The sequence below is a fragment of the Lemur catta genome, chromosome 18 (assembly GCF_020740605.2).
Source record: "Lemur catta isolate mLemCat1 chromosome 18, mLemCat1.pri, whole genome shotgun sequence".
Classification (NCBI taxonomy): domain Eukaryota; kingdom Metazoa; phylum Chordata; class Mammalia; order Primates; family Lemuridae; genus Lemur; species Lemur catta.
This window is the reverse complement of record NC_059145.1, coordinates 38,736,228-38,805,405: the sequence shown is the minus strand read 5'-3', so window position 1 is coordinate 38,805,405 and position 69,178 is coordinate 38,736,228. Positions and strand designations below refer to the sequence as shown.

The window sequence follows — 69,178 nt, the reverse complement described above, 5'->3', positions numbered from 1 at the left end:
GGCTGCAGGGGCCTTTGCCCCAGCCTACCAGGACCTTAACTGGAGCCTTACCCTCCCCCTTAATCTGCACCTGAAGCTGAGAGCGGCAGGGTCCATACTGGGCTATGTTACTGGTGCTGTCACTATGTGTGCACACTGGTAAAGTCAGGGTCACATCTTCCATGATGAGATGCTGTTGGGCTCCCACAACGGGGCTCTGAAACAGGCTGGTGGAGAAGAGTCTTGGGGCATCCTGGGAGGGCTGCTTACAGCAGCACTGGGAGCTAAGCTGAGTAGGGTCCTGGAGTAACTGGTGAATGGGCTCAGAGACATGGGCCTGGGAGGCTGGGGCACAGGTCCCATCAGTGATGGTCTTGGTAGACAATGACAATCCTTGCTTGAAGTATAGGGATTCTGAGCTTGTCCATGGTCCCTGCGGCTCTCTGAGGCAACCCCTCAGCTGCTGGCTGCTGGCTGAGGGGTGGCCCTGGGGGCCCGATGGATCAGGGCCCCCCACCTTCTTGGTGGCTTCCATAGTCCTGCTCCATGTCCTAGGTGCCCTGCCCCCGCTTCATTGCCATGGTGACCCTACACATCACAGCCCCTAGTGACCTGGGGAGTAACAGAGTGTGGGAAACCAGGGGCCCCACCCCCCTGGGGAATGGGGGCCTGATCAGGGGACCTTGTCAGAGAGACCCAGGGACACTAGTGAAGTCAGCTAGCTTCAGAGCAGCTTCCTCTACCCTTCTTAGCCAGACTAGCCCCAGAGTGAGGGCAGTGCCCCAGGGCAGCCACTCTAAGGCCAGGGGAGAAAGGTAGGCAGGGATACTCTGAGGAAACCCCTGGCACAGGCCATTTGGCAGGGGGCGCAATGCCTCTTCACCATTCAGTCTCGAGAGGCAGAAGGGGATGAGGGGCCTAGGCTCAGTCCCAAGCTCCCCTCCCCTGTGTTTCCCAGCTCCCGCTCCAGGGACAGCAGCTCCTTGGCAGTCTCTGCTGCTCCAGATGGTTCTCCTCTGCCTGTGCCTCACAGAGCCCCCTCCCCAGAGCCACATGTCCCTGAAGCCCAGGACCAGTATCCCACAGGGGTAGGGATGGGGGTGGCAGGCGTGGGGGTTGGGCTTCTGTTCAGAATCCTCCAGTCAGAATGTTCTAGCTTTTTTCACATTGTATCAGCTTCACTGTAGCCATAACGGGGGCAGAGCACTGGGCATAGGACTAGGCCAGGGTGGCCACAGGGCCAGCCAAATCGCAATTAAAGGATGGAGCATTCCATGGAGGGAACATTTTGACGGGGAAATCCTCTGCCCCGAAGTCCGAGTTCCCACCAGCCCCACCGCCAGCAGACAAAGAGCAGCCTGGGGCCTGAACTAAATTCATAAGGCAGTTGGGCCACAAGGGCTGCAGTCCTTGGGCAATCTCTGTGGCTATACTGGCTCAGAGCCCATGGACTTGGGATGCACATGACCCAGTGAGACACCAGCAGCTGTAGCCAAATCCAGTGCCTGTGTCACCCCTCTCCCAACTACAGGCAGCACTGCTCAGGGAGAATCTTCTTCCACTTGAGGAAAGGAAAGGGAAGAGCTCACAGGACTTAGTTTTGCAACTTGAGTACTAGCTCAGCCACAGTAAAATAAAGTACCAAGCAGACTCCTGAGGCCCCTGAGTCCAAGCCTTAGTTCCTGGAAGGCATTTCTGGACCTACCGTTAGCCAGAAGGAAACATGGTGCCTTGAAGGGAAGGACCCAGTCCTGGCAGGATTCAACATCGGTTGATGAAAGAGCCCTTGGGCTTTGAGTAAACTTCAGAGGTAGCCAAGCAACAGTCACCACTGGCTTTGGGTGAGAATGGGCTGGCTTGAGGTATGACCTGGTGCTGGTGGCTATGAGGAAGTGCCCACATCACTCCTCCTTCAACTCCAGCAGCCCAGCACAGAGAGTGCCAGACTTTGCCTGGTAATCCAGGGAATTCTCTTGTATCTTACCCAGGCTCACCAAGGTGGTAACACTAGGAGTATGCAAGAGTCATAGCATTACTGGGTTTGGGGCACCCCCAGTGCTGATACAGCTGCAGTGACCAGTGACTTAGACCACACACTCAATTCCCTCTCAGTACCTGGAAAGCCTTCTCAAGAAGGATGGGTTCAAACAAGCCCAGACTGTGAAGATTAAAATAAATACCTAACTCTTCAATGCCCAGACATCGACAAACATCCACAGGCATCAAGAACATTCAGGAAAACAAGACCTCACCAAACAAACTAAATAAGGTGCCAGTGACCAATCCTGGAGAGATGGAGATAGGTGGCCTTTCAGACAAAGATTCAAAATACCTGTCCTGAAGAAGCTCAGTGAACTTTAAGACAACACAGAGAAGGAATTCAGAAGCCTATCAGAGAAATTTAACAAAGAGATTGAAATAATAAAAAAGCAGAAATTCTAGAACTTAAGAATTCAATTCAAGAATTCTCATTTGTCAAACTGAGAAATCTCTCAGCTGCACAATTAATCAAGCAGAAGAAAGAATTAATGAACTTGAAGACAGGCTATTTGAAAATACATAGAGAAAAAAGAATAAATAAGAATGAAGCACACCTACAAGATCTAGAAAATAGCCTCAAAAGAGCAAATCTAAGTGTTATTGGCCTTAAAAAGGAGGCAGAGAGAGAGATTGGGGTAGAAAATTTATTCAAAGAAATTGGATGTGAGGGTGATCTGGCTGTGACAACTGTCACCCCATTGATTGCCAGGGTTGATTTGGCTGATCTGGCTGGCTAGGCAGGTGTCCCCTTCCTCCCTCACTGCTCCATGTATGTCCCTCCCGAAGCTGCATGCTTGGTTGAAAAGGACAACCTTCCCCAATAGAGGAGGACTGTTCTTTGGTCAAGGGTATACAAGTAGCTGCACTCCCCTGCTAGAACCTCCAAACAAGCTCTCAAAGAAATAATAACAGAACATTCCAAACCTAGAGAAAGATAAAAGATGAGGCATGGTAGGGACACAGTGATCACAGGGCTGGCTGCACAGTGGAGGCATAGTGGGCACAGGACTGAGCACACAGTGGGCTGTGTATACAGTAAGGACAAGTTAGACAAAGGACTAGACATGCGGTAGGTGCATAGGAAATGTAAACAATCAGACTAGGTGGGCAGTTCCTGCCTCCATTTCTTAGATGGAGAAACAGAGGGGCAGGGGAGAATGGGACCTGTCTGGACCACCAGCCCAGGCCCAGAGCTGCCCTGCAGCCACAGAGGACAGGCCTAGGTAGCAGTTTGGAGAGCTGCCCATTGCCACGGGCCCAGGTCTGGAGGTTCTAACCCGTGGCAAGGTCAGGCCCTCTTCCCTCCCACCAGCTCTGAGCTTTGGGCCTCCTTGCTTTGTCTTCCAGGGCTGTGTTCTTTCAGGTCTCAATCTTTCCACCCAGGACACAGGTTTGTGGAGAATACAGCTGTAGGCTTGTCCTCTGAAACTGTGTTTTCACAGAGGTTAAAAATAGTGTTTACAGTTGGCCGTGGGGTGTGAGGCTGTGTGACCAAGGAGGAAGGCTAGCATTGTGCTGCATCCTCACCTTTCTGACTCTGCATTGGGCAAAGCCCGACTCAGCCACATCTCAGGCCCCCTGGGCCCCCTCCCTGCTTCCTTGGATACTGCCTTCAGTTAAGAATGGGAACAGATGGCTCTGGACACCAAACAGTTGCTCACCCTCATGTTATAGTCCAGGAAGCTGCTCACCTTCCTGCTAAGGTCCATAGCCCAAGGGTCTATGGCCTGTGCATGTGTGTGCATACACTCACATACACACATACTTGAATGTTATTAACTTATTAATCTCTGGCTTAAGCAAGCTAAGGTTTTTCTTCGTTTACAGCAAAGATGCTAGTAACTTGTTAGTCTCTAGTGTCTGTGCAGCACTTGAGCTCGCCTGTCCCTGGGAGGACTGGGAAGGCATGGAGGGAGGCCCTGAGAGCCCCTGGCCTGTCTGACCACTGAGTCATCCTCCATCTCCTGCAGAAGTGAGACCGAACCCTCCTTTCCCAGACTGGGGTCCTTCGTGAACAACTGGCCTGAGGTCTGCTGGGGGAAGGGAGCAGAGTCTGGCCCATGATAGAAGGCCCAGAGGAAGCAGCCATGAGAAAGAAGGCCCTTCCCACCTGGGAAGCACACATCCCTTACTGCAATAACAGCAATGACTGATACTGACTAGGTCCTTCCTCTGTGCTGGCACAATGGGAAACACATGTAATCTAGACTCTCAGCAATTCAATGAGCTGGGCACTATTGTACCTTATTTTATAGATGTGGAATTCAAAGCACAGAAAAGGGGGAAAGGTCTGTTTCAGCTAGTGTGTAGTAGAGCTAGAATGTAAAGCCAGGCCACCAGGCTCTGGATTCATACTTCAGGAACCTATGGTACTACCACTGGGTGCCATACCCTGGGCCACACAGGCATGGGCCCTGCTAGACGAGAGTCAACTTGCCTCCCTTCCCGGTGCTGCAGCCTCAAGCCCCATACCCAAGCTATGTGCTGCATGGACCTGCTGCTTCTCTCGATAGCTTAGTAGGTAGCTCAGGCCAGGGAGGGTGCATTTTCTCCGTTGGCACCACTAAGCCAGTGCCCTCTGAGGAACCTGGTAGTGCTGAGTATGGGCCAGACTGAGTCCTTTGTATCAGAATTCTTGGCTGGCCAAAGCCCATTCCCATTTTATCCAGCTGGAGAGAGGGGCAGCAGGGTAGATAGGCTTTCAGGTTGGGCCCCTTCTGCCCAGCCCCCTAGGGAAATGTGCCCCTGTACCCCTCCCCCCACATGTTTTTAAATAGTCTCTCACCAGGAAGAAGGGCGTCCAATTCTATTTCTGATTCTGGGAAGTGAGGAGGGCCAACATGTTGCCATGGCAATCTGAAGAGCCCCTCCCCCAGGCTGAGCCCATTCCCCAGGCTGAGGGCTGTGAGGTGGGAGGTGGGTGGCAAGAAGAAGCTGGAAGGAGCCTGGGCTGAGGGTGAGGCCAGAGTCTCATCTGTGAGGGCAAGACCTGGCATTGCCTTCCCCTTCACACTTCACGTGCCCCTCTCCCTCCCCTCCCGGCAGGATTGGAGGGAAGGCTCCAATCCCTGTGGAGAGGGTGGAGTCACCCTGAGAAGCCCTTCTCCCCTGTGGATCAGGCTGGAACTCTCCCACCTAGGAGGCCTTGGGTTGGTGGAGAAGTGGCAAGGGCACGAAGGGGAGAGGCTCAAAGGCTGCACTCTACCAGGAGCTCTGTGGCTGACCAAGTCTCCCAGACCTGCTTCAACACACACCTCTTTTCAGGTCCCTTGTGTTCTCAGGAGGCAGATAGCTCTGTCAAGTCCCTGGCCCCACACTCTTCCACTCTACCTGCCTTCCACTTTCTGTGCCCTGTGAAGGCTCTGAACATCTCCAATCTAGGATCAGAAGGAGCCTTAAAGGGCTCCCAGTGCAGCCAACAGCTTGGTAATGGAGCAAGAAGTGAGGACTGTTTCCCTAGGGGTTTATCCTTGGCTACTGTCCAGGGGCTCATACACCAGCCCTTCTGCCCCAGAGGCTACAGACGGTAGGATTTAGATCTGCAGAGGGAGGGTATTCCAGCTAGGAACACAGCCCAGGCAAAGGCAGTCTTCTGAAAAGACCTAAAAAGGATCTTGTGATTCAATCCTCTCTAGGTGCTGATGGGAAACTGAGGCCCCCAAGGAGGAAGGGATGCACTTTCAGTCTCCTAGCTCTATGCCAGGCCCTCCATCTGTGCCTTCTTCTCCTGATCGTTCTCCCTGGAGGTATCTAAGCGACCTGTGAACCCTAGACCCCCTGCTTCCCTGAAGTTTCTCCTGGCCAGGATATACCCATTCCATGGAGGCAGGACCATGTTTTAAAGCAGCTGGCACCTCCTGATCCCTGGTCATCTTGACTGATCCCAGAGGAAGACAACCCAGGATAGAGAAGCCCAGCTGTGGGGGAACGTATGGCAGGGTGAGGGGAGATAATCCACTCCTAATCTGGGATGTGGAAGGCAGAACCCAGTCATTCCAGAAGGACATGGCTTCTAAGCTCTAAGGCACAGGGAAATTTAAATAACAGATGTTTAAACAACCTTCCCTGCAAGCCAGCGCGGTGCAGTGACCCCTCTGCTGTGATGTGTTGCAGCTTAAAAATAGCCCACAGTGAACTGCTCTGAGCCCCAATTGACTCAAGCTTACGTAACTCTGCGTGAAAGATGGCCAGCCGCACCAGCCCAGAGGGAGGGCAACAGCACAGCCACCCTGACTGCTGTCCACAGCTGGCTTAGGAGCTGGCAGAACTCCTCACCCTCCCTGGGAGCAGCCCCCCACAATCCAGAAGCCAATATAAGTGGGGGCAAAGGAGGTGCTGCCAAAAGCACACATAACTTCATGGCTGCTGAGAAGAGACCTCCAACCATGCCTGCAGAGGGAATGTGAGAAGAGCTGCCCTCCTGGGTTCCTACGGAATCTAGGCCCAATTGGAGGGTGGGAGTGATTTTAAGAACAGATGACTGGGTCAAAGAGACCAGGGCAGGAGCCCATGAGGGCAGCGTGACTGGAGCTGTCTAAAAGATTCCTTTCCTCCTTTGAAGAGGGGCCTCCCTGGCTTAGAGGGACATGCCAGCAGGACTGACACTTGGCTGAAGCTGTCAATGCCAATGGTACCCTAGGGGTGGAGCTGACTCCTTTGGGGCCTCTGATTCTTCATGGTCCAGGATGCAATATCCCAGGAGGGACTTGTGCCACAGGCTTCAAGGGAGGCAGCACTGGCTTCAGAGTTGATTGAATCCTGTGATCTCGGCCACCAGCTGCTTCAAGGCCCCTGCCTTCCCTCATGCATCTCCAGATCCCAAGTTCCCAGTCCAGGCCGGGGACGGTGGCTCACGCCTGTAACCCCAGCACTCTTGGAGGCCAAGGTGGGAGGATCGCTTCATGTCAGGAGTTCAGGACCAGCCTGAGCAACGGTGAGACCCCATCTCTACTAAAAATAGAAAAATTAGCCAGGCATGGTGGTGTGCGCCTGTAGTCCCAGCTACTTGGGAAGCTGAGGCAGGAGGATCACTTGAGACCAGGAGTTTGAGGTTGCAGTGAGCTAGGCTGATGCCATGGCACTCTAGCCTGGGTGACAGAATGAGACTCTGTCACAAAATAAAACAAAACAAAACCAAGTTCTCAGTCCAAGACTAGCCACAAGAGTGTGCAGGTGACTGAACCAACCTGAAAGGGATCAGAGAGGAGAAAAGGTGAGGATGCCCCTGGCATTGGGAGCCTCTGGTTCTTGCTGGTCCCTCTGCCTCTGCCCATGCTGAGGCACACCAAGAAGTCAACAACTTCTCTCAGCTCCTACCACCTGAGCCCAAAATAGGAACCACCATGGGCCTGGCTCCTGGCTCCCAGAGAGCAACAGTGAGACTGGGTTTGGAATAGGGCTATATCTAGAGCCCTCAGGTGTGTCCTCCAGAGAGATTTTGGGTCTCTGGGAAAATTTCCTGAGAGGCTGGGCTGAGGCATAAAGAGATTCTCAGGCCAGACTCATGGTACCCCATCAAAGCAGGTTGGTCTACGCCATGCCTGCCCTCCAGGTGCCAGATGACAGTGATACTACTGGGCCATCAGGAGGGTATGAGTCATCTGCTGCTTCCTCAGTCCCAACTCCTACCCTGGCCTCTCCCCAGCCTTTCCTGGCATCTGTTTGCCCCCAGCCTCACAGAGCTAAGATAGAGGGAGATGAGGCAGAGGAGTTGGTACCTGCTCTCCACAACTCTTAGTGGGAAGGCTGGTCTCCTAAAGCCCTGGGAGAAACCTCTGCTCACCCCATTTCACCCTGGCAGCAAGCCCAGGCCTACCATGGCCACTAGCAACCGTCTTCTCAGCACCATACCTGAGCTACTACTCAAGCCTCCCCCAGGAGAGAGGCAGCCCAGCCTTCACCAGTCCTGGAGGTCACTCAAAAACCTCCTGGTTCCCCTAGCCTATCCAGGGACTTAGAACTACCTGTTCTCCCTGGTAGCCTAGTCACCAATTTGAAGTCCTAAAATAGTTTCAGCTGCTGACACTCCAGATGGGCTTGGGACTATCAGGTAGCTCTGAAAATGGAGCTCAGAGCTTGGGAACTGCAGAAGTTGGGGGTAGGGGCAGGTGTGCCACAATGCAGGACCCCAAGTGCCTGCTTCACTAGAGCCTCTTCCTGGAGAATTCTGGCCCTGGAGGTCCTTGGCCCAGAAATAGGCCCAAAGCCCCATATTCTGGCTGCACAGGAAATCTGACACCCCCTGAGCGTTTTCCCGTCTCCCTTCTCTGGGACCCTTTTCCATGCTAAGCTCCCACCTGTCTCATCCCCACCCCCATCCTTTCCTCTCTGAGCCCCTCTCTTGTGAACAGATAAGCCAATAGTAGTTCCTGAGCCACAGACGCTCAGTGGGGAAGGAACTCCTAGGCTTTGAGTGACCCTTAGATCCCCAGGATGTGGTTAAGGGGTGAGGACTGCAAATTGGAAGGATAGAGGCAGTCCTTTCCAACTCATATGGGGACCACAGCTGTGTGAGGAGGAGGCTCCAGTATACTCAACTCACCTCTCTACCAGCCTCAGGGGTAACACAACTGTCTCCTGCTCATACACAGAGACAAGGGGTCAGTGGCCAAGCATGCAAGTCTATAACCTCCCTCGGCCTGCAGTGAGAGGCATCAGAGGCATAGCGATAAACAGGCAGACAGCCTGTCTCTGCCCTCTTCAGCTCACAGGTTCCTGATCTTTGGACCACTGCATTCCAGCAGAAGAGTCCCCTTTTAAGCCTTACCCACCTGTCTTCAGAGTCCTTAGGGTCTCCAGGACTGGGCCTCTCTCTGTCCTGAGGTGACAGAGTGAGCAGCAGTATGGGTAGAGAATAGCTGGGCAGTTTTGGTCCCAAGGAGACTCCCACTCTGCTTAGCAGGGACTCTTGTTCTAAACCCAGGGTTCTATGTGTGACAGTGCACAAAGCTGGGGACTCAGAGGGGAGGAAACTTGATACTCTTAGGGTGAGCTATGGTCTCCCAACTGAAGGGATAGAGGCCATGGGGGTCCTGAGTAAGGGAGAAGAAACACCTTGATCCCTGCCCTGAGCCCAGGTACCCTGGTGCCCTAGCTATCCGCACCAGCATGGCCCAGCAGCCCCCTCAGAAGTCAGAGTATAGGGGAGGCGAAGGAAGAGGAAGAAACTGTTCTCCCTCCTCAGAGGAGCATACCCCTCTAGCAGCTATTGTGCAGTGGCCTTGATGAGTATAAACAGCTTGGGCATTTGGCACTTCGAAGTTGGCTCCTTGAAAGTGCAGAGCTGAGAACTTGGGGCTGGCTCATCTGTCTCAAGGCTGCAAGGGTAATGCTAGCAGTGTTGGGGGGCTGGCAGGTCTCCATGCCCCTGATGGTGTGTTGCAGAGGGTGCACTGCAGATGGAGCAGGGAGTCTTGGAGAAATGCTAGGGCCAGGGCCAGGGGGACAGGGAGCCTGGGTCATAGAAGAAACCATTCTGGCCACTTCATGCTTGGGTACTCAACTTACCTCTTTGGTTCTATCCAACAGTACCTAGGACCCTGTTACCTGGATATGGGCCTTGCCCAGCCTTCCTATTCTCAGCAGTCTCCTTACCGATCCAACCCCATTCTGGCCTCAGGGCCTTTGCATGTGCTGCTCACTCGGCCAAAAACTATCTTCCCTCAACTCTGATTCTGGTGGTTTTTCCCTACCTGATAGGGCCTCAGCAAAAATGTCACCTCCTGGGAGGCATCCTTCACCTTTCTATTTACCTCTCTATTTAAAGCAGTTCTCCATTTCCTCAAAGCAGCCTCCTGTCATTCCTTTACATCACTTATCACAATTTGTACTTAAACATTCATTTTTTTCCTTTACTGGTTCGAGGGTCAGTGTCTGTATGGTCACTGCTGAGTCTCCTGTGCCCAGCAGGCAAGGTACACAGCAAGCACTCCATAAAATACATGTTGCAGAAGGACTGCCCTAACGGGCTCACTCTGTGGAGTGAAAGACCTAATATGCCCTGCTCACCTATCACCTCTGAAGGTTAAAGGGCAGGGATAAGGTGGAGGCCCACTGCCCTCCAGCCTGGAATGGCTGAGAGGCAACTTGGGGTTAGCTTCAGGCTGCTAAGCAGGTCCAGCCCAGGGATTAGGTCAAGTAGGACGAGGTGGCTCTGAGAGGGGCCGGGGCCGCCACGTGCTCCTGTGCGTGGGTGTGGACTGTGGCTGTTCTGGGAGCACATTCACCTCATCTGAGGTGCCAGGGCCCAGGTTCACATAGGTTGCTGGCAGCTTCACATAATGATCCCCAAGTAGTGCAGACACTATCCGCTCCACTTCCCCCACTAGTGCTCCAAAGGTAGGTCTCGCTGCTGGGTCTGCCTCCCAGCATCGCTGCATCACTTGGTACCTGTGGGGAGGAGGGGGATGTCAGGGGCAGTGGGCACCTCCACCCAGGGATTCCAGGCCACCCCTCTGCCGTTAAGCCACATAGGAATGAGGACAGGTGACAGGGCCTAGTGTCCAGCATTGCCCAATCAGGGGCAGCTCTTCTCTTCACTATGATTGCTGTTCCATTCCTGCCTTCCCACCCTGGCAGAGGTTCAATTACCTCAGCGGTTAAGAGCCTAGGCTCCTGTGCCCTATGGCCTGGGCTGTGCAATCTTGGACAAGTTCCTTAACCTCTCTGTGCCTCTGGGTCCTCCTCTGGTCATAGAGAAGTGGGGGCATAGGGTGGAGAGGATGCTATGAAGTGCTTAGCACACAGCCCAGCTTACAAACTATCATGGTTATCATAGGTCTTTCATGAGGGAAGCCTGGGTTCAGTGAAATAGGGATTAAAAGTCCTGAAGCAGGAGGAGTGTGGTAGCACCAGTGGCACCATGGTTCCCAAGCAGAAGTTCTCTGGGTTTGCCTGGTGGGTCCTAGTGCATGACTTGTTACCTTGGGGATGTTATCCCTGCCTTAAATGATACTCTAAGTGCCCTACACACAGCATCTCATATAATCTTCAGACTCTCTGAGGGTAGTACTGTTATTAGGTACTTTACAGATGAGGAAACTGAGGCCTAGAGAAGAGAAGGGACTTGCCCTAGCAAATTGGACACTCTGGAGTGCCACCCAGATTCCCGTATTATTCTCCCAGTGCTGGAAGTGTTGCCTGCTGATAGCTCTTGGCTTAGCCCCTCTCTAGGCCCTAGACAGAAGAGAACTGCCTCTGCCAAGCTCATATCCCTTCACTAGGGACAGCCTATGACCAGTAACTGATTCATGCCTGGTACAAAGACCTGGTCTCAATTTCGGAGGGCTATCCCAGCTCAAGCAGTCCCTATGGGATAAGCTAGAGACTCTGCATCACAGCACAACTTCTTCCTCCTTCCTCCAGTCCTGCTTCCCTTGCCCCCAACCGACCAACAAACCTCCCAAACATAAATCTCCATCTGAGTCTGTATCAGGGAGCCCAACCTGGATGCAGGTAGGCAGTAAAGTTAATTTCCATTCCTTCAAACCAGAAGTATTAGTGAAGTGAATAATAAAAATCAAACCCAAGGCAGGTAGGGCTGTGAGGAAGGTCTACTCACATCCTTTCTGGAGCATAGCCTGAGACAGCAGATATCAGTTACTTTTACCTGTGATCTGGTTCTTCCTGTTGTAACTACATGGACCTGGACCCACCTGAGGCATGCCTGCTACTTATGAAGCTGAACCTTGGCACCAAACCCACCCCACAGGCACTGAGGACAACACAGCTGCCATCATTCCTCCAGGAATGGGGAATCTGAAACTATATCAGTGACAAAAATTCCTGATCTGCAGATACAGAGGGGACTACTGTGGAAGCTAATGGAATCTTTCCTTGAGGTTGAGTGGAAAAGATGGTAAACAGCCCCCCTTAGCGGGAGTGGGAGAAGAGTGCTAGGAATTCAAATCTCTGGCCTCAACCCAGATGCTTGAGTTCAGAATGCTGTTACCATGGCAACTGTGAGGTCCTCCCAGTGTCCTGCCCTGCATGGGGGTGGGACCAGCCCACAGATGAGGAAACTCAGTGAGGCCCACAGAGTGTCCCTTTCCTGGTCAACTAGAGGGTCAGTCAGAAAGCCAGGCAGGAACTCTGCTTCCCGCCCCTTCCTTGTCTCTGGGGTACAGCTCCCTCCCCACTACCACGTCCACATACTCACAAAGAATTGGGGCAATACTCAGGCTGGGGCAGGCGCCGACCTTGGGCAAGGAAGTGGGTGAGGTCGAAAGGGTCGATGTGGGGGTATGGTGGGGCGCCCCGTGTCAGCAGTTCCCATAGCAGCACACCAAACGACCACTGTGGGAAGGGGGAGGTAAGGGGACTCAACTCTCACCCCAAATTTGGAGGCAAGTGCCCCCCCGCCCCCGACCTCTACCTCCCAAACTCCTCAGCTAGAAATAAGGGACCCAGCCCTCATTCCTTGATACTTCACAAGTATCTTCCCTTTGTCTCCTCCCACCACCTCATCCTGCCCAGAGGTGGGGTTGGGCAGACCTTGGATTATCTGTGAGGAGCCAATGAGTTCACAGCTTCCTCTTGCCCTGGCAGGTGTCAGATTCCATCTTACATCTGCCCAGGAGGTGGGCAAATGGGCTGTGGGGGTTGCCCAGCCTGGGGATTCTCTGGGCTCCAATCATCTAGAGCTGAGGGCGCCGAGGCCATGTGGATGCTAGGGCAGGTGGGGGCCTCACCACATCAGACTTGGTGGTAAATCTATAGGTCTGCAGGCTCTCCAGTGCCATCCACTTGACAGGTAGGCGAGCATGGCGGTGCTGTTGAACACTATAGTACTCTTTGTCCAGGACATCGCGGGCCAGACCAAAGTCAGCCACTTTGACTGTGAATGACTCATCCAGCCTGGGAGGGAGGGAAATCCCACTTAGTACTCCCTCTACCAGGCCCTGAACCCATCTGCTCCAGGCCCTTTCAGAGCCACAGTGTCCAGTCTAAGCCTGCACCAGGCAGACAGAAAAATTGAGGCCCAGAGAGGGGAGGACATACCCAGGGCTGCACAGCAAAGGCTAGAGTGGGCCCTTCCCTGAGGTGGCCTTGGGCAGCTGCATACCCCTGTACCCTGCCCCCTTTGCTCCATCCCAGTTATTCTGGCCTCTCACATGCAGTTCCGCGCAGCCAGATCCCTGTGCACAAACTTCTGCTCTGCTAGGTACTCCATGCCACAGGCTACCTGCAGGCCAAAGCTGATGAGGTCCTTCACGGTGGGGTTCTGGGGGCACAGGGAGTTTGGTGGGCAAGGGCAGAGCAGCTCCCTCTCCAGCTGTTGTCCAAGCCCCCCCACCCAACACCAGCTGAGCACTGACCCGCTGAGGTGAGCGGATGAAATGGAGCAGGTCTCCGTGGCACATATAGGGCAGCAGCACATGGGGTAGCCCCTCAGGTGGCAATGTGATACCAATGAGAGCCATCACATTCGGATGGTGCAGACCACGCATTAGCAGCCCCTCTTGAAGGAAGGCCTCCACCTCCTGCACCTCTGTGATGCCTGTAGAGCGGCTTGAGTCAGGCTTAGGGCAGGGAGGCCCTTTACAAAGGTCAGGTTGGCAATGAGAAATAAAGGTCTGCTGCTCAGGGTCACTCAGTAAGGTGGTAGCACAGCAGGAACAAGAACCCTCACAGCCTGGGGCTCCTCCCCCTGCCCTCCCAGCCCTGTGCCACTTACGACTCAGTGACTTGATGGCACAATGGATTCGATTCTGGACCTGGTCTGTGTATTCTCCATGGTAGACAACTCCAAAGTGGCCTGGTGAGAGGGAGATGATGAGAGGGGCTCTGTACCCAAGGCTCACGCCACACCTTCTCATTGGCAACCAGACCTCAGAGCACCAAACTGGCCAATCTGACATTAAAAACAAGCAGTGGAAACCAGGCACAGTGGTGTGTACCTGTAGTCATAGCCAGTCAGGAGGCTGAGGCAGGAGGATTGCTTGAGCCCAGGAGTTCGAGGCCAGCCTGGGCAATAAGCATGAACCTGACTCTAAAAAAAAGAAAATTAAAAGAAAAAAAAGAAACAAGCAGCAGCTGCATAATGGCAGTGCCTGCAATCCTCCCATGTCCACTTAATCCACACCAGAACCCACTGAAGATAGAACTCTTCTAATCTCTTTTTCACAGATGAGCAAATGGAGGCTCAGAGGGGTTCAGTGGTATACCCATGGTCACACAGGTTGGTGAGAAGGCCAGAGCAGAGTCTGACCCAACTTTCCCCTGTGCCTATGTCATCTCAGGACTTCATCTCTGCCCCAGCCCCACCTGGCCCCCACACCTTTGCCAATGATTCGGTCACTATGGGTGACCACCCGTTCATGGGGAATCAGCACATCCTTGACCTCGGCCAAGAGCGCAGAGTCCAGGTCCCTGAGCCGGACGGACTTTGTCTGTAGCAGTGGGACACAGGATCCATCCTCGATGTCTGAGAAGGATGTTCTGTGGATCCGAGTGGTGGAATCCAGACCATCAACAGCAGAGAGTGCTGTGGGAAGAGAGAGTGAGGGGCTTGTGGGGAGAGGGGCGGTCCTAGTTTCTAGGGCTTCTACCATCTCACCAAGGCCATTTCTGCAGTCAGAGCCCAAGCGGAGCATGGGCAGGTGCATGGCGCCAGTGGTCTGGTCTCGGGATGCCAGGTCATCCAGGTTGGGAAAAAGAACTGTGGAAAGACAGCCCCTGCTGGCCAGGCTTTCCAAGCTCCTAGGGGCTGGCCCCCACTGGGGAGGTGTAGAAGATCCATCCCCAAGGCCTGGGCATAGTTTGGGAGTAGGGGCTGAGTCAGGGTAGGAGTGGAGAGTTCACCTAGTTGCTTCTTCCGCCGCCAGTAGTTGAAGACCAGCACAGTGACCAGTGCAGCCACAAGCAGGAGCAAGGCCAGCAGGATACCAAGGAGCGTGCTCTGTGGGACCCCCTCTGGGCCCTGCCGCACCACCCTACCCAGGGTGTGACATTCACCATCCACACAGACCTAGGGACAGGTGGCAGTTCAGGCCTAGCCTGCAGGCCTGTGGCCCATGTTTCCCATGGAGGGCCAGCTGGGCTGCCTACCTGCAATGGGACACCATCCCTGCCAAGATGCAGGGAGGGAGGCAGGGGGCAGACAACCACGTCCCCCAGGAGCTTGTGCTGGCAGCTCTTACCACCCACGGTCACGTTCACATCCACGCAGTCAGCCACAGCGCCCAATCCAATATACTGCAGAGACAGTCATGAGGACCAACCAGTAGCCCCCAACCTCCTGATCCCCCATTGTCCCTGCCCCATCTCCCACACTTACCTCGAACTTAACAGCATGCTCCTCAGGTTTCAGCAGGGTTAGGTTGGCACTGGGTGGATGGGGTTGGGATAGGAAACGAAAGCCAGGCAGTGTAAAGCCAGCAGCTCCATCACCCCAAGCACTCAGATTCCCTGTCACCCACCCCTGGGGGGCTCGGACCACATATTCAGGCAGGCGGCACTGCTGCTGCTCCGGAAGCTTCCCCTCACACTGCTGGGACCCACATAAGAGTGATTAGCCAGGCATCCCACCTATGGCTGCCCCAGTCTTCTCAGCCCAACATGGGGTGGGCTGAAGCTCAGGGGACTGGCCCAGCCTTCCTCCCTCCTGGCCAGCGCCTGCTCACCCTGTTCTCCACTGCCTTAAGCCCATCATGGAATGACAGCACTAGGTGCCATGCTGAAGTCAGATGTTGGCCACGGATGGTAACATGGGAGCCACTGTGGAAAGGGCAGGGTGGTAGGCTTTGGGTGTTCTCTGAGGCTGGCTCCCTCATTCCCCAGAGGCCAGAGTAAGCAAGGAGGTGGCACTTACGTGTAGCCACAGTTGGGGCTGATGTTCAACACAATGGGGTTTTCCCTGTAGTGGAAGGTCCAGGAACCAGGCACCTTGGCATCCCCCACTAGCAGGCTAAGGGGCACGCTGGCCGTGGCACCCCCAGGGGGTGTGGTACATAAAAGCTGTTCTTCAATGACCCTGCAGGAATGAAGAATTGGGTTCAGGGGTACCCCTCTTTTGATGGGATTTGCCAATCACTCCCAGTTCCACTGTTAGTCATATCCCCCACCTGCCCACACTCTATGGGTCTGTCTGAAGATAGGGTGGTCCCAGTAAGACCGCCAAAAGGGCAGGGAAGGAACAGGTTCCCCACAGCCTTGGCTGGAGCTAGTGGACTCTGTGATGGGCTCTCTTGCCTCTAGGCTGGAGGGGGCAGTAGACCCTTCTTCCTAGACCTGCTCCCCACACTAACCATGTGATGGAACCCTCTTCCCTCCATCCTGACAGGATCCAGGCTCCCACCTGGTGAGGCTGGCTGGTGGTACTTACCGTTCTAGCAGGCACTCAGTCCCATTGACCAGCACAGCCCGGCTGGTGCCTACAGACAGGCCCCGGCCTTCAAGGGTGAGACAGGTACCTCCTGCCCGTGGGCCAAAGAGGGGTTGCACTGCTGTCAGCACAGGCTCCTACGAGGGAATAGAGGTGGCTTAGGTAGAACAGGCCCTCCACTCCAAGCCTTTCCCTTCCTATACCACCCACTGGTCAAGGGCATATACAGGGCAAGGTGGCCTCACCACGAAAGAGAAGCCTCCCAGCACGGAGGTGCCGTCTACACGGAAGTGCTTGCCTGGTGGCATGTTAGTCACGGTGAGGCTGATGTTGGTAGGCCCCGCTGCCTGGGTCCTCAAGGGCTCCAGCTTACACTGCAGCTCCTCTACAAAACCCTGCTGGGGCACTGGGCTGGAGCACCAGGGGAACCCCTGCAGTCATCCGGGAATCACACAGGTCTGGCTGCATGCCCACCACAAGTCCCAAGGCTTCTCTGAGCCTGAGAATGACATTTCTCCACCCATGCCTCCCTCCAAGGCAGGGAGGATCTGGTGGGCCAGAGATTAACCTTGCTTGGTCCATGAGTCAACAGACAGATAGGGCATGTGCACACTCAAAAAGGGACAAGACATCTCCCCAGACACAAAGCAGCACGAGCCACTGCAGCATGCCTGCTACCCCCTTGCCCCTGACAAGGAAAAGACAGGGTCTCATAGGGAAGGGGCAGCTTGGTTGCCCCATCAGGGATAAGGCAGGGACCAAATTGTACCTGAGTTTTTTGGTGTCCTTGGGCAGGAGCCGGCAGGGACTTTGGCCCACGGTGATGTGATGGGTTCCTTCAGGCACCAGACCAGCAGGGTGCAGATAGAAGTTGGAGCCACACAAGGTCAGCCTTGTGCTGCCCCTTAGGGGTCCACTGTGGGGGTAGAACTGAAATGGGAAGAACAGATAGCCTGAGTCCTTTTGTGGGGTTGGGCTCTCTCAGCCCCCTCTGCTTCTCCCAAAGTCTCCTGCCAAAACCCTTTGCTTGCCCCATACTCTAGCCATTCTGGGTCACTTGATAGTCCTCATTCAAGCCCATTCCTGCCTCCAAGTCTTTGCATGTGCCATTCCCTCTGCCAAAAATGTCCTCATTGCAGATACTGAGGACACTCCAGGCCTGAGGAAGACTGTGGTCAAGACTTGCTGACCACAACCCAGGCCCAGCTTGTCCCACCCTTACCTGTGCCCTGCTAGGGAAGCCATACCTCAGCAAGCTCAGGTGGGCAGTAGTCTTGTTGCCACGAGCCAGGACACTCCTTCTGCCGGCCACACATGCTTCCACACCAGCCACAGCCCATGAAGCGCTGTGTCCGCAGGCAACTTCTGCAGGTGAGGAAGTGGCGGCAGCCAGGACCCCGGATAGGTATCTGGAAGACCTTGGGGTGGCAGATAGGCGGCTCAGGGGTGGCTGGAGGGTGGGGACTGGGCCCTCTAGACCTTCCTCATCCCATTGTAGACTGGGGTGGTGACACCCATATGTCAATGCCTCCTTGGATTAGATGGAAAGGCTGTACTCCCACAGCCCTGGCTCCAGGCCCTGACCCTACCCACCTTACCTGGTCCCCAGAGGCAAAGAGTAGGTGATCCCCAAGGCGACTGACATCGCGCTGCACGGGCTGCCTATTGCTGTCCAGTGAGAAGTTGGACACATACAGCAAGTAGTTGAGTGATCTGGCCAGCTCCACCTAGGACAGGTCAGCCGTGAGCAAAATGGGGATGGGGACAGGGATCCAGGGGCTGGGGGGTTGTGGGGATGAGAACCTACCTGTAGGATACGCCCATCAGTTGTACCCATGTGGGCCACTGTGACATTGTCAAGGCGTGTCACGTGCAGCGCAGTGACCTGCACTGGTCCCAATAGCCCATTGAATAGGTCCACACGCATGAGGCTTCTACTGACCAGCAGAGGGAAGTGGCGGCAGCTGGTATTGGGGCTGGGGGCCTCCAGGACAGGCTGGGGAGAGTCAGGGAAGGGAAGGAGTCAGGGTTCAGCCCTGTGCACTGACCCTTGGGGGCCTTTGTCAGTGACCACAGCAGCCCAACACCCACTCATCACCTGGCCTGACTGGACCTGCCTCCACCCCACCCACAGAGCTCTCAGAGTAGCAAGGGCAGGGAAGAAGGCCCAGGCTGGAAGGCCAGCTCCCCTTACTTCCTGCCCTACCCTGCCATGTCCATTCTGATAATGAGTTACTGAGTCTCATAGACTCAACCCCATTCTATCCTCACAACCACACTGTAGAGTGCGTGCTCTCAACAAACCCATCTTACAAATGAGGAAACAGGCTCAAAGAGCTTTGGTCGCTGGTCCAAGGCCTCATAGCCCCCAGGAGAGGAACCAGGTTGGAAGTCTGAGCTCTTAACCAAAAGTCCTCTCCAGCCCCTGCTGGTTCTGCTCTGCCTCTCCCATGTGCACTTCAACAAACTCTGTCCCCTCAGGGCTTCAGTTTCCCCACTTGCTAAACTCTGAGGTTAACTGGCCAGTGCAAGGTTGGTAACATAATCCTTCTCCCTGAGACTCCAAAGGTCTTCCTGTACCCCTGGCTGCTACTTATACCTCCTTTGGGGTATAGAAGGGATAAACCAAGACCCTACAGCCTGGGTGTCAGACTAGGCCCTAGAGGGTAGGAGACACTAAACTGTCCTATGCTCTTAGCAAGGGGGTGTTTTGGGGATGCACTCATGCCCCAAGGCAGGACTGTGGAAGCTTCTGGGGAACCAGAAAGTGAGGGTATGAATTTGAAGTATTGGAGCTGGGTGCGAGGTGTGCAAACAGGCTCAGTAGCCAGCCCTAGGTGCTCCAGGCTCTCCCTCACCAGCCCTGAGGGCACTCCTTAAGGCACGAGCCTCTGAAGCCCTCATCAGACCACATGGGCTTAACCCAGTCCTGACACTTTGGTGCTGATCAGTAGCCCTGAGAGCAAAAGCAGGTGCAGAGCTGGGCCTAGAAACCCCACATACCCTGGGTCTGTAGCCTGGGTGGGTGGAGACTGGGACTTTGTCCTCACTTGAGGCCGGAAAGCAGCTTGGCCCTAGAGAGAAGCCTACCAGGTGTTTTTAGCATGACTCAGGGACAGGTGGGGCTTGGAGGCTGAAAAGAAGCCCTGCCCCGGCTAGGCCCACACCCCTTGCCTGCTCCTCCCTAGGCCCCAGGGCCTTAGCTCTGAGTTCCCAGGATTGTCTAGGGGCCCCTGACTCCTGAAAGTGCTTTTATGTGTCCAATGTCCCACTGAGGACCCGCACCCTATCTGAGCCCATGGAGGACAGGCACCAGCTCTGAGTCCCTCAGGCTTCCTGTGGCCAACCACTAGAAGCATGCAGTGCGTGCTGCCCCAGTGGCTGCATGTCCAGAGTCACTGAACAAACACTGGTTCACACACCTCCTGGGGGCCTGGCCAGCCTGTGGGTAGGGCCCAAGATTAGTGCCTGGAGCCTGGCACTGCCCAGTAGTACTGGGTGTCTTCTGACCTTCTGACCACTGGCCACGCTGGGGAGAGATTCTGACTACCCAGGGGGAAGGAGAAGGGGCCAGGCAGGGCTGCTCAGGTGCAGACAACGAGTCCCTACCTCTAGGGCCTCTCAATCCTGATGTACCCAGAGGAGGGAGGCTGAAGATCCCCCACTTCACACTGGGTGTAATTTCTTCTCCCACTTCTGAGGCATCAATAGGAGCTAAAGTCAGCTGACAATGTCACAGCAGGGCCAGGAACACAGGACGGAGACTCTTAGAGCAGGGGGTGTGGGTCCCATTCCTTTGTTCTGATCTCTTATAATCTTGAGTGGGACTGTTTCAATGGCTTCAAGGAATCAGTTTTGGTTTTGTCTTCAGGGTAGCATTTTAAGGAACATCTTGTTTATTTCTACTGCCGCTCCCCACGCCATGGCTGGAGAGAACCTGGGCAGAGTCTGTTGGAAGGAGCCCTCAGTTAAGTGTGGACTGGGAGACTTCCTGTCTGGGGTAGGGCCTCAACTATCGTGGAAGAAAGTCTGAGGTAGACCAATTCCAACCAGCCCTTCCTAGGCCTTTACTCATCCCTAGATGTTTATAGTTGCTTGCACAAGACTGGGTGAGGCTCCCAGAACCTTCTAGAGCCAAGCTGCCTTCCCACACGTCCCAAGTCCTTCCCCAATCACCCTACGGAGAATGGGTTAGTGAAGTCCAGGCCACACAGGGTCCCCAACAAGCTCCCAGACTTCCAAGGCCCTGAAGGCTCCCTAGAACCTGGTGGGGGTGGGGGGAAATTCTCTGACAATTCCTGCCCCACCCCCTTTGGAAAGCAGAGCAAAACAAGGGAAAGCGAAACTGTGCTGGCAAGCAGCTGTGAGTAAGTGTGAATCTGTGAGCCTGTGCCTGTGTATTTGTGCCTGTGGGGGGATGGTATTTTTCTGAGAGTATGAGTGGTGGGTGGCTAGGAGGGGATGTTCATCATTCTACTCAGAGTTTGAGAGCTGTGCTGGCAGAGAGACAGTTATGGTGCAATCCCATCCTCACACAACCAAGGAAACTACCTAAAAAAATCAGAGACCATGATGGATGGGAAGGTGAAAGAGCAAAATGAGGCAGGGGCAGGGGCCAGACAGCCTTGCTAGGAGATGTGCCTCAAGTGTGGCCTTTGGCTGATTTCTCACACCACCCCCAGCACTTAGGAACTGGGTGAAAGAGAATGCTTCTCTCTGCCTGCCCTCCCCCTCCTAGTCCCTGTCAATGACAGAGGGAAGCAGCTGTGTTCAGCCACCTGCACACTGCTCACAGGTGAGGGCCCCTTGTTTCTGCTCACCGGGTTGGGGCAAAAACTGGGCGACTGGAAGAAGTCAAGGCCTCGCCGGAGGCCTGGGTGCACTGGGGACTCACAACAGCGTTCCACACCCTCATCGATTAGGGTATCCAGCAGGTCAATGGGGAAGGTACAGACGACAGAGTGGGGGTCCACACCAGGGCTGCCATCCCTGCCAGCCACGAAGACCCCAAACAGCACTTCCTGGCCTTCAGCGATGCTCAGCTCAGCGGCCAGCTGGGCGCCCACTGGAGCTGAGTGGGCCGCCTGCAGCACTGGGTAGGGCTGTCCACCCTCTGGGGCCCCACGGCGCCGGCGTTTAGGAGCAAAGTGGCAGTCCAGGACCAGCTCCCGGTAGTTGCCCAGGTCTGTCTCGGTGGCGCTGAGCCGTGCCAGGCGTGTGTGCAGAGCACCAGGAGCGTCTGTCACACTGGTTGGCTGCACAGTCAGGAAGTAGACGAAGGCTCCCGAACGGAAGCTGTGCACATATTCAATACGGTAGGAGGCGAGGTACTTGGGCAGCACTGACAGCGCGGCAAAGCCAGGTGCGAATCCGGAGGCGTCAGCCTTGAGGCGCCTGATGGACACCGAACGCGGGCTGAAGCTGGCAGCCACGGCTGTGTCCAGTGAGGATGCCACGTAGAAGTAGGAGGCCTGGCCTTGCTCAACCACGGTCACGCGGGTGCCCAGTGGGCTGGCCACACAGTCAGGGCAGTCCTCGGGCCGGTTGTGGTGGGCTGAAAAGAGGCAGGATGGCGCTGCGAGGTGCAGGGCTGTCCCGCCTGGCTCCAGCTCATGCAGGAAGCAGCGGCCCTGCAGGCTTGAGCCACAGGTGACCAGCGCGGGCAGTGCTGGCTCCAGCACCAGTACTTGCGTGTCTGTGTCGCCTGGTGGGCCGTGGGAGTCTGCGCCACAGGCCGCACACGTCTCGCAGCCAGGGTCTCCAGCGGGGCCTGTGGCCAGGGTCTCCACAGACTGCAGGTCAGGCCCAAGCACGTGTAGGCGATTGCGTGTGGCCACAAACACGGCACTCCCATCCCTGCCGCCTTCATAGGTCGCCAAGGCCTGTACTGGGCCGCCGGCGGAGAAGCTGGGCACCACGTACTTCACGTCAAAGTCTCGGGAGGCCGCGTAGGGGGTACGCGGGCACTGCCAGTCCCGGCCCGCCGTGGGCACAGCAGGCAGCAGCAGCAACAGGAAGGACTGAAGCAGTGGCGGGAGGAGCTCCATCAAGGCTGAACTGGGTCCCTCGGGCACCCCTGGGGGTCTGACTCCAGAGATCTGGGCTGGGCCAGCATTAAGCAACGGTCCGGAGAGCCCCAGGGGCAGCCGACCCCCGCCCCGCGTTCCTGTGAAACCCACCCCCCTCTCCTGCCCTCAGGTCTGAGCACCCGAAGCCTGCGGACACACAGGCAAGGAATGGAAGAGCTGCTCACCTGCCGCCCGGCCGCCGCTTCAAGCTGGCGCTTAGAGCTAAATCGACCCGAGGGCTCCGGGCGGGCGGTAGAGGCGGGGTGGGGCGGGGCGGGGCCTGGCGGTAGGGGCGGGGGCGCGTAGAAGGCTGGGCCCAGCCCAGGCCTTCCGCGCAGCCAACTCTTCCGGCTCTTGCAAGCCTGGCTCCTACAGCTCCGGGACCCTTTTCCTCAGTGGCCTGGAGAGAGGTGAGCAGGTCTGAGCTGTCCCATCCCGACCCCTCACAACCGACTGGGTCGAGGTGAGAAGGGGGCGACACTTTGCTCTTTTCTTCAGGTGAAGCTAGTTTACAGCTTACAGCAACACCCTCAGGCACTGGTTCCCAAAGGCAGCCTGGGGGGCCCCAACAAGGGATGGTGTGGGGCGCCACGCTTTGTGGAAAGGGACCATCCTTCTGTGCGCCTGCCCTGAGCTGTCAGCAACAAGAAGGTGTCAGAAGGTGTGTTGTGCCCTGCCCCTCCAGGGCCCATGAGGGTTTTAGGATAGGGCCTGGCCCTGCTGGATGAACATAGAGTCAGAGAGGCAGCTTATGTGGAGGCCCAAGCCTAACTCTGGTCCCTCTTGTGCAGCCTCAGTATATGGAAGCTGTATGATGTGGGTAAAACCCACAATACTGACCTCAGGAATGAACCCCTCTTTCTTCCTGGCTCTGCCCAGTGCCCCCCTGATACAGGGGGATCATGGGCTTTGGCTCTCAGGGCACCTCCAACCTGCTCTGTAAGGCTTACTGGACCTGAGTTCTGGTTAGGGGCTTGCCAAGAGTTCTCTCACCAGTCTACATAAGGGTGGGTCGGTGGGTGGGTAAAGCCTAGTTCTGCCTTGCCATCTCCCTTTTTTTTTTTTTTTGAGAAAGAGTCTCACTTCTGCCCGGGCTAGAGTGCCGTGGTGTCAGCTTGGCTCACAGCAACCTCAAACTCCTGGGCTCAAGCGATCCTCCTGCCTCAGCCTCCCTAGTAGCTGGGACTACAGGCATGCGCCACCACTCCTGGCTCATTTTTTTCTATATATTTTTAGTTGTCCAGCTAATTTCTTTCTATTTTTAGTAGAGACGGGATCTCACTCTTGCTCAGGCTGGTCTCGAACTCATGACCTCGAGCAATCCTCCCGCCTCGGCGGCCTCCCAGAGTGCTAGGATTACAGGTGTGAGCCACCACGCCTGGCACTTTTTTTTCTTTTTTCTTTTTTTTGTGCCATCTCCCTCACCTGGACCTCAAGAGCTGTCCCCTAGCAACTGATCCCTCCAGCAATGGAGGGGTACTATGGGGGACAAACTTAGCCTCACAGCTCCCTCAGCCAGGTAGGCCTGGACCCTGGAAGGAGGGGAAGCTTCACAGGTCAGCCCTGGACTGGCCACCAGGATCCCAGGGCTGCAGAGAATAAGGGGGCTGGGGGAGAGAGGAGCCCTCAGCCTAACAGGATTTAGCCCGGCCTGGGGAGCTGTATCTCCTTCACTCCCCTACCCAGTCCATATTTATGTGCCTGCATCCCCTTCCTAATCTGACCTAATCTGCTGTTCTCCTTCCCCTTCTTGCAGCTTAGATGGCACCTCCTCCAGGAAGCCTTCGTGATCCAGTCTGTGAGAGACTGGGCCCCACAGACCCTGTGCTACACCCACCCCAGCACAGCTCACTCTAGATACACCCCTCTTCCTCTACCCCCAGTGCAGGACTCCCCGCTCCTTCCAGGCTGGAGACCCAAGAACACCTGGTGAGTGAGAGAGGAAACAGAACATGGGGTGGCCACACCCAGTGCAGGGAAGCAACATAAAAGGTGTTCCCTTCCTGAACATTTCCAGAATTGGTCTGGAAATGAAAAAGCACTCAGCAAAAACCATGGCACAGTTCCTGTGTTCCACGGTCAACACGTCTAAAGATAGTCATGCACGGCAAAATTGAAATGATACATTCTCTGCCTGGCACCCAGACATGGGTTCTCGTGACCTCTATCCCACCTCCAGACGTTGTGAGAGATTTCTGGACGTTAAGAGGAGACTTCACAAGCCCTCCTAGATCGTCCCGCCTATTCGTTTTTGGGGTTGGGGTGCAGGCACCATCAGTTGGTTCTCTGCTGCCACCGTGTGACCATGCTGATGGCTGCCCCCAGGCAGATGCCCCATCTCAGGCAGCCATGGTCCTCAAAACAGCATGGGTCCACAGGAGCACCCCTTCCCCCTCGCCATCCGTGGGATTGGGCAGGCAAGGTGTGTGGGGGAGGTCAGCTAATGGGGCCCTGCAGTGTCAAGAACAAATGTTTTCCCAAGGTAAACTCACCAGGCCTGGCCCATAGCTGGCTTAGGAGCTACCCAACTGCCCTGGCATCTGTCACCTTGAAAGAATGCTGGCCAGTTTGCCCTCCTTGGCCCCTCAGTCCCCTTTGAACATCATGCCAGAGGACTAGACTCAACCTCTTTCTCCAACCCTGGAGATCAACTTAGTGGTAGTACTGCAATGTGACCACATCACACTGTAGCTTTACATCAATGGCTTCATTTCACCAACCTTTAATAAAATAAAATAAAATAAAAATCAGTGGCTCCTCACTGTCAGACTTTTACTTGGAGTTTGAGAACCCCTCCAGTTTCATTGTAAACCAGTTATACCAGGTTCTTTACCAGGTCCTTTCCTTGGTACATGCTGGTTCCTCCACTAGGAACGCTGACACTATTTGCCTATCATCCCACCCCTGATCCCCAAACAAGTAAACACCACACTCCTAGGTGCCTATGCTCCTAGGTACACACACTTATCCAACTAGCCCCTCCTCCTGTCCCTGCCCAGAATACATGCTCAACTACAGAGAACCTGAGAATCATACAGGGGTCAGGGCAATCAAAAAAGGCACTTAGGCCGGGCAGGTTGCTCATGCCTGTAATCCTAGCACTCTGGGAGGCCGAGGTGGGTGGATCGTTTGAGCTCAGGAGTTCGAGACCAGCCTGAGCAAGAGTGAGACCCCATCTCTACTAAAAATTGAAAGAAATTAGCTGAACAACGAAAAATATATAAAAAAATTAGCCGGGTATGGTGGCACATGCCTGTAGTCCCAGCTGCTCGGGAGGCTGAGGCAGAAGGATGGCTTGAGCCCAGGAGTTTGAGGTTGCTGTGAGCTAGGCTGACACCATGGCACTCTAGCCTGGGCAACAGAGTGCGACTCTGCCTCAAAAAAAAAAAAAAAAAAAAAAAGAGGCACTTAGTGGTTGACTGTTGACCAGTAACAATCAAGGACAGCTGGCCTAGCATCACCTAGGTCCCAGAGGCAGTGGTTTGGTGTCCTGACCAGGAGCAAGAGGAAGAACTGAAGCAGAAAACAGGCAGAAAAGAGACCCGGGACATGTGTGCAGAGTGAGCAGTACCCACAAAGCCTGTGGCTGCACCCCAGGGGCTTTGGAATCTGGGCTGGTAGGCTGCTGCCATGCCCATTCTATTGTGATCCAGCATGAGGCCAAGGGCAGGGAGTATGCTGTCATTTTCCAGGATAGTAAGTACAACTGTTCCAGTGCACCTCTTGGCCCATGTCACCCACATAAACTTTCTCCAACATGGGTTGGTTTTAGTGGTGGAAAATCTTCGCCTAACTCTCAAAGATTACATGAGGGTGATTCTCTCTGACAGTCTGAAGACCACAATCAGTGGACAGTTTTCTCCCATTTGGATTTCCTAGGCATTTTCCTACTGCTGGCCAATGAGATGGTTAAGTTGTAGCAGAACTGGGAGGCCCCCCCACCCCCAGTAGCAAGGTAGAAGCTTTCTGTACTGTGCTCAGAGCTCTGCCCAAAGAGGGTCTCATGATAGAGTGAATGTGGCTGGGCCTTCACTGTCAAGCCTCCTAGGATGTCCATAGTGCCCCATACAGGTCGGGCCATGACATGCCAGGGAATAGGGTGACTGAAGAGGGCCCAGTGCATCTAGTAGCAACAGTCCTTATTAGGGCAGATCCACTCCTGCCCTAAAGAGCAACTGGGCCTTTTCTCAGACTCTCAAGCTCACTTTTTTTTTTTTTTTTTTTTGAGACAGAGTCTCTCTTTGTTGACTGGACTAGAGTGAGTGCCGTGGCGTCAGCCTAGCTCACAGCAACCTCAAACTCCTGGGCTTAAAAGATCCCACTGCCTCAGCCTCCCGAGTAGCTGGGACTACAGACATGCGCCACCATGCCCGGCTAATTTTTTCTATATATATATTTTACTTAGCCAGATAATTTCTTTCTATTTTTAGTAGAGACAGGGTCTCGCTCTTGCTCAGGCTGGTCTCGAACTCCTGAGCTCAAGCAATCCACCCACCTCGGCCTCCCAGAGTGCTAGGATTACAGGCGTGAGCCACCGCGCCCGGCCTCAAGCTCACTTTTGAGGTCCATTTTTTTCTTTCTTTTTTCCCTTTTTTTAGAGACAAGGTCTCACTATGTTGCCTGGGGTGGTGACAAACTCCTGGTCTCAAGCGATCCTCCTCCCTTGGCCTCCAGAAGTGCTGAGATTACAGGTGTGAGCCACCACACTCAGCCTTGGGGGCCATTTTGAGGAAAGTGCTGGCTATGGTAGGGGAGCTGAGGAAGACAGCCCTTCATGGGTTGGCCTATGCAGGGAAAGTTTCTCCAGAGGCCTGCAGCTACAGGAGGGCAGGACTCTGAATGTGTCTGAGCTGAACACTGGGCTGTCTCATCAAATGCTCCCACTCATATCAGGCCTCAGACTCCCCTTATTTTGACCATCCATCCCTGTCTTACTCAGCTCAACCCCTGCAAAACTACAGCCAGGGCTCCCAAGGTAGTTGGTGGTCTTTTATAGCATGAAACTGGGGGCCCCACCCAGGAGTGAGAGGGGCAGGCAACAGGGGCTCAGACTAAGTATAGGGGTTGGGTAGCAGGTAGAGTTGGGCAGTAGGGTACCTGAGAACCTTTTACATATGGCAGGACTTCAGCTGAACCAAAACAGCCCCAGCCCAGGGTCCAAGTCTTGATGTGTACTGCCTGATGCTGATGCAAGGGAGGGAGAAGAGGGGCTCAAATGTGCATGTGCCCCTGTGTATGGGGAAGCATGAGCAGGAGCTAGGAAGGAGGATCTGGTGTATGCAAGTGAGAGTAGATGGGAGAAGGGACAGTGACAGGGCTCAACAAATGTCTTCTCCAAAGCACTTTAATGCATATACCAACCCACAGTCCCTGCCTGCTAGCTGAGCAAGAGAGGCCAGCCCCACCTGGAGGCTCCCATGGCTTCCCTTGTCCAGTGGGTCTAGGAGGGCTGAGCCCACACACATTCCCATCAATAGGTGAGGGGCGTGAGAATGAAGAGGCGGTCTTCCTCTTTGCGGATCCAGCGCATCAGCTTATGGATGGCACTGACGGCTGACGCCTTGGTCCCCAGGGGGCTGTAGCACATGTAGAGCTCAAAGGCACCTGTCACCTGGAGAAGGGGGCAAAGGCTGATCATCTAGGTTAGATGCCCCTTGTGGCCCTTACCTGGGACCTTCATGAAGCCCAGTTCATCCCAGGGCCACCTTACCCAGGCCAGGAGGTTCTCGTTGGGGCCTGTGTAGTAAATGGTCTTGAGTGGGCGGGAGGCATTGTGGGCACGGCTGTGCAGGTACTGGTAGAGGCCCAGCAGCCGCTCCTGCTCCTCTTCACTGGTATATGGGGCCTCAATCTCAGGGCTGCAGATAGGGGAGTGGGTTTGCAAAGGAATGACTTCCATTTGCCTTCTCTGGAGATCTAGGAACATCTGTTCCTAGCCAGGGAGACTCCTTCCCTCCATATGCTCCCCTAGGAGAGGGCACTATCTCCCTCCCACAGCAGATTCCCCAAGACAGGGCTGGCCCAACCCAACTGGAGCTCTGTCTGCTCCCACCCCTCAAGTTCATGGTGTCTTTGGTGATCCTTGGAGACACCAGTCTGAATCTAGGTGTCTAAGATAGAGTGACAGATCTGGAGTAAAGGTAAGTAAGCTCAGAGGAACCCTCTGGGCCAAAAGTGGGTAAAGGGAGAACAGAGGCCTTAACTGCTCAGCCTCTCTGTTGGGGGAAAGAATAGAGGAGGGCTCTGCATCCTGGGCTGGCCCAAAATAACTCCTAAGGCAGAGCTGCTCCAATGCAAGGGACCCAAGAAACCTCTGTTCCAGCTTCCTCCACTGGGCATACTGAACATTTCCAGGCCTCCTGGGTAATGAACTAGAGAGGTATATGCCTATGGGGTGATGGGGAATCTGGGTCCCTGGTGCCAGAGTAAAACAGACCCAGTATGCTCATCTACAGCTTCAGGGCTGTATCCCAGGGCTCAGGACCAACCAGCCTACCCCCTCCCCATGTCCCTGTCTCCCTGAAGCAGTGCCCTCAAGGCCCTCCCTCACCTGGTGAAGAGTCCAGAGCTCTTTGACTTATAGAGGAAGTGGCGCAGGTCGGGGATACCCACTTGGGCAACACTATAGTAGGGTGTGCGCAGTGCCTCCCGCAGTGCCAGGTGGGCTCCACGCTTTCGAAGGCGCTCCTGGAAGCGGCGGCGGCAGTCAGAGACGGCAAAGAAGTCCTCGCGGTCAGTAGAGACAAGCAGTAGGCAGAGGTCAGTGTCAGGCTCCAGGTAAGAGATGTGTGCATGGAAGAAGCCAGCCGCGTTGAACTTGGGCAGGCACACGGGTGTCCAGGCCTCACCCTCACGGAAGGATGAGGAGGAACTAATGAGGTTGAAGAGTAGATGCAGGTCGATGGGGTGCAGGAATTGGTCCTTGCGGCGCACAAGTGCCACGAGCTGGTTGCGGGCCAGCAGGATGGAGAAGACCAGGCTGCGTGCACGTGCCTGCTGCAGGCTGGCACTCACGGCATCCCGCACAGCTGAAGCCAGGGGCAGGCACCGTGCTGCCCCCATCAGGAAGCTGGGGTCTCGGGCCATGAGCTGCAACAAGTTGTCAGTGATGCGCTCAGAGCCTGAGAGCAGGCGCCGCAGGTCATAGTTCTGCTTCTGCTGGAATATGTGGCTCAGCTGCGCACCGGTAAGAAGGCTCAGGATCTGGTAGTAGATGTAGAGCAGCTCCTGTGCCAGTTCCTGTGCCGACTGCCGTGTGCGTGCCACTGCCACCAGCACCAGTGGGCTCCGACGAACGAACACTACCTTGTAGCCATCTGGGGGGAGCGGGAGGCAGCGGGAGGGAGGCAGGGAAGGAGTGTCAGCCTGAGCCCCAGCTCCCTCGGAGTCCCGCCTTCCCGCACAGCCCTTCATTTTCCACATCCTTTCCTTGCTCAGTGCTCTGCACACAGTAGGGGCTAATGGATGTTGAGGATAAAAACAGTAGCCCATTTCCCCCTTTCTGTGAGGACTGAGGGCCTATCCCTGCCACTTGCTTCACAGACTAGCTCCCTCTGAAACACGGGAAGCTCTTCAGAAAAACAGACATTGTCCAGCCTGAGCAAGAGAGACCCTATCTCTACTAAAAACAGAAAAAATCAGTGGGGCATCTCAGTGTGGGTCTGTAGGCCCAGCTACTTGGGAGACTGAGGCAAGAGGATTGCCCAGGAATTTGAGGTTGCAGCGAGCTACGATGATGCCATTGCACCCTACCCTGCATGGCAGAACAAGACTCCAGACCTGGTCTCAAAAAAAAGAAAAGAAAAAGAAAAAAACACATTCTTATGCTAAGCGCTAAGTCAACTAGCAAGGGCTACATGGGACTCAGGACCTAGGATTTTTTTTGTTGCCTCCCCAGGGAGATTCTCACCCTCTTCAATGGCAAAGCCTATGTTAGAGCCCTTTGGTCCTCACCATAGTCTTATCAGCCCCATGAGGCTGGCAGTGTTGTTATCCCCTGTTCAGGTGAGGACCTTGAGGCTCAGAGAGGTAGAGGGACTTACCAGCAGTCACACAGCATATTGCAGCCCTCTAGTCTGTGGGTCCAACCAAAGCTTGCTATGAATTAACCCTGACCAGGGGACCCCTCCCCATTCCCTTCTCCAGGTGGCTCACCTGCATGGATGGAGCGGATGGCATTCTTGTCTGCCTCCAGGAAGGACACCAGGGCTACCATAACACCCATAGTGCTGGAAAGTGCCTCCTCAGACCCGTAGCGGGAGTACACGGGCTTTCCTGCCTCACTCAGCACGAAGACATGCTTCTGATGCAGCCGCCATGCCTCCGTGGTATCCTCGTCATCCCCCTCAGATGTTCCCTCCCTGGGGAGCTCTGTGGCTGGTTGCCCAACTGCACCTGAGGCTTCCAACCAGTCCTCAGAGCTTTCTGGAAGCATCTCCTCCTGCAGGTCCCGGGCCACACCTGTCAGCTGGGTGCTTAGCTCGCTAAAGTCCTGGCTGATCTGGTGCATGTCTGTAGGCAGTGGTGGGGGGCTTCCAGCACCCTCCTTGGGGCTGTCCCCAGAAGCTGCCCCATCCTCTGACTCAGTCAGGTCCTCGTAGGAACGGGCATGGACGAACATGGCACCCTCCTGCCCGGCACCTGCAGGCCAAAAGCACTGGTGCTTAGAGGGGGAGCTGCTGACAGACATTCTCACCAGCAAGGTGCCTAACATGGTCACTCTAGTATGACTGCCTTTCCCTGTAGGGCCAAGGCACTGTTCCCTCCTGCCACTGTCTGCTATAAATCATGCTTCTCTGCAACTTACAGCCCACCAGTCTCCTCCCATCACACTGGAAATAAGACCCAAATCTTTCTTGGTAGCAGTGGTGGCTGGTATCTGCCTGCCTCTCTCAGTCCCATCTCACAGCCCACTCCCTTGCCCATCTCAGTCATACCTGGCTTCCATCTGTTCTTTGGAAACCCTCAACACGCCCCCAGCCTACCTCAGGAGCTCTGTATCTATTGTCTGCTGTCTCCTACCTCCCCACACGGCTGGCTGCTTGTCACACTTCAGCTCTCAGGGATGGTGTTAATTATCTCTTCACTTGACTTCCAACCCCAGGCACTCTATCTCTTAGATTTCCCTTGTGGCATTTGCCAGTTACTGTCTTTCTCTCTAATTACAATGGTACCAGCCAAGGGCAGGCACCTGATTGTTCACTGCTGTGTGCCCTGTGCCTGGAGCACCTCCCATCATACTCAGTGAGTTTCTCTCCTTGGGAGAAGGCTTCTCTACCCCACTCAGGCCCTAGCTCCTGACTGACTCCACTGTAATGGCTCTGCTAGCCTCTGGCTCCCCCAGGGCAAGGACCATGTCAATCTTCTTTTACTGACTTATTTGACAAAATAGTTTGACGTACATATTTTGAGTCTCTACTATACATTTAGCACTGTACCAAGCACTGGGGATATGACTGCCCTGTGCTCAAAGTGCTCTCATAATTTTGTGAAAGAGAGAGAAGGGCAATATATACATAAACAAATAAAATTACAAAATACCTAGTGTCCTATACAGAGCATGGTCAGAGTAGGCCTAACTTGTGAGGAGGTAACATTTAAGCTGAGAGCTCAGAAGGGGAGAAGGAGCCAGGAAGGTGGTGCCCTGTAGACAACAGAGAACAGGAGGAAAGCCCACACTGGCAGCCAGAGAGCACGGGACGAGAGGCACAACACTAAGTGGAGAAGAAGGCCAGATGCAGAGTGAGCCCTGCTCCCAGCACTTGACAAATATCCAATTAGTGACTGACAAATGCATGAATGAGTGGGGAGAAAAAAGTGGTTGGGAATCCCAATTCCCCCTGGAGCCTGCTCCAGCTGTCAGCTGGCTGGGGCTGCACACTCTGCCCATACCTGGCTCCATTCCCTGGGCCAGTCCTGGTGTGGGGCTCTCAGCTCTCTCCATACTCTGTCCATCAGAAGGAGCCAATGTGCCATCAGGACATTCACTGCTTCTCTTCCTCTGCATGTCAGCAGCCATCCTTTGGCCTCTCCTGTGGGGCAAACAAAGGCATTACCAAGGGCAAGGGGGAAGGTGCTATTGGCAGGGTCACTGGCATAATTAACAGTAGTAAGTGCAGGAAAGTGTCCTTTATCAGGATTGCACTAATTCAAATCCCTAGGGAATGGGTTCAGAATATTCCCTTTTTAAAAATTAAATATATTGTTCCTTCTCTGATTATAAAAGGAAGACATATTCATTGTAGAAAATTTGGAAAACACAGAAAAGTATTCATCAAGGCCGGGCGTGGTGGCTCACGCCTGTAATCCTAGCACTCTGGGAGGCCGAGGCGGGCGGATCGTTGGAGCTCAGGAGTTCGAGACTAGCCTGGGCAAGAGCAAGACCTTGTCTCTACTAAAAGTAGAAAGAAATTATATGGACAGCTAAAAATATATATAGAAAAAATTAGCCGGGCATGGTGGCACATGCCTGTAGTCCCAGCTACTCAGGAGGCTGAGGCAGAAGGATCGCTTGAGCCCAGGAGTTTGAGGTTGCTGTGAGCTAGGCTGATGCCACGGCACTCATTCTAGCCTGGGGAACAGAGTGAGACTCTGTCTCAAAAAAAAAAAAAGAAATGCCACCACTTTCCTACCACTCAGGATTCTTCACTGTTCATACTTCAGTATATCTCCTTCTAGTCTTTTTTTTAATGTATAGAAAACGTAAATAATTTCTTTTCAATTTTTTTTTTTTTTTTTGAGACAGAGTTGCACTCTGTTGCCCAGGCTAGAGTGCCATGGTGTCAGCCTAGCTCTCAGCAACCTCAAACTCCTGTGCTCAAGCCATCCTTCTGCCTCAGCCTCCTGAGTAGCTGGGACTACAGGCATGCGCCACCATGCCTGGCTAATTTTTTCTACGTATTTTTAGCTGTCCAGATCATTTCTTTCTATTTTTAGTAGAGACGAGGTCTCGCTCTTGCTCAGGCTGGCATAATTTTTTTAACAATAGCAGCTAACACTTATTGAGTGCCAATGTATAGTGCTAAGAAGTTTATGTGGATTAAGTTATCTAATCCTGATCACTCCTTTAGGAGGCAGGTGCTCCTACCAGGCTAGCCTTATAGATGAAAGAACTGAAGCTGAGAGAGTTTAAGTAGCTTCTCAGTGTTACTATAGGAAAGAAGCACTGGATCTGGGAATTTAAACAATTCTATATTCTGGTATCTTTCACACCACATCCTACCATGAACATTTCCCCATTCAAAACTGAGTTGACTTATATAAATAGCTCTTCTTGGTTATCTAAGTGCTTGCAGAGAAAGAAGTGAGACACAGCCAACCAGCTTGTCTTCAGGCTGGAGCCTTGCTTTTCTCTGAATATCCTTTTGTACCTTTTGAATTTGGCACAAAGGGTTGCCTTACCAATTAAAAACAACTACAGACATGACAACTCTCAGTGCCCATTTCATGGTTAGGACAGACTCAGCCTGATCTCCCAGTCCTTCCACAGCCTCAGGGTCAGGTGGAGGTGGCCACAAGTGCATGTCAGCAGTAACCAGGCTAGATGGCTCAGCAAGGCTGGTATCGAGGCTCATCCAGCCTCTAGGGTCCCTGAATGGCAGGCTGAAGGACCTTCACTTGTCAGGCAACATACAGTCCATAGGAGAGGGATACCCTCCCAGGCACTGATCCTTTAGAGAAAAGGGATCTAGCTGGATAGGCTAAAAAGGCAGTGAAAACTAGCCCAAGACTCATGAGCCAAGTACTGCAGGCAGGCCAGGGGCCCAGGAGGCACTGGTGTTAGTGTGAGCCAACCCTCCCAAAGCATGGAGTCCAGTCAGAATAACTGAGCCCTTGTCCCTTACTAGCCCTGTAGCCTTGGGCAAATGACTCTACCCCCTAAGCATGGCATGAAGTAGGTGCTCAAGAAAGTTTATGAAAAGATTTCAGACAGCATCACCATCAATAGTAGCATTCATGGGGCTCCAGTATCGAAGAACACTCTGAAAAAAAAAAAAAAAAAAAAAAAAGAACACTCTCTCTGGATCCCCGCCCCCACCCAAGCTCCTGTCAGGTAGCTCCTGTTTGTGCATCCAAAGAACTGATTTTCAACCTCTTCTTTTTGTCATCTTTGCTTTAAGCTATGGAATTCCTTCTTCAAATGAATCTTTTGCAGAAGCTCAATGTGCAGACAGGCAGGGAAGCAGGGCCTGTATCCTTATATCCGGCCTGGCAGCCACTCGTGCACTGAGCCTGAAGCACCACAGAGCAAGCAGGGGTGGGGCACCACTGGCCAACAGCATCACCTTGCACAGAGTAAAACTAAAGAGATTAGGGAAATTATTTTGGGCTTTTGTAGGCCACCAATCCCAACCATCAGGACAATCAAGAGTGATGGTTCCCAGCAAGGGTCAGAGCCCAGAAAGCCAAGGTGCAGGCTGCCTTGTCTGACAATGGGCCAGAGGAACAAAGAGGCTGCATGCCCTCAACAGGAACCTGGGGAGGCATACAAAGATGTCCCCTCTGAGACTGAGACTAAAAGCAAGAAGAGCAATCCAAAATAGCCACTGTAACACCACAGAGCCCAGAGGGGTGAGTGACAAGGAAACTAGGGCATATCTAGGTCTTCAGTAAGAAGACACAGGCCACAGGAAAACCTCATAGACCAGTAATTCACAAAGCTATCCTAAGAGCCAGAATGGGGTCTGTGCTGCTGTGTAAAGATAGTAGCCTCCAAGAGATGAGCAAGCTGCTCCTGACAGTACCAGCGTATGGCCAGGGCTTCCAGTCTTGTCTCATTGGATGCAGACCTAGATTGGCATGTGCTTTTTTCTGGGGAGAGGGTCCAGAACCACTCTTTAAATGGGAATGCCCCATATTTCTATGTCTGCTCACTTTTCCACTCCCCTAGTCAACAACTTCACACTTTTTCTCTCCTCCAGCTTCCATCATCTCCTCCCCCCATGCTCAACACTATCAGCAGATGACCATCCCTTCAACTTTGCTGAGAAGACAGAAATTATCAGAATAGAACTTCCATTGATTTCCACCACCACCTCACCCCATCTGCCAGACTGCATTCCCTCTTCTTACTAAAGATGAGCTGTCCAGGCTCTACTGAGGCTAACTCCTGCACGTGTGCACCAGATCCTAGCCCTTCTCGTCTACTCGAGCACATGGCTCCCGGATCACCGGATCATCAGTTTCCCCTTCTCCCGTATCCATCACCAATATACTGACGTTTCTTCCATCATCTAAACACCCTCCCTTGGGTGTGTTCACTTTGTGATAACTCATTGAGCTGTACATATGATTTGTGAACTTTCCTGTATGTTTGTTTTACTTCAATTAAAGTTAAAACAGATCAGACATGGTGGCTCATGTCTGTAATCCTAGCACTTTGGGAGGGCAAGGTGGGAGGGTCACTTGAGGCCAGGAGTTTGAGAGCAGCCTAGGCAACATAGTGAGACCCTGTCTCTACAAAAAATTTAAAAAATTAGCCAGGAGTGGTGGTACACACCTGTAGTCCCAGCTACTTGGGAGGCTGAGGCAGGAGGATTATGTGAGCCCAGGATTTCAAGGCTACAGTGAGTTATGATTGGGCCACTGTACTCTATCCTGGGCAACAGAGCAAGAGACCCTGTCTCTATAAAAAAAACACAAACAAGCTAAAGTCAAAACGAACTTCCCCTTAATTTGACATTCCCCCCAGATACCACCCCATTTTTCTGCTGTCCTTTATAAAAACAAACAAACCCTCTCAAAATAGTAAATAATATTTGGAGTTTGTATTAGGTATGTCAAGCTATGCTGTATAATAGATGAATGCCAAAATAGTAGAGGCTTTACACATAAAAGCTTATTTTTTGCTCACACAAAATCTACTGTGGATCTAGTAGCAATTCAGACCAGCTCCCTTCCCAAAAATGATTCAGGAATCCAGGCTACTAAGCTCTGCCATGGAACACACACCTTCCACATCACCTGGCAGGGAATGACAGAGCTGGAGGATCACATACCAGCTCTTAAATACTTCAGAGTCCAGATTGGCTAGAACTAGTGACATGGCTGGGGGGCTGGGGAATGTGGGGAGCTCACAGATATCTGGTAAATAGTAAGTGTCTCTGCCACAGCCTCTCTGCTTTTTCTCCCATTCTCTCTTAAACCCATTCCAACCAGACTTTTGCCTCCATTATTCCACTAACACTGCTCTCATCAAGGTCACCAATGACCTCCAGTACCGTTTCACTTAACCCATAGTAGCAATCAATACATTTGATTATTTCCTCTCTCTCGAAACATTTTCTCCTCTCGGCTTCTGGTACACAACTCTCCTTTCTTAGTTCTCCTCTGACCTCACGGGCTACTCCTTCTGGGTCCTCTTTGCAGTTCTTACAGTGGAGGTGCCCAGAGTTTAGTCCTTGAACTTCTTCTCTGTTTTCACTCAATCCCTTGGTGATCTCATTCAGTCTCATAGTTTTAAATTTCATCTATACATTAATGATTCAATTTTTGATTTCCAGCCCTATTATCTCTTCTGACTCACAAACACACACACATTTAACTGTCTAGTTGATGTTATCTCAAGGTTATGTGCCCAAAACTGAAGTCCTGATCATGTCCTTAAAAAGTTGCTCCTCCTAAGAGCTTGGCACAGTGGCACGCACCTGTAGTCCCAGCTACTTGGGGAACTGAGACAGGAGGATCACTTGAGCCCAGGAGTTCAAGGCTACAGTGAGCTGTGATTGTGCCACTGAACTCTAGCCTGGGCAATAGAGTGACACTCTGTTTCAAAAAACAAAAACCAATATTTATCATTTTATACAATTTCTATGGGTCAGGAATTTTGAAACAGCTTAGCTCAATGGCTCAAACTCAGGGTCTCTCATTAGGTTGTAATCATCTAAAGGCTTAACTGGGTCTAGATGATGTGCTTCCAAGATGGCTCACTCACACAACTGGCAAGAGTCGATACTGGCTGTTTACAGGAGATCTCGCAGTTCCTTGCCATGAAGTTCTTGCCATGGAGCTGCTTAAGTGTCCTCACAATATGGCTGATGGCTTTCCCTAGAGAGAGTGATTCAAGAGAACAGGACAGAAATCACAATGTCTTTTGTGACCTAACCTCAGAAGTCACACATTGTTTTTTTGTTTGTTTTTAGAGATGGGGTCTTGCCATATCACGCAGGCTGGTCTTGAACTTCTGGCCTCAAGTAATCTTCCCACCTCAGTCTCCTGAGTAGCTGGGACTACAGGCATGTATCATCGTGCCTGGCTAATTTTTTTTTTTTTTTTTTTTTTTTTTGTGTAGAGAGGGGGTCTCACTATGTTACCCAGTTTCAAACTCCTGGGCTCAAGCAGTCCTCCTGCCTCAGCCTCCCAAAGTGCTGGGATTACAGGTGTGAGTCACTGTGCCCAGCTAATGTTGCTTTAAGTTGCTAAATTTTGGGATACTTTGTTACCCAGCAATAGATAACTAATATTACAAACTTGCATTGATTGAGCTTATGTTTATATAGGAAAAAAATGTATATTTACATTGTCAAAACTTGATCTATATTTTTAACAAAGTAATGTGCATTTAAAGCCTCAAATTACATTCCAAATAGAATTGATAGAAAATCACTGAGTGCCAACAAGGGGGCTTACTTGCATCGTGGCTGTTGCATATACTAAAAGAGGCTATGATACTGAATCTTTTTTTTTTTTTCTTTCTTTTTTTTTTTTTTGAGACAGAGTCTCACTCTGTTGCCCGGGCTAGAGTGCCATGGCGTTAGCCTAGGTCACAGCAACCTCAAACTCCTGGGCTCAAGCAATCCTCCTGCCTCAGCCTCCCGAGTAGCTGGGACTACAGGCATGCACCACCATGCCCAGCTAATTTTTCTATATATATTTTTAGCTGTCCATATAATTTCTTTCTATTTTTAGTAGAGACGGGGTCTCACTCTTGCTCAGGCTGGTCTCGAACTCCTGAGCTCAAACAATCCGCCCGCCTCAGCCTCCCAAAGTGCTGGGATTACAGGTGTGAGTCACTGTGCCCAGCTAACATTGTTGCTTTAAGCTGCTAAATTTTGGGATACCTTGTTACCCAGCAATAGATAACTAATATTACAAACTTGTATTGATTGAGTTTATGTTTATATAGGAAAAAATGTATATTTACATTATCAAAATTGATCTATATTTTTAACAAAGTAATGTGCATTTAAAGCCTCAAATTACATTCCAAATAGAACTGATAGAAAATCACTGAGTGCCAACAAAGGGGCTTACTTGCATCATGGCTGTTGCATATACTAAAAGAGGCTATGATAGTGAATCAAAGTAACATATATTGTTTGAGGACTGGGACAAAATGTTGTAAGCATTCTACATCCTAATACTATAATTTATTAGGCATATATTAGTTATATATTTTCCTTGTGTTTTGGTACCATTTTAGAATATTGGGGTTTGGGGTTTGATGAGAAAAGCATCATACTTCTTATTTAAAACAATAGGAAATACACTAAGTGATTCCAGACAGACTGTCCAACTTTGATGGAACAATTTACTGATATTCAGTGGGAAACACCTATATCCAGAATCTGACCACTTCTGATCACCGCCACAACTATCATGTTGGTCCAAACCACCACTATCTCTTTAGGAGATTGTTGCAATGGTCTCCTAACCAGTCTCCCCATTTCTGCATAGCCTATCCTTCTCACAGCACTCAAAGTGGTAATTCTCTTGAAACAGAAGTCAGGTCATGTAATTCCTCTGCTCACAATTCTGTAATGGTTCCACCTCACTCAGTGAGAAAGCCAATTTCCTCACAGTGGTGTACCAGGCACACTCAGTATACCCCACACAATTACTTTGACTTCATCTGCTACCCTTTGTCCTCACTAACTTTTTCTTTTCTTTTCATTTTTTTCCTGAGACAGAGTCTTACTCTGTTGCCCTGGCTAGAATGCAGTGGTGTCATCATAGCTCACTGCAACCCTAACCCCAAATTCCTGGGCCCAAGTGATCACTTGGCCTCAGCCTCCTGAGTAGCTGGGACTACAGGCGCACACCACTACAGCCACCTAATTTTTCTTTCTCTGTGTGTTTTTTTTTTTTTTTTGCAGAGATGGAGTTTTTGCTTTTGCTCAGGCTGGTTTTGAACTTCTGACCTCAATCTTTCCTCTTGCCTCAGCCTCCCAAAGTGTTAGGATTATAGGCGTGAACCACTGCATGCAGCCTCTCCCCACTAACTCTGATTCTGCCCAGTCACACCAGCCTCATGGCTTTCCTTAAGTATCCTGAGCACTTTGACTTCAGAACTTTGCCCTTGCTGAACTTCCTCCTGCCCCCCACTTCACCTCTTCCACTGCCTAGGCTAGATATCTACATGGCTCATTTTCTCACTTCTTTCAGGTTGGTGTTCAAGTGTTACTTTACCAGAAAGGTCTTCCTGCAATACCCCTGCTCCTTACCCTTCTTGTCCTGCTTTATTTCTCTGGAAGATCACCCTGTGACCTGCCACATCTTTGGGGTTTTTTTTGTTTTTGTTTTTTTTGAGACAGAGTCTTACTCTGTCTCAATGGGTAGAGTGCAGTGGCATCATTGGAGCTCACTGTAACCTCAATCTCCTGGGCTCAAGCAATCCTCCTGCCTCAGTCTCCCGAGTAGCTGGGACTACAGGCATATGCCACCTAGCCTGGCTAATTTTTCTATTTTTAGTCTCGCTCTTGCTCAGGCTAGTCTCAAACTCCTGGCCTTAAGCAATCCTCCTGCCTTGGCCTCCCAAAGCTCTGGGATTACAGGCATGAGCCATCATACCTGGCCTCCAGATAAACATCTTTAGAAGGGAAAAAGCGAAAAATGTGTGAAGAATACCCAGCATGTCACACCTATGATATGGCCTCCAGAAACCCCTGCCTGTGGTGAAGACTTGTCCTTGGTAGTAGTCAAGTGTTTAGGAACAATGTATCTGAGGTCAGAAGGACCTGGATTAACTTGGTCTGGTTTTATAGGTCTCAATTTTCTCATCTATAAAATGAGATAATAATAGTAATGATTCTTTGGGTAATGAGAGATCAATTTGATTAACTTGTCACATGGTAGGCACTCATATACTCAGCTGCTTCCATCAGCACATTATGATTTTTCTTACTTAGCATTCACACCATGTGTGACTGCATTTCCACATGGATCCAGTAGTTTCTGCCATGTAAATCAGTATTTGGAGAGTTTGCTTAGCCTAAGATGGCCTGGGCAAACATACTTCTTCACCTTGTGAAGCCAGGTAGGTGCTGGCCTGAAGTGACCCAACTGTGATATCAGGCCAAAGAGCTGTCTATGGGCCTAGGGCTGGGAGCTCCTCCAGGCTATTCACTGGCCCTGGAGTTGCAGGAACAGACCCATTGGCTCTCTGCTGCTCCGGGAAGTCTCTCCTAAGTTGAATTCCTTGGTCTGCCACATGCCCCTGCTCTGTGGCATTGCACTTTTGGCCCAAACAAGCTCTACAACAGCTTACCCCTCTCCTAAGGGCCCACTCTCCACTGATCCTATGTGGGCTTCAGCTGACTGAGTGGTACTCAGTCAGCATGGTACCTGCATGCGGAAGAGGGGGAAGGGTCAGCTGGCCAGGGCTAGTAGATGATTCCTTCACAACAGTTCCCCTGCCACTTGAGATCATGCAGCACCTCAGCATCTTCTAGGTCAGTCTGGGGGTCCAGCCAGAAGGCCTGATGAAGCAAATAGCTCTCTGGATACTTACCCTGGACATTCAGGTACAGAAGTTGAGTGAATCACAGCAAAATCCATCCCAACCCACACTGGAGCCATAACCCATGCAGCTGAAGCTCCTAGGGGGCTGGGCCTGAAGCAGTTAAGCAAGGGAGGTGTCTTAGAACCTGCCCCAAGTTCCCCTATGGGGCCTCTTCTTAGGCAGTTTCTCTAGAAACCCCCAGGGCTAGCCACTTTTCCTAGAAGTGCCCTGCTGTGCCTGTGAGTAATGTCACCAAACAGGTTGGGTCAATCAGCCCTTCTACTGTGCCTCCCTCCCTCAGGTGTCCCAGGAGCAGGGAGGACCTTGCAAGAGCCCCTCCCTATTGGCTCCCTATCACTCTTGTTTCCTCTTCCTGCTTGGATAATGCTTCATTCTGCCTGACTCTTTGGGGAGTGGTCTATCTGGAAAGCTGATGCTAGGATACAGGATGTGTGGCAGACAAGACACAGGTGAGGCTGGGCTGTGGCTGCTTCAGCAGGATGCCTACTCCACACTGAGATCATAGCCTGGTCCTTGTCACTTCCGGGGGCCACTCCGCTCTCTAACAAAGGTTGCTCACCCTCCTGGAACAAACTTAAGCCCAGAAAGGGTGGCTCACCCAGTACAGCGGCAGCCCAGTTATCTGAGCCAGGGCACCCTTGAAAGCAAAGTCTCAAACCCCAGGGCCCTTCCAGGGGTTGCCCTGGTCACCCACGTTCACCTCTGTTGTTTTTTGAGAGGACTCTAGGAGCCGAACGTGTGTCTGTTGGCGAGGTGGGTCCTACCTGGCCACTGCCCTACTAGACATCACCCTCCCTGCCACGGGAGGGGTTCCAAGCCTCGCCCGTATTCCCCAGCTGTGGGTCAGTTGGCTTAGGGACCCCAGGGAGACCTAGTCCTCCTATCGCAAAAGGGAGCACAGATGGCAGGGACCCCCAGTCTTCAAGCCCCTCCCTCCATAGATGACAGCGCTCCAGTCTCTCGACGCCCCCAGGCCACGTGGGCTGGCAGTCAGACTCACCTGTTTCTCAGGGGGGCCCAGGACGCACAGAGGGTGCCGGTCACTGCCCTCTGCCGGACCCCTGGAGGGGTACGGCTGTCCGGCCAGGCCCAGCCTGAGGGCGCAGGTTCGCAGGGCCACGGTCGCCTACGTACACGGACATGGCCACAGAACGGGCACCGCGCCCTCCCACCGCCCTTCACCCGGTTGCCAGCGCAGGACGACAGCCTTTGCCGGCCCCTCGCGGCCAAGGCCCGGCGCCAGTCGCTCGGCCCGACCCGGCCCGACCCCGGGATGCATTGTGGGAAGTGTAGTCCGCAGCTCACAGCTGCCTGGGGCGCTGCGGGAGTGCTTCGGGCCGCCGCGGCCCGGCAGAGCCGGGGGCGGGGCCTGACCCGGCTCGGAGACTGCCTCACCCTTCGCCGTTTTCTCCCGTGTCCCGGAGGCCTGGGCGCCTCCCCGGATCCTAATGCCCCGCTCGGATCGCAGGTCTGGACCCTCCAGCCCCTCCATCCGAGCAAACTGGGAGTTTATTTCAAGGGAGAGAAAGGGACGTTGGCGTTGTTTTCTCCACTGATTTGGAAGGACAATGCAAGTTTGGGATGCTGGATAAATGTCACTAGTGGTCCCAGCCATACAGGCTGTAAGGATGTGGGCATGCGCAAAAGCCGCACCAAGTGTTGCCAAAATCTGTAACAGTATAAGGCCCTAGAACGGTAGTTCTCAACTCTGACTACACATAGAATGACCTGGGGAGCTTTAAAAAAAAACAAAAAACAACCACCAATGCCTGGATAGCACCCCTAGAGATTTTGATTTAATTGGACTGGGGGTGGGGGTGGGGAACCAGGCATCAGTATTGTTTTAAAAGCTCCCCAGATGATTTGCCAGGGCAAAAAATCACTATTTGTGATTTCCCAGACGCAAAGCAGTAACAACAACAGGACAATATAAGGCTTTTCCAAACGGCCCTTATTTTTGGAGAACAGTTTAAAGAAACAAAATGAGGGATTGACAATACTGCTCATATTTTCTCTGAAGCAATTAACTCAGTTTATAGCCTCATGGCTAATTCTCCCAACAGTTCAGGGAGATGAAGAAAAAAAGTCTTAAATCACTCCTCTCACTCTCCCTGCTGCCCTGAGAAGCACAGCAATTCGGTGTCCTGTCCACCTATCAGCCCTACACTGGAGCTGGGGGAGAGCTTTGTCCCTGGATTTTTCCTCCTAGTCTCAGATGGCTGCCACCTGGAGCCTGCCTCCACAACACTGGCCTGTGAATGACATGGTAACAAAGTTGTGTCCTTTTATTGGACATGGTTTTGCATAGGGCTATCAAGTCCTTGCACATAGTCTAAGGGAAGCTTTCTCCCCCTCTTTTAGGTAAGAATGTGAAAAAATGCCCTATTCCTTTCCTGTTTATTCCTTTGGAATGGAGAGAGGAGGAGGAGATAAGAGGAGTCTCTCCAGGTCTCCACAGGTCACTCAGTATTTTCTCTTCTCATTAGCTCAGGAGTCCAGGTTCCCTCCCTTAGGGCAAATACCACGTATACAGTTTTTCTCTATTACATTATAAGAATTTAAGCCAAGAAGATCTAATATTCTCTGGTTGGTAGAAAAATTTCCTGGCTATATTTTATTAACCAGGGGTTACACCCCATAGAACTGATCTCCATAGAAAACACATTTAAAGTTTTCTACTTGGCCGGGTGTGGTGGCTCACGCCTGTAATCCTAGCACTCTGGGAGGCCGAGGCGGGTGGATCGTTTGAGCTCAGGAGTTCGAGACCAGCCTGAGCGAGACCCCGTCTCTACTAAAAATAGAAAGAAATGATCTGGCCAACTAAAAAATATGTATAGAAAAAATTAGCCGGGCATGGTGGCGCATGCCTGTAGTCCCAGCTACTTGAGAGGCTGAGGCAGTAGGATCGCTTAAGCCCAGGAGTTTGAGGTTGCTGTGAGCTAGGCTAACGCCACGGCACTCACTCTAGCCTGGGCAACAGAGTGAGACTCTGTCTCCAAAAAAAAAAATGTTTTCTACTTAACTAGTTTCCTTGACAGTCTCCATGTTGACTTCAGGTTTTTTTCCAGAGTCCTACTCTTTCTTTTAAGCTTATCAGCTCCACCAGATAGTACTACTGTCATCTGGAAGTATTACATTTACTTAGCTAAGCAAGTGGTCACGTATCGCTGTGCTTCTGGCTAAGACTTGTGCCTAAGACAATCTCACAGAGCAAACCATTGTGGCTGCTTACTAAAACATCTTAAGGTTGTTACTTAAAACTCTTTTTCTTTTTTTTTTTCCAGCACAGTTGAAAGAACATTAAAACTCTTTTTATTCATCAATTGACTTATATTTGAATATTGGGACAATTCTTTTCCATAGGTCACTTTTTGCTGATGGAATTATAAAGAAATAAATCTTGGCGTTTGGAAATCATAAATGTCAACCCCATGATGGTTCTGATACCCTGTATGATGCTGCTTTGAACTCTGGACTTTGCCACAAACAACATGCTGCCCTGTACCTCCTGTCACCCTGCAGTTCAGGGGTTTCTCAAAGTCTCAGCTTTTCTGTTTTGTCCAGGCTTGTGATTTTCATGGACCCAGTATATCATCTCCACAATGGCAGTAGTGAGCACTACTTAGGACTGAAGCAAATGTAACAATTAGACTTCTTGTCCTTCCCCAGATTTCTTTTCTTTCGTAGCTTTATTGAAGATTTCAGAACTTGAGGTGCTGCAAGGTTCTGGCTAAAGTGTATCCGATGGCTGGGATCTGTTCTCAGTCCTTTTTCTATCTTGCTTGTGTGACTCTGGGCAAATCCTTTGACTCTTGCAGCATCTTCAGCAGTTTCCCCCTCATACAAATACAAGATACATAATGTGTAGTATTCTGTGCTAATAAATAATGGCCAATCCTTTCATGGAAATTTTGAAGAGATTTTCCTTCCTTTATTTATCACTTTGCAGCACATGGTAACACAAGTTTTCTTGCTCTACTGGAAAATTTCACCCATCTGTATCCCTCTGGGTTCCCTGTCTCTTATTTTTACTTTACAAAGACCCTACTTTGTTTTCTAATTTCTCTTTTAGAAACAGGGTCTCACTATGTTGCCCAAGATGGACTTGAGCTCCCAGGCTCAAGCAATGCTTCCACTTCAGCCTCCTGAGTAGATGGGACTACAAGTGTGTACCACTGCACCTAAGTCTCTACTTTGGATGCTGAAGAGCCATGACACCAGATGGGACCAAAGCAACAGGAAACAACAGACAGGACAGCGTCTTTCTCTTTGTTGGATCTTTCCCTGTGAGTATTTGGTTGCTGAAAGTGAACCTGTCTCCTCTGTTGGACTCTGTAATCACCATTCCAGTTAAGGGTGCTGCTCTGAGTCAGCTCTTCTACATAGCTCTTACTTCTTGGTCTTAGGCAGTAAAAAATAACCATACAAATACTATGTGTTTATAAGCAAGAAAGAAAATTCAGATGCTTTCTCTGAAAATCCTCAATTATCACCTAATGAAAAGCAGTCAGGAGCATGAGCCTTGTAGGACTGACCTAGGTTGGCATCCCCTCAACCTCCACTTTCCAACTGTGGCAAGTTACTTAATCTTTCTGGGCTTTCGTTTCCTTAACTATAAAAAAGGATCACATATGGTTATTGTGAGGACTAAATGAGATCATGGATTAGGATGTGGAAATCTTAAAAACAAAAAAAGAAAGAAAGAAAAGAAAGGATTGTATGTTTCTGAGGGTGGGGAAAAAGAAAGAAACATAAAAAATGAAAAAAAAAAGAAAACAAAGAAAAAAAAGAGAAAATAAAGGAAGAAAGGAAGGAAGGAGATCATGGATGAAGTGCCAGCACCATTCCAGTCACACACTGTGATAAAGGGTGGCAACTATTATTACCCAGCGAGATAAGGGATAAGGCAAAAAGAATTAGTTCCTTAACATGGTATACCTCTGTAGAGGAAAAAGTACTATCTGATAAGGGAAAGACTCACTAATAATGGCCCAGTTTGAGAAGCAAAGTCAAAGTACCCATAGTTCTGTTCCCCTTCTTTCTTGGAAACTCTTAGGACTGGAGTGCCTCCACACTCAGAACTCAAACTTTGCATTCCTGTCTATACTTACTCTCTCACTTCCTTGGTTATCTCATCTAGGCCCATGGCTTTAGATATTAGTGATATGCTTATACCTCCCAGATTTGCATTTCCAGCCCTGGCCTTTATGCTGAACTCCAGACTGATAACCAACCGCCAACTCCACATCTCATGTACCTACTGGGCATGGAAAACTCAACCGACCCCAAACTGAGCTCCTGCTCTTCCTACCTTCTTTCTTCTCTTCCCTCTTCTCTTCCCTCATTCCAGTCCAACATGTTTCTGTTTCTACTGTGGACACACTGGTACAAACACCATCCTTCTGTGGTTGGATTACTGCAATAGCCTCCTAACTGGCTATCCTGCTTCTGCCCTTTCCCACTTTCAGTCTATTTTTCACACAGCAGCCAGAGGAATCCTGTTAACATGAAAGTCAGGTCCATGATATCCCTCTGTTCATAGCCCTCCAACAACTTTCCATCTCCCTCCTCACAGAAACCAAACATTTCATCAGCCTAGAAGACATGGGAAGGGCTGCCCTCTCCTTATCTTTCTCACCTCATCTCCTTTCACTGTTACCCTGACACAACTCTGTTCAAGACTCCTTACTAGTCCTGGAAAAGTCCAGTCAAGGCCTTTGCCCTTGCTCTTCTTTTTTTTGGAGACACAGTCTCGCTCTGTTACCCGAGCTGGAGTGCTGTGGCATCAGCCTAGCTCACAGCAACCTCAAACTCCTGGGCTTAGGCAATCCTTCTGCCTCAGCCTCCCGAGTAGCTGGGACTACAGGCATGTGCCACCATGCCCGGCTAATTTTTTCTATATATTTTTAGTTGTCCAGCTAATTTCTTTCTATTTTTATTTATTTATTTTTGTTTGAGACAGAGTCTCACTCTGTTGCCCAGGCTAGAGTGCTGTGGCATCAGCCTAGCTCACAGCAACCTCAAACTCCTGGGCTCAAGAGATCCTACTGCCTCAGCCTCCCAAGTAGCTGGGACTACAGGCATGCACCACCATGCCTGGCTAATTTTTTCTGTATATTTTTAGTTGTCCAGCTAATTTCCTTCTATTTTTTTTAGTAGAGACGGGGTCTCGCTTTTGCTCAGGGTGGTCTCAAACTCCTGAGCTCAAACAATCCTCCTGCCTAGGCCTCTCAGAATGCTAGGATTACAGGCATGAGTCACCGCACCCGGGCTGCCCTTGCTATTCTTTCTGCCCAGAACACTCTTTCTCCAGATAGTCCAAAAGCTTGGTTCCTCATCTTCTTGGGGTCTTTATTCCAAGATCTCAGTGAGGCCTTCCCTGATTGTTCTACTTAAAGTTACAGTTTTCCCCTGTTCTTCTTTCCCTTATTTTTGTCCATAGCATTTACCACCACCAGAGAGATTGTATATCTAGTTTAGTTTATTGTCTGTCTCCAGTACCTGCCCCCACCTCCATCTCCATTAGGGCAGAGCAGCTTATCAGCTTTGTTCATTCCTATATCCCCAGCACCCGTGCTTGTCACACAGTTCTTCATTCAGTTTTTTTTTTTTTTTGAGACACAGTCTCGCTCTGTTGCCTGGGCTAGAGTGAGTGCCATGGCGTCAGCCTAGTTCACAGCAACCTCAAACTCCTGGGCTTAAAGCAATCCTACTGCCTCAGCCTCCCGAGTAGCTGGGACTACAGGTATGTGCCACCATGCCCCGCTAATTTTTTCTATATATATTTTAGTTGGCCACATAATTTCTATCTATTTTTTTTTAGTAGAGACGGGGTCTCGCTCTTGCTCAGGCTGGTCTTGAACTCCTGACCTTGAGCGATCCCACCCGCCTCGGCCTCCCAGAGTGCTAGGATTACAGGCGTGAGCCGCCACGCCCGGCCGTCATTCAGTTCTTGAATGAAGGAATGACTTTGACTTTGCAACAGGATAGGGAAGTCAAAAGTGGAAAGATAACTTCAAAGACTACTCCATCCAACAACCTCCTTTCTTTACAAATAAAGCCTGCTTTATTTTAGAATGCTTAGTGGATTTTTCTTGCAGCAGACTTCTTTGATCCTATATTGTTGAATTTAGGCTATAAAATCAGGTTACCTTCCCCAAGGACCAACTGACAGGGAAACCAGGTGGCCAGGACCAGCAAGCCTTTCAACAACGTACAATGCACCTGGGAACTAGAAGCTGGCGCTTGGAAGAACATTAGCTGGAAGATTCTGAAAACAAGCTCTAAACCTAAGCTGTGCTGCCCTGTTTTCTGCTAGATTGCTGATTTGTAGTTTCCTTCCAGCTCCTCTGTGACCCTTGCACAAGTCATATTTATTGCCCAAGAGCTCGCAAGACCCTGTGGAAGCTGGGTGGATTTTTCCTTATGGGTCAGGCTACCGAACCTTTAATAGATGATGTCTGCCTGGTGTTTTTGAGCTGGGGATGCCTAACTTGGAAATCCATCACAGGGAATAGAGGACGAGCTTCTGTGACATATTGGTTCTCTAATCCTGCTTCTCTTCCACCAATCCTCAGGTCTCAAGGAGAAGGGCTACACTCCCTGGCCGGTGAGGGCCGAGAGCCAGGGCCTCCTGTGATGGCAATGGCCAGCAGCCCATTTCCGAGATGGCTTAGGCTTAGGCCGAAAAAGCCTGCCTTCTATTTCCTTCACACTAACGGACAATAAGGAGGCCTCGAGCTAGGCAGGCCAGGGTCATAACCGAGCCGCTGACAGAGAGCAAACCTCCGGAAGGCCAAGCCGCCAACAAACTGCACGCCTTGCTCAACTCTGAGGAAAGCACAAGAGGACCGGCTGCTTTAGGGCAGAGACCAAACCACAACCCCCAGCAGTCCCCGCGGAGCTGGGAGGGGAAGCGCGCCCTCTTATTGGACAGCGACAACGCGCTTTCGCCCCGCCCCAGTAGGCTAGCCTCCTGAGCGCGGGGCACGGCGGGAGTGCAGTCGCCGGGACCGGCCGCTGTACTTCATCTCCCGGCGGGCCGAGCGCTTAAGGCAGCGGCGCGGCGTCTTTGTAGAAGCGGTGGCACCCGCGCGGAGGAAGTTCCGGTCTCCACGGCGCTGGGTCGGTGGCTGCTGCTGAGGAGAAGGAGGAGCGGGCCGTGGAGGCTGCGCTGCCTCGGTAAGGGCCCGGGGCTGGAGAGAGGGCGTGCCGGAGCCTGCGGGGAAACAGCCAGCGGACTGGCCGCTCTGGACGTCGTGGGCCCGCGCGGCCTGGAAGCTGTGGCTTCGGTGTCGCGGGGCGGCCGCGGCCTCGCTCCGGAAGAAGAGAGCCAGGCGGTGTGGTGAGGGAGGTGCTGCCAGCGGCAGGAACGCCCCGGAACCGTCGCGGGCCCGGGGCGGAGCCCGGCGCGACGGTAGAATTACCGGTCCCCTCGCGAAGTGGCCAGCTGTGGGGCTGGGGGCCAGCGCGTGGTTGCGGCTCGGTGCTCCTAGTCTGCGGAGCTGCAGACGGGCTCGCTCTTCTTTTTCCCAGCTTCTGATCCAATTTTGAGGCATCGCTAGAAAGGGAGCTCTTGGGCATAGTCCTCAGACCCGGACGGACACTAGTGGGCTCCACCCGACCGAGGTGCTCAAGAGCTCTGAACCTGGCCTGCGGAGCAGTAGGACCTGGAGATGGGGGAGTGGTCTGGTGGGTTCTGCCCCCGTTGGGCGAATGTGGGAGGAGGGGGATGTTTCCTCGCATTCACGCGTTAGATTCCTTTTGGTATTGTAAATATGTGTTTTTCTCTTTACTTTAGAATTGATACTGTACTAATGGGTTCAACTTGTTTAGTGCTTTTTTTGTTAAATAAAAAGGAAGGGTTTTGTTTTATAGGGTACGTAAACTAAGGGTAATTATGTTTTTTTGCATATTCCAGGTTTGCTTGTGAAGGTCAGAGTAGCTGGATCTAGGTGAAGTTCAGTAGACTGATGCGCCTGGTCACCTGGTTCATTTTCTGAACTCTGGATTGTGCCTTAGGTTTGTTAGTTTCTGTTGAGTAATGCCACCAGTGTGAATGATTTAAATATATCACCATCACCAAACCTGTGAGGACTGTAGAGAAAGGTATCTACAACTGGTGAGTGATGGTAGGACTGGCAATGTGCAAAGTAACTAATGATCCGTTACCATTTTGGTGAAACTTAACAAAAGCTGAGTCTGAACCTTGTCTCCAGAACTAGCACCTAACTAGATAGCTAACTTACAGGATAGGTACCAGGTCTCCCTGGACAATTGTAGCATCTTTCCTTATAGAATTCTGTTATCAGACTTAGGTTTATTTTTGTTGGCTTTAGGATCTTATGTTCTTGTAGTCTTTCAGACAGAGGAGAATTGTCAAGAGGGAGGTTACTTAATAAATGTACTCTACCGACTTGTTGCAGAAATTTGCCAAGATTGTACTCTTCTACCAACATATTTAAATGTGTAAGATGATGTTAATATCTGACTCAAGCTGGGCGCGGTGGCTCATGCCTGTAATCCTAGCACTCTGGGAGGCCGAGGTGGGTGGATTGTTTGAGCTCAGGAGTTCGAGACCAGCCTGAGCAAAAGTGAGACCCTGTCTCTACTAAAAATAGAAAGAAATTATAGGGACAACTAAAAATATGTATAGAAAAAATTAGCTGGGCATGGTGGCGCATGCCTGTAATCTCAGCTACTTGGGAGGCTGAGGCAGGAGGATTGCTTGAGCCCAGGAGTTTGAGGTTGCTGTGAGCTAGGCTCACGCCATGGCACTGTAGCCTGGGCAACAGAGTGAGACTCTGTCTCAAAAAAAAAAAAAAAATCTGATTCAAAGTTGTATTAAAACTATTGGAAAGCTGTGAAATTTTAAAGGTTATAAGTCATTCTTTGATGGAATATTCTAGTTATATACCAAGTGCTTGGAAATAATTTTTCTGCTGGGCTCCCACAACACATTTATTTCCTTCACTTAGTTAATGCATATCTATTGAGTGCCTTTTATAGCCCTGTCACACTGGGATTCAATATAGCAGAGTGGGTAACTATAGGGTCTTTGAAATCTGTTAGTGATTGAATCTCTGCTCCCTTCATTAACTCACTGATGTTGGGCAAATTTCCTAACTTGTCTAAGTCTCAGTTTCCTTCTTTGAAATGAGGTTAAGAAATATAGCCAGTTCATAGGTTTTTGTGAGATGTAACACATATAATGTCCAGTGTACCTGGTGTGCAGAGTGTTCACTAAATGTTAGCTACTGCTATTACTTTTTTAAAAATACAGCTCTTTTGGGTTATAATTCCTATACCATACGGTTCACCCATTTAAGGTATATATTTCAATGGTTTTTGGTATATTCAATTTTTTTTTAACAAATGTGACAAATATGTTTTTTAATGTATATTGTAACAAAATTTTCCTTTTAAATGATTTTTAAGTGTACAATTCAGTGGCATTAGTTACATTCACAATATAGTACAACCAACACCACTATTTCTAAAACTTCATCACCGCAAACAGAAACTCTGTAACCATCAAGCAAAGAACTCCCCATTTCCTCCTTTCTCTATCCCTTGGTAGTTTCTAATCTACTTTGTGTCTCTATGAATTTGCCTGTTCTAGGTACCACACATACTTAATGGAATCAAACAATATTTGTCCTTTTTTGTGTCTGGCTTATATCACTTAGCATAATGATTTCAGGGCATATCCATGTTGTAGCATGTATCAGAACTTCATTCCTTTTTATGCCTGAATAATATTCCATTGTTTATATAGACCACATTTTGTTTATCCATTCATCTGTAGTAGACACTTGGGTTGTTTCTACCTTTTGGCTACTGTGAATAATGCTGATATGAACATTGGTGTACAAATATCTCTTTTGAGTCCCTGCTTTGAATTTTGTTGGGAATATACCCAGAAGTAGAATTGCTATATGTTAATTCTGTGTTTATCTTTTTGAGGAACAACCATACTGTTTTCCTCAGTGGCTACTCCATTTTACATTCCTACCAGTAATGTGTGACATCCTCACCAACACTTTTTATTTTCTGTTTTTTGGTGCCTTTTTTTTTTTTTAAATAATAGCTACAGTAATTGGTGTGAAGTGGTATCTCATTGTGTTTTCTTGGTTTTTGCTTGTTTGTACCTTTTTAACCATTTTAAGTGTGCCATTCAGTGATATTAAGCACATTCATGTTGTGCAACCATCATCACCATCTAGCTTCAGAACTTTTTTCATCTTCCCAAACTGAAACTTTGTACTCATTAAACAGTAACTGCGTATTCTCTGCTCCCCTAACCCCTGACAACCACCATTCTACTTTCTGCCCCTATGAATTTGACTACTCTAGGTATTTCATATAAGTAGAATTCTGATATTTTTGTGTGTCTTATTTCACTTAGCATAATGACCAGGATTCATCCATGTTGTTGTATGTATCAGAATTTCTTTTTGTTTCTTAGTATTTTTTTTTTTAGGGATGGGGTCTTGCTATGTTGTCCAGCCTAGTCTTGACCTCCTGGTCTCAAGCGATCTTCCCAAAATGTTGGGATTACAGGTGTGCCATCGTGCTCAGCCTATGTGTAATTTTTTGAGGAGCCACCGTACTGTTTTCCATAGTGGCTGTGTCAGTTTACATTTTATCAGCAATGCACAAGGGTTTTCTTATAGACTGAATTGTGACCTCCTCCCCAGAATTCATTTGTTGAACCCCTAACCCCCAATGTGACTGTTTTTTGGAGACACAGCCTCCAGAACTGTGAGCAAGAAATTTCCATTGTTTAAGCCACCCAGTCTGTAGTGTATATTTGTTTTGAGAGACAGGGTCTTACTGTGTTGTGCCGGCTGGAGTGCAGTGGATATTCACAGGTGCAATATAGTGCAGTGGGGCCTCAAACTCTTGGCTTCAATCCTACCTCCTCAGCCTCTTGAGTAGAGTCTATGATATTTTGTTATGGCAGTCCTAGCAGACTAAAACAAGTTCCAGTTTCTCCACATCCTGGCCAATACTTGTTATTTTCTGTTTTTTTTGATAGTAGCCATCCAGATGGATGTGAAGTGGTATCTAATTATAGTTTTGATTTGCATTTCCCTAATGACTAGTGAAGCTGAGCATCTTTTCATGTGTTTATTGGCTATTTGTATATGCTCTTTGGGAGAAATGTTTATTTATGTCCTTTGGCCCTTTTAAAATTGGGTTTTTGTTGTAATAGTTGAGTTTTAGGAGTTCTTTATATACGCTGGATATTAATCTGTCATCAAATATGTGATTTACAAATATTTTTTCCCCATTCTGTGCATTGTCTTTTTACTGTGTTGGTAGTGCCCTTTGCTGCACAAAAGGTTTTAGTTTTGATGAAGTCTAATTTGTCTATTTTTTCTTTTATTACCTGGGCCTCATTTGCAAATTATTGCCAATCCAATGTCATGATACTTTCCCGTTATGTTTTCTTCTAAGAGTTTTATAGTTTTATCTCTTACATTTAGGTCTTTGACCCATTTTGAGTTAACTTTTGTATATGGTGTTAGATAAGCATCTCATATCATTCTTTTGCATGTGGATATCCAGTTTTCCTCTATTTTACGTTTGGGAAAAGACTGTCCTTTCCCCATTGAATGGTCCCGAGACCTTTGTTGAAAATTAGTTGACCATATATATGAGGGTTTATTTCTGGTCCTTCTATTCTGTTTCATTTCTATAATATATATCCTTATGCCAGTACTGTACTATTTTGATTACTATAGCTGAACTGTACACTTAAAAATAGTTAAAATGGTAAATTTTGTTATATGCATGTATATTTTATCATTATTTTTAAAAAGTAAAAAAATAAAAAGAATAGGTCTTGTTGATTCTCCTTTTCTGCCTGCCCTCCCCTGCTCACCCTTCTCTCACTTTAGCAAAGAAAGTCATCTCTTCATTTGAAACCTAAATGAAATACCCTGCCCCAGAGAGGAAAACCCTTCAGGACACCAATGTTTATCTCATCTCCTGTAGAAGGATATTTAGGTCGTTTCTGTTTTTTTAAGGGTATTATAAATAAAGCTTAGATGCGATTTTTGTACATGTGTTTTGTTTCTACTAATCTTGAATAAATACTGAGCAGTGGAATTGCTGGTCATAGGGTAGTGTTTGTCAGACCAATTTCCAGAATGGTTGTACCATTTTGCATTCTCTCTAGCAATGCATGAGAGTTCTTACCCCCCCCCCCCCCCCGCCCCAGTGGAGAGTGCAAGTATGAGAGTTCTGACTGCTGGAAATCCTTTTGTATTTGATTTGATATCTTTTTAATTCTAGCCATTCTAGTGGGTGTATACTGGTATCTTATTGTAGTTTTATTTTGTGTTTTCCTTATGACTAATCAGAGTGAGCATTTGTCAGATATGTGTTGTAAATATTTACTCCCTGTTTTTAGTTTGCCTTTTTTTTTTTTTTTTAGAGAGAGACAGGGTGTTGCTCTGTCTCCAGGCTGGAGTGCAGTGGCATAATCGTAGCTCACTACAGCCTTGAACTCCTGGACTTCAGGTGATCCTCCTGCCTCAGCCTCCTGAATAGCTGGGACTACAGGCATGAGCTATCATGCCTGGTTAATTTTTTATTTTTTATATTTTGTAGAGATGGGGTCTCAGTCTCGCTATGTTGCCCAGGTTCATCTTGAACTCCTGGCCTGAAGTGATCCTCTTGCCTTGGCCTCCCAAAGTGCTGGGATTATAAGTGTGAGCCACTGTACCTGGCCAACAGTGTCTCTTGAAAAGCAGGTTTCAATTTGGATCTTTTCCTTTTATGGTTAGTGCTCTCTAAATTCCAAGAAATCTTTGCTGATACCAAGCTCAAAAAGATTTTCTCCTGTGTGTTTTTTTTTTGTTTTTTTGTTTTTTTTTGAGACTGGGTCTCGTGTCACCCAGGCTGGAGTGCAGTGGTGCAGTCACAGTTCACTGTAGCTTCAAAGTCCTGGGCTTAAGCATTCCTCCCACGTAGCTGGGACTATAGGCACGTGCCACCATGCCTGGCTAATTTGTTGCTCAGGCCAGTCATGAACTCCTGGCCTCAAGCTTTCCTCTCAAAGTATTGGGATTACAGGCATGAGCCACTATGCCTGGCCCTGTATTTTCTTTTAGAAGCTTTATAGTTTTAGCTTTTACATGTGTCTTTGATCCATTGTTAATTAATTTTTGAATATGGTCTGAGGGTAGACAAGACAAGTATCATCAATGGGGAATCAAGCTTTGAGTCTAGAGAGGGAGCCTGAAAAACTGATACTCCATCCTGGGAAGGCAGCAGACATGTTTCCAGATCTGGACCTACTTTTTTGAGATCTGGTAACTGGAGTGAATACACTTACAATTTTTAAGTGGGTATCTTTTTGAGGGCAAGGGTGCTTCCAGCAGCCACTCATTTCCAGCTCTTATAATGCATATTAAAGTTGCTACTGTTTAAAAGCTCATAGTTAGATCTGGCGAGTGGGTAGGCAAAGCAACCCTTGCTTCTTGGCACCCCTTGATGCTCTTAACTGAGTGTTCTGTTGGGCCCAGAGCATTTACTTTGGAAAGAATTAGTGTTTAAAGCAGGATCAAGCTGTTAAATAACACAGCTAAAAGTAATAGAATAGGACCCCTGGTTTCTATTTTGTTGGCTTTTAGAGTTAAAATCATTATTAAGAAGGATGGCCTGGGGTATTGGTATTGTGCTGCTAGAGGTGAAATTCTTAGACCTGTGCAAGATGGACCAGAGTTGGCTGGGCTCGGTGCCTCACGCCTGTAATCCTGGCACTCTGGGAGGCCAAGGTGGGTGGATCGTTTGAGCTGAGGAGTTCGAGACCAGCCTGAGCAAGAACAAGACCCCATCTCTACTAAAAATAGAAATAAATTAGCTGGACAGCTAAAAATATATAGAAAAAATTAGCCAGAGTGAAAGCATTGCCTAGGAATGTTTTTATTAATCAAGAATGAAAGACAAAGCATTATGGCAGTTCCTCAAAAAATTAAAAATAGAATTACCATATGATCCAGCAATTCCACTTCTGAGTATATATCCAAAAGAGTTGAAAGCAGAGTCTTGAAGGGATGTTTGTACCCATTTTCATAATAGCATTATTCACAATAGCTAAAAAGTAGAAGCAACCCAAATGTCCATCGATGGATGAATGGGTAAGTAAAATGTATGTACATACAATGGAATATTATTCAGCCTTTAACAGGAAGGTAATTCTGACATATGCTACAACATGGATAAATCTTGAGGACATGTTAAATGAAATAAGCCAGCCAAAAAAGGACAAATACTGTCTGATTTCACTTATACGAGACACTTAGCGTAGTCTAAATCACAGCAACAGAAAATGGTTGCCATGGGTGGGGAAAGAATAAAAGAGGAGATTTGAAATCAATTAGCTACCATCATAGTTCCAACTTACTGGTTAGCTTCTTGGAAACTAAAAGGGATTACAGTAATTGATGGCCTGGGCATGGTGGCATGCACCTTGTAGTCCCAGCTACTCTGGAGGCTGAGGCAGGAAGATCACTTGAGCCCAGGAGTTTTAGGTTCCAGTGAGCTATGATGATGCTACTATACTCTAGCTGGGGAGACAGAGCAAGACCCTGTCTCAAAAAAAAAAAAAAAAAAAGAATTGATGGAAGAGTGTAACTAGGAGCACAGTTAACTTAACATGATGCTTGCCATCTTTTAGGACCAGCTGACTCATGTTCAGCTGACCCATGTTCAACATGGAACTGTTTTTCACTTCAGCTATCAAAATTCTCATTTAGATATTTACTGCTACCACCAAGTTCTGTTCCTGCAGCAGCTTCACCTGGGCCTGCATTCCCATCCTGTGGGTTATCTTTTCATTTTCTTGGTGGTGTCCTTTAAAACACGAAATTTTTTTTTGCTTTAGAACTAGCCCCTGGGGCCTTTCTACTCATTGTATTGTAGCATCAGTTGGTGTGGGATCTGGGCACTAAGGTATCAGGCCCTTGTTCCTACTTGCCTGTTCACTGCCAGCCATAGTCATTTATGGGATTGATGTTTTAGTACCATTTCTTTTCAGAACTAGTTGATATGACAGGTGAATTGTTATCACTCCTTAGGAGATCATGACTTTCACAACTTAGCTCGTCTGTGTATATCCACCAACTTCTTTACTGGGATCTGATAAGTGAGGTCATTTTGGCCCCAGTACCTATAATTGTTTGCTAGAATAAACTGCGGGTTTCTGAGAGCTACAGCTATCCTGAGGAAAACTATGGAGAGAAGCACTAGATAGTTTGATAAATCTTTTTTTTTTGAGATAGAGTCTTGCTCTGTTGCGCGGGCTAGAATAAAGTGGTGCCATCATAGCTCACTATAACTTCAAACTCCAGGGCTCTAGTGATCCTCTTGCCTGAGCCTCCCAAGTAGCTACATGTGTGCACCACCATGGCTGGCTAATTTTTAAATTTTTTGTAGAGACGATGTCTCACTGTGTTGCCTAGGCCAGCCTCAAGCAATCCTCCTGCCTCTGCCTCTCAAAGTGCTAGGATTACAGGTGTGAGCCACCCTGCCTGGCCAGTTTGATAAATCTTTTGTCCCATCCTCATCAGCATTGTGTGAGGGTTCCAGTTTTTTCCACATCCTAATCTACATTTAACTATCTTTTTGATTATAGTCACCCTCATGGATTTAAGCCATATCTCATTGTGGTTTTACTTTGCATTTCCCTTATGGCCAATGTTGAACGTTTTTTTCTTGTGTTTTTTGGCCATTGGTGTATCTTTGGAAAAAAATGTCTGTACAGAGCCTTTGCTCATGTTTTAAATTGGATTGTCTTTTTGTTACTGAATTGTTATAGTTAGTTACATATTCTAGATACAAGTCCCTTATCAAATATATAATTTGCATAAATTTTCACTTTCTTGGTGGTGTCCTTTATTTATTTTATTTTTATTTATTTATTTATTTTTTGAGACGGAGTCTCACTCTGTTACTGGGGCTAGAGTGCCGTGGCGTGAGCCTAGCTCACAGTAACCTCAAACTCCTGGGCTCAAGCAATCCTTCTGCCTCAGTCTCCCAAGTAACTGGCACTACAGGCATGCGCCACCATGCCTGGCTAATTTTTCTATATATTTTTAGTTGCTCAGCTAATTTCTTTCTATTTTTATTAGAGATGGGGTCTCGCTCTTGCTCAGGCTGGTCTCGAACTCCTGAGCTCAAATGATCCACTCGCCTCTGCCTCCCAGAGTGCTAGGAGTACAGGTGTGAGCCACCGCGCCCGGCCTAAAAGTTTTTAATTTTGATGAAGTTTACTGTCTTTTTTCTTTTATTCCTTGTGCTTCCTGTGTCATATTTAAGAAACCATTGCCAAATTCAAGGTCATGAATATTTGCTTCTTTTTCAGTAGCTATAACGAAGGTCCTTGTGATAACTTCTCAGCTTGACTTGAGTTACATGTCCATCTTCAAAGCAATCACTGTGGTGAGGGTAATAGACTGTTCTGATTGGCCAGGCTTGATTGTGTAGGATCAGCCACATGGATTGAGAATGGGGTAATGCTAAAATGCTATTTCCAAAAAGGAAGCACGAATGCTAGAAAAAATTAGTAAATACTTAATTTAGTATATTGAAAAGTTTATGGTGCCCCAGAGTACCCGTTTTAATTAAAGGTGTATTTTTCTTATAATAAATATGTAAATGTTTAAAAGTGACCTCCAAAATTATCTCTGCTGATGTGGTCCCTGACAAACCAAGCAGGGGGAAGCTAGCCTTTACTTCTTGTTTTAAAGTACTTGTTGGCCAGGCACGGTGACTCACACCTGTAATCCTACCACTCTTGGAGGCCAAGGTGGGAGGATTGCTTGAGCTCAGGAGTTCAAGACCAGCCTGAGTAAGAGCAAGACCCCATCTCTACTAAAAATAGAAAAAATTAGCTGTGCGTGGTGGTACACACCTGGGGTTGCAGTGAGCTATGATGACACCACTGCACTCTACTTGGGGCAACAGAATGAGACTCTGTCTCAAAAAAAAAAAAGTATTTATTTGTTGTGGTTTGTTTTATACAGGTACTGCTGTAACCAGAATTTGGTAGAAAAAGGATCTACTTATTGGGGTCCTCTTGACACAGAAAGAGATGTGGGGGGATTCTCGATCTGCTAACAGAACAGGACCTTTTCGGTAAGTCCTGAAATTTGAATATTGAAATTGTTATTATTTTAATGGTAAATATATAGTATAACATTTTGGTCTATTCTAAAGGGAGATACTTTGTGGAGAAGTAGCTCTGATTTTTTAAAAATAGAAACTGTTTTAAAAATTTCTAGTCATTTCTAAAGTCATTGTGAGACTGAATACCCAGCAGCCAAGTGTTTTGTCATATAACATTTTTGAAAATGTTAAAAATATCTCCCAGTCTCTTGTATCTTTTTATCTCTTTTAGCAAAGTAATACATACTTGGCTAGTAGGGAAAGCTAGCAAAAGGTACATAAATGCTTATGAAAGTTCCATTAAGTTCACTAATTATGTCTAGAATGCAGAGCTATGCCTTGCCTATGGCATGTTGATGTAGTTTGCTAAGCTACATTTCAATTTCATAGGTTACTGGGTACCAAGAAGAGTGGAGCAGGTGGTAGCATTCAGATGTAAATAGATTGTATTTTATAGGGCGTTAATTTTTTTTACAACCAGTACAGTACACATTGATAATAATATTTTAAAAACTTTTGCATTGTATTTACAATTAATGAAATGCTATACAAATGTGATTTTTATGGTTTTACTTGGTATATGGTAAAGAAATATGACCTTTAAATTTGTGCATTCAAAAGTACTGATGCTTCAGTTGAAACTTGTTACTAGTAAATTTTTATTTGGATTGACAGTCTGCAAGATTTTATTGTTTAAATTCAACAGATATTCTCATTCATTATTCTGAAGCTTGGCATTCCATTGAAAAATTTAGGCAGTGACTGAGTTTAGAAGATTCATATAATGTTTAGTAAAACTAGTGTTTCATAAATGCTAAATGATAAGGGTCTTTTCTTTCTGCTTAGTGATCTTTAAAGCAATGGTGGTGATGCTGGGTATGTTTTTTCTTTCAAAATATTACGGCCTAGATTAGTGGTCAGCAAACTGTAGGCCACAGCCTGTTTTTGCAAGTAAAATTTTATTGTAACATAGCCACACTTAATTAATTTACAAATTACCTGTGATTGCTTTCATGCTACAATGGCAGAGTTGAATAGTTGTGACAGAGACTGTATAACCCACAAAGCCCAGTGTATTTACTCTCTGGCTGTTTATGGAAGAAGTTTGCTGACCCCTAGTCGAGATTGGTGGGCTTGTACTTTAACATTTTAAGATATTTAGGTTTTAGTCTGTCCTTTTATTCTGTTTATGGACATACTTTTGGAAATAAGGCTGTTTTTAATAGAATTAACATAGGTAAATATTCAGAAATGTTAGGTAAATTTATCTCTATTATATAACTTTTTTTCTATTTTCAGAACATTTCTTCCTTGACCTCTTTAAACTTAGTAAACAATATGTTTCACCACCTTAATTTTAGTTTAAATGTAAGTCATTAGATGCTATTTTTTAAGATCTTTGTTCAGGAGGGAGACATAGTTTACATAGCATTCCTTTTTGGGGGACTAATTTAGACTAGAAAAAGGTATCTTGTAGGAAAATGATTTTGTATTTCTTTTGTATTTGTTTTTATTTGGGTGAAAATCATTTTCATAGCCACTGCTATTTTATATTAATAGAACTGTTTCTTGATTAGTCTGCATAAAATACAGATCTAAGAATCGTAGTACAGTAAATTACTCTAGATCTATTTGATCTTAATTCAGGAGGGTAAGATAATCCTTAGGGCAGTTATTCATGGATAGCGTTGGATATGTTCTGGTCAGAAAACATGTAGATTTAGATACCTCAGACCTCATCCTATGAGAATCTGATGAGGCTTAAGTCTTCCTGCAAGCTAAGTATTAGGACTAGAATGATTTTTTTAAGGTCTAGAGTGATTTTTTTTTAATTTAAAATTATTTTTCTAAAAAAAATTATTTACCTGGAGCCACACCCAAGAAGCCTTGAGCAAGTGGACTCTAGAATTATTTTTAAATGTGGGAGATACATACTTAGTAGTAACACCTTAATTTTTGTGTTAAATCATATTACTTACGAAGAACATCTAAACTTGCTCCTTTATGATTAACCACATAGACATAACTAATGTTAATGGGAGCCAGTAGAAGTCGTCATGTTCTGAAAATCCATTAAATACATTTCATTCTAGTGTTTAATTTTGCTAAATATCTATTACTTTAAGAAAGGTTTTGACATTGTGTAACTATTTCTTTTGAACTGACTGACCCAGAATTGGTCATCTCTTGAATTTTACTGTAGTGATGTAGTCTGAGCTCAGAAGGGTCTTATGATCGAATCTGTATGTTCTGGGTGAAGAGAACTGAGTTGATATTGATACCTGAATGCTTTTGTTTTACTGCTAAATAGCAGATGACCCTTCAAATCATTTCATGTTTTTCTTTTTTATGTGTCCCCACCCAGGACCCCAGGTGCCTAATTGTTTACTTAAATTCCCTCATTTTGACCAAAGCCAAAACATGTAAAATGTCCTGAAACTTTAGGCAAAGGAAAGAAGTTTAGTATGAAAGATTGGGCCAGCACTTGTTTATCTCTTGAGTTCTGTAAACTGAGAATGTGAATTTAATACTATGCCTTTTTTTTAAATGCATTTTATTACCATGAAAAATTAGCATGAGGCATTGGAATCTGGAATATCAGCTTCTTCATTTGGGTCATGGAGATAATGCTTGAAGGCCTAATGCTCTCTCTAGGTCCATTTCAGCATTAAGCTCCTGGATGCTGGTCCTTGGCTTAGATGACTTACATATGGTTTGTGGCATGATTCATGCTGCCTTCTGTGATGCCCTTGGTTAGTTATAATAGGACCCAGGTGAGAGCACTTCTTGGCAAAGCCATGGTAGAACTGGGGTTTAGATGCAGCCAGGGCTGATGCTCAGCTGTGGAACACTGGTGTACTCCTATTGGTGATTTGCAACTAGTGTTTCTTCCTTTTGGGTCTGCATCCATTTTGGTTGGGTAGTGTCCATGTTGTAGCTGTAATAAAACATTTTGGAACATTATCCCTGGGTGCAGCAATGAGAAAGACACCTCCTGGAACTTACTGTAAGACATTTACAGTGCATTGATTTTTCTGATGTATAGGAATCATCATGTTGACCTTGGAATTCTAAGTTCCCTGGCTATAGAAAATGGAAATTTTTGTAGTGTGTCACCATTGTTAGCTTATCTGGTATTGCGGATTTTCCCTGTTGCAGGACTGGGTGAAAGCTTTTTCTGCAGCAGTCATGTTGAAAACCTTGTGTTGACTTTCCTCGTGTTCTGAAATGGGAGCATAAAAGTTTACTCCGCCACTTCGTCTTAAAATAGCAAAACTTTGCTGTTTTCTGCAGATCTAGGACCTTGTTACAGAACTCTGCCAAAAAAAAAAAAATGTTTACAGAAGAATATGCTGTGATTAGAGAAGAATATGCTGGTGTATAGATTTCAAACTCTCTGGACAATATAAATAACACTGTCTTTGTTTCTACAGTGGGAGCCAAGAAGAAAGGTTTGCTCCCGGGTGGAACAGGGATTATCCTCCTCCTCCCCTTAAGAGTCATGCTCAAGAGAGACACTCTGGCAACTTTCCTGGCAGAGATTCACTTCCCTTTGATTTCCAGGGGCATTCGGGGCCTCCCTTTGCAAATCTAGAGGAGCATTCTTTCAGCTATGGAGCTAGAGACGGACCGCACGGTGACTATCGAGGAGGGGAGGGACCCGGACATGATTTCAGGGGGACAGATTTTTCCTCTTCTGATTTTCAGAGTAGAGATTCATCACAGTTGGACTTTAGGGGTAGGGACATACATTCTGGGGATTTTCAGGATAGAGAAGGACCACCTATGGACTATAGGGGTGGAGATGGTACTTCTATGGATTATAGAGGTAGGGAGACATCTCATATGAACTACAGAGACAGGGATGCTCACACTGTTGACTTCAGAGGTAGGGATGCTCCTCCATCTGACTTCAGGGGCCGGGGCACTTATGATTTAGATTTTAGAGGGCAGGATGGATCCCATGCAAATTTTAGGGGAAGGGATTTATCAGATTTGGATTTCAGGGCCAGAGATCAGGCCCGTTCTGATTTTAGGAATAGAGATGTATCTGATTTGGACTTCAGGGACAAAGATGGAACACAGGTAGACTTTAGAGGCCGAGGTTCAGGTACTACTGATCTAGACTTTAGGGACAGGGATACACCACATTCAGATTTCAGAGGTAGACACCGGTCCAGGACTGATCAGGATTTTAGGGGCAGAGAAATGGGACCTTGTATGGAATTTAAAGATAGGGAGATGCCCCCTGTGGATCCAAATATTTTGGATTACATTCAGCCCTCTACACAAGATAGAGAACATTCTGGTATGAATGTGAACAAGAGAGAAGAATCCACGCATGACCATATAATAGAAAGGCCTGCTTTTGGCATTCAGAAGGGAGAATTTGAGCATTCAGAAACAAGAGAAGGAGAAACACAAGGTGTAGCCTTTGAACATGAGTCTCCATCAGACTTTCAGAACAACCAAAGTCCAATTCAAGACCAAGACAAGTCACAGCTTTCTGGAGGTGAACAACAGAGTTCAGATGCTGGTCTGTTTAAAGAAGAAGGTGGTCTGGACTTTCTTGGCCAGCAAGACACTGATTACAGAAGCATGGAGTACCGTGATGTGGATCACAGGCTGCCAGGAAGCCAGATATTTGGCTATGGCCAGAGCAAGTCTTTTCCAGAGGGTGAAACTGCCCGAGATGCCCAACGGGACCTTCAGGTATTTAATGGGGGGTGGGTTGCTTTTTCTTTTTTCATAAGGCTTTTCTAAAGGATGAAGTGTAGAGTTCAGGACCTTCATTTCTGGATCTCTCCTCATACAACCATTGATCAAAATTTGTATTCAGGAGTGGAAATGTAGAAATGTAAATCTCTAGAGAAAGGGCGCTTAGCTCAGATCATATTTTTGATGTATGTTAATTCATTATTTTGCTTTATGGTGTAGATTTAGATGCCCTGGGATAATTTAGTTTGAAAGTATCTGTCTTTGGGAGTTATTCTTGCAACTCTTGCATAGTCTCACCATGTGATTGTTTAGGGCTCATTTTCTTGTTTAAACTCATCCAGAGAATACTTAGGAGTCTTTCTTTCCCCAGTCAAGAGGAGGTAATGTTAATGTTGCAAGTTTCCAACTTGCAACTAACGTAATTAACTTAAATGTTACATTTCTTGACTGTGTAATCTAAAGGTTTATGTTTGTGGTTTGGCAATGAAAATATTATCTTTAAAAATAGATTTTACCCATCTCTACTTAGGTTTTTGTTACTTTGAACAGTGATCCTATAACATGCTAACCAAATAATGGGTTTTGAGAATATTAGAGCTGGATGGCCATATAATTTATTGTCTAAATCAGGATACTTTCAAGAATAAAAGAGGATATTATTGATAATTATGCTAGGACAGTAGGCATAACTGGGGAATATGGTCACTTAGTTATAGACTTTTTCTAAAAAGTTAAATATGTTTTATAACTTTTGAAATGGAGGGAAATTAATTAGAAAGTATAGATTTGTAAATGTGAAAAATACGGATTTCTCTGAATTATACTCTTGTATGGTTTAGACTGAAATGACATCTTTTGACTTTGTTCTGAAATTTGTTTATTTAAGGCATCTTTAATAAATGACGTCTAGTTTAAATTTCTTTTTTTGCTGTTTGCTCATTCAGGAAAAGAAAATTGCACTTTTTTGGAGAATATATTAGTGTTATATTCTGGTTATAAAAGTCCTATTCAGTGTTGTCTTTCATAATGCTCTGCTTTACAATTTTAAGACTCCTTCAGTGAGCCTTGGTCTTAGTACACCTATATTCTAATGGTTTGAAGTTAAATTTTGTAACTTAGAACAATAGAGAAAGTCGTAATTTTTCGTATCTTCATATAATATGAGTCATTTCCTTTTTGATCCTGAGTACTTATATTTCATGTTGAGTTTCATATTGCACACTAAAGTATATTTATTTGTGTAATAATTTTTCATTCTGAATTCAAGGATCAAGATTATAGGACTGGTCCAAGTGAGGAGAAACCCAGCAGGGTTATTCGATTAAGTGGGGTACCTGAAAATGCCACAAAAGAAGAGGTAAGACGTATATGCTCTCTTTCTCCCTTTTGGTTAATTAAAAAATTTTAAGCTGGGCACAGTGGTTTATGCCTGTAATCCCAGCATTTTGGGAGGCTGAGGTGGGAGGATCACTTGAGGCCATGAGTTCAAGACCAGCCTGGGCAAAGTAGCAAGACCCCATCTCTAACAACAACAAAAAATTAGCCTGCTGTGGTGGTGTACAACTACAGTCCCAGTTACTCAGGAGGCTGTTGTGGGAGGATTGCCTGAGCCCAGGAATTCAAGGCTGCAGCAGTGAGCTACATCATGCCACTGCACTCCAGCCTGGGTGACAGAGCAAGACCCTGTCTCTTAAAAAAAAAATTTTTTTTTAAACTCTTTAGTTTGCAAAATTACAGGTACACAGAAGGTACAGAGAAACATATAGAGAAGTCTTGTGTATCCTTCACCCAGCCTCCCTCATTGTTGATATTTTGTATGACTATAGTATAATATCTAAACCAGGAAATTGCCTTTGGTAATTCATAGTGCTTACTCAGATATCACCAATTATACATGTACTTACTCAGGTGAGATTTATTTAAAAAAATTATGGCTAATGATTGCTCTCTTCAGACGTGATAATCATCCTTTAGGGCACATTATTTCTGGAATACATACGTAAAGATATAGTTTATTTATAATAGTAGAAACTGGAAACTGCTTAACTGCCCAATGTCAAAGGATTGGCTGATTAAATTGTGGCTGAATTTATGGAAGAATTGGTCAGAATACTACAGTAAGAGCTAACCGTGCTTATTTTGTGCCAGACATTGTGTGATACTTACAAGTATTAGATCATTTAATTATTACAGTATCCTATGAGTAAGTACTCTTAATTCAGTCAATCCAAATATTAAGCATTACTGTGTGCCAGGTGCTGTTCTAGGTACCGAGTGATACAGCAGTAAATATTATAAAGTCACTACCTCCATGGATAATAAAAAAGCAAGCAAAAAATAGATAACAATTTCAGGCAGTGATAAATGCACTGATGAAAACCAAAGTAGAGGTTTAGTGTGTCACTGGGATTGGGGTTGTTTTAAACTGGGTAGTCATTGGCCGGGCGCGGTGGCTCACGCCTGTAATCCTAGCACTCTGGGAGGCCGAGGTGGGTGGATTGCTCGAGGTCAGGAGTTCGAGACCAGCCTGAGCGAGACCCTGTCTCTACTAAAAAAATAGAAAGAAATTATCTGGCCATCTAAAAATATATATAGAAAAAATTAGCCGGGCATGGTGGCGCATGCCTGTAGTCCCAGCTACTCGGGAGGCTGAGGCAGAAGGATCACTTAAGCCCAGGAGTTTGAGGTTGCTGTGAGCTAGGCTGATGCCATGGCACTCTAGCCCGGGCAACAGAGTGAGACTCTGTCTCAAAAAAAATAAAATAAAATAAACTGGGTAGTCATGGGAGACATCACTGAGGAAGAGATATTTGAGCCCAAGCCTGAATGCAGTGAGAGAACAGTCCATTTAAAGACAGGGAACAGAACTGACCAGGATGAGGGAGTTCATGCTGAGGTAGTGCCACAGCCCTGGACTATAATGAGCTCAGTGCATCGTTTTATGTTTAACAGATGAGAAACTGTAAGAGGTTACCCAGCAAGTGAGCAGGAGGGTTAGAATGGAGACAGTCTGATCTCAGAGCTTGAGCTTTTGAAGGTTATGCTCTTCTGCCTTTCTTATATACTTGAGAATTTTTGAATAATTATGTTCTCATTCAACATTTTTTGAATGCCTAAAGTGTTCATGACTTAATTTTGCCTTTATAAAGTAATCATAGCTTTAAATTATATAGAATAAAAGCCAGTTGGGAAAATGTAATATTTAGTGTTCGACTATGCTTTGTATTCTTAATGTAAATACCATCTTCTTGCAGATTCTTAACGCCTTTCGGACTCCTGATGGCACACCTGTGAAGAACTTGGAGTTGAAGGAGTATAACACAGGTGAGTTTCTTGACATGCATGTGGCCTTGGGTTAGGAAGCATCTTTGTCAGATCTCTGCATCATGTGCTACTCAAAATTTTTTTAAGAAATCACAAATAAGATTTCCAGAAGCCTCCTGTTGGTGCCTTCAAATAACAACCAGCTTTAGTCTTAGCTGTGGTTCTTTGTGGATGTTTGTCCACACGTGGGCGATGAGGATGAGGATGCATGTTCCAGTTCTTCTGAGTGCCTGTGAGATATAAAGTGAGTGTTGCAGCAATTGTCCCTTAATATATTTTATATAATGAAATTAATAATCTTGCTATTTATGTTCTTCATGGTGGTGGAATCTTTACATTTGAGCCTGGTAGGATTTAATAAACTTACTGTATTTAAAATTTTACATTTTATTGCTTAGAGTGAAATTTACGACTTTCCAGAGAAATTGTACAGATCACTGGTTTCTTGAATTTAAAGTCTTATTCTGAGAATGGAGTTCTAAAACAGCTATTTTATTGAAATCCATGAATAGGTCCAGAAGAGCTTTCTCTTTGATGTCTGTTCGGTGGTTTGAACTGCAGATTAAAACTTTTCAGGGTATCCTCCTAGTTATATTTTAGAGTGCCAAGTTCAGTCAGTTCCTTTAAATCTTACGCTAGAAAAAGTAGTCAAAAGTGAAATGTCAAGCACTCAAGATTTTGACCAGTTTTTTAGGACTACATAATAAGAAATGGTTTAAAAGCAAATCTTGGGCCGGGCGCCGTGGCTCACGCCTGTAATCCTAGCACTCTGGGAGGCCGAGGCGGGAGGATCGCTCGAGGTCAGGAGTTCGAGACCAGCCTGAGCAAGAGTGAGACCCCATCTCTACTAAAAATAGAAAGAAATGATCTGGACAGCTAAAAATATATATAGAAAAAAATTAGCTGGACATGGTGGCACGTGCCTGTAGTCCCAGCTACTGGGGAGGCTGAAGCAGAAGGATTGCTTAAGCCCAGGAGTTTGAGGTTGCTGTGAGCTAGGCTGACGTCATGGCACTCTAGCCCGGACAACAGACTCTGTCTCAAAAATAAATAAATAAAGGTAATCTTTAGATGACCTATTTTGTAGAATTTTAAATTGAAGAAAGTAGAACATTAGTCTTTTCACAGAACTTAGAATTCAGTTAAAGAAATCTTTAAGTAAGAACATGTCATATATTTGAGGATGTAATTTACTTTTAAACAGTTTACCATGGAGTAAAATTTTTACATTAACTAGATAGCTTCTTCTTCACATTGGTTCTGCAGAGGAAAAGTACCCACAAAAATAAATTTTTATGTTTTAAAGAATATGATATTTGTGTCAAGTCCAGAAATAATTTTTTATGTAATTTGAGAACAAATTCAGAAGCTTTATTACAGAAAGCTAATTATTTCTTTTTTTTGAAAACATTAACCCTGAATTTGTGGAAACATGGCTAAGAGTAGTTATGTTGTTGTTCATGTACACCTCACTTTTGTTACATTTATTTTTGCATGTGTCTCATATATGCTTTCTTTGGGAACTAAAGATAGTCTTTACAGACTAGGGATGCTTTTTAGTTCACAGGGTAATAAGCTCAGCTTCAATCTTGTTTAATGAACTGTGCTTTCATTAAGTATTGATACATTTAGGAAAGAAGAGATATCTTAATGTTTAAATAGCAGCAATCAGACTCTTGCGTTTCTTTAGTGCTTATTGACTTGCTAATTATATTGTCAGATTTGTCAGCAGAGTAAAAATTATATTACCATATAGGGTTCAAGTAGGAAGTTCTTGTATTTGTTGGCTGTTAATAGCTATTAGAA

General features: G+C 48.2%; 3 protein-coding genes across 15 annotated transcripts in view; 1 reads left to right on the top strand and 2 right to left on the bottom strand.

The window, feature by feature from the left end:
* Positions 1 to 9,818: 9,818 nt before the first annotated feature.
* MST1R (macrophage stimulating 1 receptor) lies at positions 9,819 to 22,657 on the bottom strand. Of its 6 annotated transcripts, none has more exons than XM_045530198.1 (20): positions 21,163 to 22,657; positions 18,150 to 18,338; positions 17,941 to 18,069; positions 17,590 to 17,760; positions 17,112 to 17,272; positions 16,588 to 16,753; positions 16,343 to 16,479; positions 15,830 to 15,991; positions 15,642 to 15,735; positions 15,296 to 15,508; positions 15,067 to 15,213; positions 14,821 to 14,986; positions 14,576 to 14,677; positions 14,297 to 14,503; positions 13,694 to 13,774; positions 13,335 to 13,516; positions 13,131 to 13,240; positions 12,708 to 12,873; positions 12,176 to 12,312; positions 9,822 to 10,407 (listed from the first exon to the last, which is right to left on the bottom strand). In XM_045530198.1, the coding sequence occupies exons 1-20, from the start codon at positions 22,387 to 22,389 to the stop codon at positions 10,152 to 10,154; spliced, it is 4,203 nt and encodes a 1,400-aa protein (XP_045386154.1). In that variant the 5' UTR covers positions 22,390 to 22,657; the 3' UTR covers positions 9,822 to 10,151. The 6 variants fall into 6 exon arrangements, with proteins under 6 accessions (XP_045386153.1, XP_045386151.1, XP_045386154.1 ...); XM_045530199.1 differs by having other exon boundaries at positions 15,296 to 15,505; XM_045530197.1 differs by having other exon boundaries at positions 9,819 to 10,407; positions 13,131 to 13,201; positions 14,297 to 14,677.
* Positions 22,658 to 27,736: 5,079 nt separating this feature from the next.
* MON1A (MON1 homolog A, secretory trafficking associated) lies at positions 27,737 to 42,498 on the bottom strand. Of its 4 annotated transcripts, none has more exons than XM_045530194.1 (7): positions 42,150 to 42,414; positions 37,343 to 37,455; positions 32,302 to 32,441; positions 30,565 to 31,050; positions 28,961 to 29,726; positions 28,121 to 28,268; positions 27,737 to 28,040 (listed from the first exon to the last, which is right to left on the bottom strand). In XM_045530194.1, the coding sequence occupies exons 2-7, from the start codon at positions 37,411 to 37,413 to the stop codon at positions 28,005 to 28,007; spliced, it is 1,647 nt and encodes a 548-aa protein (XP_045386150.1). In that variant the 5' UTR covers positions 37,414 to 37,455; positions 42,150 to 42,414; the 3' UTR covers positions 27,737 to 28,004. The 4 variants fall into 4 exon arrangements, with proteins under 4 accessions (XP_045386150.1, XP_045386147.1, XP_045386148.1 ...); XM_045530191.1 differs by having other exon boundaries at positions 27,737 to 28,021; XM_045530192.1 differs by lacking the exon at positions 37,343 to 37,455 and having other exon boundaries at positions 27,737 to 28,021; positions 42,150 to 42,498.
* A 6,644-nt stretch (positions 42,499 to 49,142) lies between these two features.
* Positions 49,143 to 69,178, top strand: part of RBM6 (RNA binding motif protein 6) — a 97,179-nt gene continuing 77,143 nt past the window's right edge. For 2 of the 5 annotated variants that reach the window (XM_045530188.1, XM_045530186.1), the window contains exons 1-5: positions 49,143 to 49,330; positions 59,188 to 59,299; positions 62,764 to 64,042; positions 65,316 to 65,405; positions 67,303 to 67,372. In XM_045530188.1, coding sequence (XP_045386144.1) covers positions 59,256 to 59,299; positions 62,764 to 64,042; positions 65,316 to 65,405; positions 67,303 to 67,372 — 1,483 coding nt within the window. In that variant the 5' untranslated portion in view covers positions 49,143 to 49,330; positions 59,188 to 59,255. Of the gene's footprint in view, positions 49,331 to 49,570; positions 49,841 to 59,187; positions 59,300 to 62,512; positions 64,043 to 65,315; positions 65,406 to 67,302; positions 67,373 to 69,178 lie in introns of those variants that run through there. The other 3 variants (XM_045530187.1, XM_045530189.1, XM_045530190.1) reach the window with 3 other exon arrangements.

What these genes read in the sequence shown, in the direction of transcription:
- MST1R (XM_045530195.1), bottom strand. Translation starts at nt 22,389, where the DNA reads ATGGAGCTCCTCCCGCCACTGCTTCAGTCCTTCCTGTTGCTGCTGCTG. An exon ending in TGGGAGGCTTCTCTTTCGTG is followed by an intron (nt 16,480 to 16,587) that starts GTGAGGCCACCT and finishes ATTCCCTCGTAG; the next exon opens with GAGCCTGTGCTGACAGCAGT. An exon ending in TGACCGAATCATTGGCAAAG is followed by an intron (nt 13,775 to 14,296) that starts GTGTGGGGGCCA and finishes CCCTCTCACCAG; the next exon opens with GCCACTTTGGAGTTGTCTAC.
- MON1A (XM_045530191.1), bottom strand. Translation starts at nt 37,413, where the DNA reads ATGGCAAGAACTTCATGGCAAGGAACTGCGAGATCTCCTGTAAACAGC. An exon ending in TATCGACTCTTGCCAGTTGT is followed by an intron (nt 32,442 to 37,342) that starts GTGAGTGAGCCA and finishes TTTGCCCCACAG; the next exon opens with GAGAGGCCAAAGGATGGCTG. An exon ending in GGCCCAGGGAATGGAGCCAG is followed by an intron (nt 31,051 to 32,301) that starts GTATGGGCAGAG and finishes TTTGGCCTGCAG; the next exon opens with GTGCCGGGCAGGAGGGTGCC.